The sequence below is a fragment of the Carcharodon carcharias genome, chromosome 1 (genome assembly GCF_017639515.1).
Source record: "Carcharodon carcharias isolate sCarCar2 chromosome 1, sCarCar2.pri, whole genome shotgun sequence".
Classification (NCBI taxonomy): Eukaryota; Metazoa; Chordata; class Chondrichthyes; order Lamniformes; family Lamnidae; genus Carcharodon; species Carcharodon carcharias.
The window spans coordinates 85,361,149-85,432,602 of record NC_054467.1 but is presented as its reverse complement, the minus strand read 5'-3'; positions in this window follow the sequence as shown (position 1 = coordinate 85,432,602).

Here is a 71,454-nt window from a genome sequence, read left to right as displayed (position 1 = left end):
ATTCAACTCCTGGAAGCTGCTGTGCCAAGATCACGGACCCCCTGGAAGGTGCTGCGCTGAGAACAGTCAACTCCTAGAAGCTGCTTCACAGAGAACACTCACCTACTGGAAGCTGCTGCTTTGAAAACACTCGCCTCCTGGAAGCTGCTGTGCGAAGATCACTCACCTCCTGGAAGCTGCTGTGCTGAGAATACTCAACTCCTGGTAGCTGCTGTGCCAAGTTCACTCAGCCCCTGGAAGGTGCTGTGCTGAGAACACACAACTTCTGGAAGCTGCTGTGCTGAGAAGATTCACCTCCTGGAAGTTGATGCTCTGAGAAAACTGACACTCTGGAAGCTGCTGTGCCGAGAACACTCAACTCTTGGAAGCTGCTGCAATGAGAACACTCACCTCCTGGAAGCTGCGTGCCAAGAACACTCACCTGCTGGTTGCTTCTGCACTGAGAACCCTCAACTCCTAGAAGCTGCTGTGCTGGGAACACTCACGTCCTGGAAGTTGCTGTGCTAAAACACTCAACTGCTAGAACCTGCTGTGCGGTGAACACTCAATTCCTAGAAGCTGCTGTGCTGAAAACACACACCTCCTGGAAGCTGCTGTGCTGAGAGCACTCACCTCCAGGAAGCTGCTGTGCTGAGAATGTTCAACTCCTGGAAGCTGCTATGCCAAGATCACTCACACCCTGGAAGGTGCTGTGCTGAGAACACTCAACTCATGGAAGCTGCTGTGCCGAGAATATCCAAGTCCTGGAAGCTTCTGTGCTGAGAAGATTCATCTCCTGGAAGTTGATGCTCTGAGAAAACTCACTTGCTGGAAGCTGCTTTGCCGAGAACATTCAACTCCTAGAAGCTGCTGTGCTGAGAACACTCACCTCCTGGAAGTGGCTGTGCTGAGAACACTCACCTCCAGGAAGCTGCTGTGCTGAGATTATTCAACTCCTGGAAGCTGCTGTGCCAAGATCACGGACCCCCTGGAAGGTGCTGCGCTGAGAACAGTCAACTCCTAGAAGCTGCTTCACAGAGAACACTCACCTACTGGAAGCTGCTGCTTTGAAAACACTCGCCTCCTGGAAGCTGCTGTGCGAAGATCACTCACCTCCTGGAAGCTGCTGTGCTGAGAATACTCAACTCCTGGTAGCTGCTGTGCCAAGTTCACTCAGCCCCTGGAAGGTGCTGTGCTGAGAACACACAACTTCTGGAAGCTGCTGTGCTGAGAAGATTCACCTCCTGGAAGTTGATGCTCTGAGAAAACTGACACTCTGGAAGCTGCTGTGCCGAGAACACTCAACTCTTGGAAGCTGCTGCAATGAGAACACTCACCTCCTGGAAGCTGCGTGCCAAGAACACTCACCTGCTGGTTGCTTCTGCACTGAGAACCCTCAACTCCTAGAAGCTGCTGTGCTGGGAACACTCACGTCCTGGAAGTTGCTGTGCTAAAACACTCAACTGCTAGAACCTGCTGTGCGGTGAACACTCAATTCCTAGAAGCTGCTGTGCTGAAAACACACACCTCCTGGAAGCTGCTGTGCTGAGAGCACTCACCTCCAGGAAGCTGCTGTGCTGAGAATGTTCAACTCCTGGAAGCTGCTATGCCAAGATCACTCACACCCTGGAAGGTGCTGTGCTGAGAACACTCAACTCATGGAAGCTGCTGTGCCGAGAATATCCAAGTCCTGGAAGCTTCTGTGCTGAGAAGATTCATCTCCTGGAAGTTGATGCTCTGAGAAAACTCACTTGCTGGAAGCTGCTTTGCCGAGAACATTCAACTCCTAGAAGCTGCTGTGCTGAGAACACTCACCTCCTGGAAGTGGCTGTGCTGAGAACACTCATCTCCAGGAAGCTGCTGTGCTGAGATTATTCAACTCCTGGAAGCTGCTGTGCCAAGATCACGCACCCCCTGGAAGGTGCTGCGCTGAGAACAGTCATCTCCTAGAAGCTGCTTCACAGAGAACACTCACCTACTGGAAGCTGCTGCTTTGAAAACACTCGCCTCCTGGAAGCTGCTGTGCGAAGATCACTCACCTCCTGGAAGCTGCTGTGCTGAGAATACTCAACTCCTGGTAGCTGCTGTGCCAAGTTCACTCAGCCCCTGGAAGTTGCTGTGCTGAGAACACACAACTTCTGGAAGCTGCTGTGCTGAGAAGATTCACCTCCTGGAATTTGATGCTCTGAGAAAACTGACTTCCTGGAAGCTGCTGTGCCGAGAACACTCAACTCTTGGAAGCTGCTGCAATGAGAACACTCACCTCCTGGAAGCTGCGTGCCGAGAACACTCACCTGCTGGTTGCTTCTGCACTGAGAACCCTCAACTCCTAGAAGCTGCTGTGCTGGGAACACTCACCTCCTGGAAGCTGCTGTGCTGAGAACATTCACGTCCTGGCAGCTGCTGTGCTGAGAATATTCAACTCCTGGAAACTGCTGTGCCAAGATCACTCACCCCCTGGAAGGTGCTGCGCTGAGAACAGTCAACTCCTGGAAGCTGCTGTGCCGAGAATATCCAAATCCTGGAAGCTTCTGTACTGAGAAGATTCATCTCCTGGAAGTTGATGCTCTGAGAAAACTCACTTCATGGAAGCTGCAGTACCGAGAACACTCAACTCTTGGAAGCTGCTGCAATGAGAACACTCACCTCCTTGAAGCTGCTTTGCTGAGAGCACTCAACTCCTGGAAGCTGCTGTGCCCAGATCATTCACCCCCTGGAAACTGCTGTGCTAAGAACACACACCTGCTGGAAGCTGCTGCACTAAGAACACAGACCTCGTGGAACTTGCTGTGCCGACAACACTCACCACCTGGAAGCTGCTGTGCCAAAAACACTAACCTCCTGGAAGTTGCAGTGCTGAGAATATTCAACTCCTGGAAGCTGTTGTGCCAAGATCACTCAGCCCCTGGAAGCTCCCTGTTCAGAACACTCACCTCCTGGAAGCTGCTGGAATGAGAACACTCACCTCCTGGAAGCTGCTGACGGAGAAAACTCAACTCTTGGAAGCTGCTGCACTGAGAAAACTCACCTCCTGGAAGCTGCTGTGCTGGGAACACTCACCTACTGGAAGCTGCTGTGCTGCGAACACTCACGTCCTGGAAGCTACTGTGCTAAAACACTCACCTCCTGGAAGCGGCTGTGCTGAGAACACTCACCTCCAGGAAGCTGCTGTGCTGAGAAAACTCAACTCTTGCAAGCTGCTGCGCTGAAAACACTCACCTCCTGGAAGCTGCTGTGCGGAGAAAACACACCTCCTGGAAGCTGCTGCACAGAGAAAACACACCTCCAGGAAGCTGCTGTGCTGAGAAAACCCAACTCTTGGAAGCTGCTGCGATGAAAACATTCACCTCCAGGAAGCTGCTGTGCTGAGGAAACTCAACCCTTGGAAGCTGCTGCGCTGAAAACACTCACCTCCTGGAAGCTGCTGTGCGGAGAACACTCATCTCCTAGAAGCTGCTGTGCTGAGAACACTCACCTCCTGGAAGCGGCTGTGCTGAGAACACTCACCTCCAGGAAGCTGCTGTGCTGAGAATATTCAACTCCTGGAAGCTGCTCTGCCAAGATCACTCACCTCCTGGAAGGTGCTGCGCTGAGAACACTCAACTCCTGGAAGCTGCTGTGCCGAGAATATCCAACTCCTTGAAGCTTCTGTGCTGAGCAGATTCATCTCCAGGAAGTTGATGCTCTGAGAAAACTTACTTCCTGGAAGCTGCTATGCTGAGAGCACTCAACTCTTGGAAGCTGTTGCAATGAGAACACTCACCTCCTGGAAGCTGCTGCACTGAGAACTCTCACCTCCTGGAAGCTGCTGTGCTGACAACTCTCATGTCTTGGAAGCTGCTGTGCTGAGAACACTCACATCCTGGAAGTTGCTATGCTGAGAACACTTAGCTCTTGAAAGCTGCTTTGCAGAGAACACTCACCTGCTGGAATCTGCTGATCTGAGAACACTCACCCCCTGGAAGCTGCTCTGCCGAGAACACTCACATCCTGCTGGTAGCTGCTGTGTCAAGATCACTCACCCCATGGAAACTGCTGTGCTGAGAACACTCTGCTCCGGGAAGCTTATGTGCTGAGATCACTCAACTCCTGGAAGCTGCTGCACAGAGAAAATACACCTCCTGGAAGCTGCTGTGCGGAGAACACTCAACTCCTAGAAGCTGCTTTGCTGGGAACACTCACCTCCTGGAAGCTGCTGTGCTGAGAACACTCACCTCCTGGAAACTGCTGTGCTGAGAACACTCACGTCCTGAAAGCTACTGTGCTAAAACACTCATCTCCTGGAAGCTGCTGTTTTGAGAACACTCAACACCTAGAAGCTGCTGTGCTGAGAACACTCACCTCCTGGAAGCTACTGTGCTGAGAACACTCACGTCCTGGAAGCTGCTGTGCTGAGAACACTCACCTCCTGGAAGCTGCTGTGCAGAGAACACACAAATCTTGGAAGCTGCTCTTCTGAAAACATTCGCCTCCTGGAAGCTGCTTTGCTGAGAACACTCACCTCCAGGAAGCTGCTGTGCTGAGACTATTCAACTCCTGGAAGCTGCTGTGCCAAGATCACTCACCCCCTGGAAGGTGCTGCGCTGAGAACACTCAACTCCTGGAAGCTGCTGTGCCGAGAATATCCAACTCCTGGAAGCTTCTGTGCTGAGAAGATTCATCTTCTGGAAGTTGATGCTCTGAGAAAACTCACTTCCTGGAAGCTGCTGTGCCGAGAACACTCAACTCTTGGAAGCTGCTGCAATGAGAACTCTCACCTCCTGGAAGCTGCGTGCCGAGAACACTCATCTCATGGAAAAAGCTGCACTGAGAACCCTCACCTCCTGGAAGCTGCTGTGCTGACAACTCTCACGTCCTGGAAGCTGCTATGCTGAGAACACTTAGCACTTGAAAGCTACTGTGCTGAGAACACTCACCTCCTGGAAACTGCTGTGCTGACAACTCTCACGTCCTGGAAGCTGCTATGCTGAGAACACTTAGCACTTGAAAGCTGCTGTGCTGAGAACACTCACTTCCTGGAAGCTGCTGTGCGGAGAACCCTCAACTCCTAGAAGCTGCTGTGCTGGGAACACTCACCTTCTGGAAGCTACTGTGCTGAGAACACTCACGTCCTGGAAGTTGCTGTGCTAAAACACTCAACTGCTAGAACCTGCTGTGCGGCGAACACTCAATTCCTAGAAGCTGCTGTGCTGAAAACACACACCTCCTGGAAGCTGCTGTGCTGAGAGCACTCACCTCCAGGAAGCTGCTGTGCTGAGAATGTTCAACTCCTGGAAGCTGCTATGCCAAGATCACTCACACCCTGGAAGGTGCTGTGCTAAGAACACTCAACTCATGGAAGCTGCTGTGCCGAGAATATCCAAGTCCTGGAAGCTTCTGTGCTGAGAAGATTCATCTCCTGGAAGTTGATGCTCTGAGAAAACTCACTTGCTGGAAGCTGCTTTGCCGAGAACACTCAACTCCTAGAAGCTGCTGTGCTGAGAACACTCACCTCCTGGAAGGGGCTGTGCTGAGAACACTCACCTCCAGGAATCTGCTGTGCTGAGATTATTCAACTCCTGGAAGCTGCTGTGCCAAGATCACGCACCCCCTGGCAGGTGCTGCGCTGAGAACAGTCATCTCCTAGAAGCTGCTTCACAGAGAACGCTCACCTACTGGAAGCTGCTGCTTTGAAAACACTCGCCTCCTGGAAGCTGCTGTGCAAAGATCACTCACCTCCTGGAAGCTGCTGTGCTGAGAATACTCAACTCCTGGTAGCTGCTGTGCCAAGTTCACTCAGCCCCTGGAAGGTGCTGTGCTGAGAACACACAACTTCTGGAAGCTGCTGTGCTGAGAAGATTCACCTCCTGGAAGTTGATGCTCTGAGTAAACTGACTTCCTGGAAGCTGCTGTGCCGAGAACACTCAACTCTTGGAAGCTGCTGCAATGAGAACACTCACCTCCTGGAAGCTGCGTGCCGAGAACACTCACCTGCTGGTTGCTTCTGCACTGAGAACCCTCAACTCCTAGAAGCTGCTGTGCTGGGAACACTCACGTCCTGGAAGTTGCTGTGCTAAAACACTCAACTGCTAGAACCTGCTGTGCGGCGAACACTCAATTCCTAGAAGCTGCTGTGCTGAAAACACACACCTCCTGGAAGCTGCTATGCTGAGAGCACTCACCTCCAGGAAGCTGCTGTGCTGAGAATGTTCAACTCCTGGAAGCTGCTATGCCAAGATCACTCACACCCTGGAAGGTGCTGTGCTAAGAACACTCAACTCATGGAAGCTGCTGTGCCGAGAATATCCAAGTCCTGGAAGCTTCTGTGCTGAGAAGATTCATCTCCTGGAAGTTGATGCTCTGAGAAAACTCACTTGCTGGAAGCTGCTTTGACGAGAACACTCAACTCCTAGAAGCTGCTGTGCTGAGAACACTCACCTCCTGGAAGGGGCTGTGCTGAGAACACTCACCTCCAGGAAGCTGCTGTGCTGAGATTATTCAACTCCTGGAAGCTGCTGTGCCAAGATCACGCACCCCCTGGAAGGTGCTGCGCTGAGAACAGTCATCTCCTAGAAGCTGCTTCACAGAGAACACTCACCTACTGGAAGCTGCTGCTTTGAAAACACTCGCCTCCTGGAAGCTGCTGTGCGAAGATCACTCACCTCCTGGAAGCTGCTGTGCTGAGAATACTCAACTCCTGGTAGCTGCTGTGCCACGTTCACTCAGCCCCTGGAAGGTGCTGTGCTGAGAACACACAACTTCTGGAAGCTGCTGTGCTGAGAAGATTCACCTCCTGGAAGTTGATGCTCTGAGAAAACTGACTTCCTGGAAGCTGCTGTGCCGAGAACACTCAACTCTTGGAAGCTGCTGCAATGAGAACACTCACCTCCTGGAAGCTGCGTGCCGAGAACACTCACCTGCTGGTTGCTTCTGCACTGAGAACCCTCAACTCCTAGAAGCTGCTGTGCTGGGAACACTCACCTCCTGGAAGCTGCTGTGCTGAGAACACTCACGTCCTGGCAGCTGCTGTGCTGAGAATATTCAACTCCTGGAAACTGCTGTGCCAAGATCACTCACCCCCTGGAAGGTGCTGCGCTGAGAACAGTCAACTCCTGGAAGCTGCTGTGCCGAGAATATCCAAATCCTGGAAGCTTCTGTACTGAGAAGATTCATCTCCTGGAAGTTGATGCTCTGAGAAAACTCACTTCATGGAAGCTGCAGTACCGAGAACACTCAACTCTTGGAAGCTGCTGCAATGAGAACACTCACCTCCTTGAAGCTGCTTTGCTGAGGGCACTCAACTCCTGGAAGCTGCTGTGCCCAGATCATTCACCCCCTGGAAACTGCTGTGCTAAGAACACTCACCTGCTGGAAGCTGCTGCACTAAGAACACAGACCTCGTGGAACTTGCTGTGCCGACAACACTCACCACCTGGAAGCTGCTGTGCCAAAAACACTAACCTCCTGGAAGTTGCAGTGCTGAGAATATTCAACTCCTGGAAGCTGTTGTGCCAAGATCACTCAGCCCCTGGAAGTTCCCTGTTCAGAACACTCACCTCCTGGAAGCTGCTGGAATGAGAACACTCACCTCCTGGAAGCTGCTGACGGAGAAAACTCAACTCTTGGAAGCTGCTGCACTGAGAAAACTCACCTCCTGGAAGCTGCTGTGCTGGGAACACTCACCTACTGGAAGCTGCTGTGCTGCGAACACTCACGTCCTGGAAGCTACTGTGCTAAAACACTCACCTCCTGGAAGCGGCTGTGCTGAGAACACTCACCTCCAGGAAGCTGCTGTGCTGAGAACACTCAACTCCTGGAAGCTGCTGTGCCGAGAATATCCAACTCCTGGAAGCTTCTGTGCTGAGAAGTTCACCTCCTGCAAGTTGATGCTCTGAGAAAACTCACTTCCTGAAAGCTGCTGTGCCGAGAACACTCAACTTCGGGAAGCTTATGCGCTGAGATCACTCAACTCCTGGAAGCTACTGTGCCAAGATCACTCACCCCCTGGAAGGTGCTGTGCTGAGAACACTCAACTCCTGGAAGCTGCTGTGCCGAGAATATCCAACTCCTGGAAGCTTCTGTGCTGAGCAGATTCATCTCCAGGAAGTTGATGCTCTGAGAAAACTCACTTCCTGGAAGCTGCTGTGCCGAGAACACTCAACTCTTGGAAGCTGCTGCAATGAGAACACTCACCTCCAGGAAGCTGCGTGCCGAGAACACTCACCTCTTGGAAGCTGCTGTGCTGACAACTCTCATGACTTGGAAGCTGCTGTGCTGAGAACACTCACATCCTGGAAGCTGCTATGCTGAGAACACTTAGCTCTTGAAAGCTGCTTTGCAGAGAACACTCACCTCCTGGAATCTGCTGATCTGAGAACACTCACCCCCTGGAAGCTGCTCTGCTGAGAACACTCACATCCTGCTGGTAGCTGCTGTGTCAAGATCACTCACCCCATGGAAACTGCTGTGCTGAGGACACTCAGCTCCGGGAAGCTTATGTGCTGAGATCACTCAACTCCTGGAAGCTGCTGCACAGAGAAACTACACCTCCTGGAAGCTGCTGTGCGGAGAACACTCAACTCCTAGAAGCTGCTGTGCTGGGAACACTCACCTCCTGGAAGCTGCTGTGCTGAGAACACTCACCTCCTGGAAACTGCTGTGCTGAGAACACTCACGTCCTGAAAGCTGCTGTGCTAAAAGACTCAACACCTGGAAGCTGCTGTGCGGAGAACACTCAACACCTAGAAGCTGCTGTGCTGAGAACACTCACCTCCTGGAAGCGGCTGTGCTGATAACACTCACCTCCTGGAAGCTGCTGTGCCGAGAACACTCAAATCTTGGAAGCTGCTCTTCTGAAAACATTCGCCTCCTGGAAGCTGCTTTGCTGAGAACACTCACCTCCAGGAAGCTGCTGTGCTGAGACTATTCAACTCCTGGAAGCTGCTGTGCCAAGATCACTCACCCCCTGGAAGTTGCTGCGCTGAGAACAGTCAACTCCTAGAAGCTGCTTCACAGAGAACACTCACCTACTGGAAGCTGCTGCTTTGAAAACACTCGCCTCCTGGAAGCTGCTGTGCGAAGATCACTCACCTCCTGGAAGCTGCTGTGCTGAGAATATTCAACTCCTCTTAGCTGCTGTGCCACGTTCACTCAGCCCCTGGAAGGTGCTGTGCTGAGAACACACAACTTCTGGAAGCTGCTGTGCTGAGAAGATTCACCTCCTGGAATTTGATGCTCTGAGAAAACTGACTTCCTGGAAGCTGCTGTGCCAAGAACATTCAACTCTTGGAAGCTGCTGCAATGAGAACACTCACCTCCTGGAAGCTGCGTGCCGAGAACACTCACCTGCTGGTTGCTTCTGCACTGAGAACCCTCAACTCCTAGAAGCAGCTTTGCTGGGAACACTCACCTCCTGGAAGCTGCTGTGCTGAGAACACTCACATCCTGGAAGCTGCTGTGCTGAGAATATTCAACTCCTGGAAGCTGCTGTGCCAAGATCACTCACCCCCTGGAAGGTGCTGCGCTGAGAACATTCAACTCCTGGAAGCTGCTGTGCCGAGAATATCCAACTCCTGGAAGCTTCTGTGCTGAGAAGATTCATCTCCTGGAAGTTGATGCTCTGAGAAAACTCACTTCCTGGAAGCTGCTTTGCCGAGAACACTCAACTCTTGGAAGCTGCTGCAATGAGAACACTCACCTCCTTGAAGCTGCTTTGCTGAGAGCACTCAACTCCTGGAAGCTGCTGTGCCCACATCATTCACCCCCTGGAAACTGCTGTGCTAAGAACACTCACCTGCTGGAAGCTGCTGCACTGAGAACACAGACCTCGTGGAATTTGCTGTGCCGACAACACTCACCACCTGGAAGCTGCTGTGCCAAAAACACTAACCTCCTGGAAGCTGCAGTGCTGAGAATATTCAACTCCTGGAAGCTGTTGTGCCAAGATCACTCAGGCCCTGGAAGCTCCCTGTTCAGAACACTCACCTCCTGGAAGCTGCTGAAATGAGAACACTCACCTCCTGGAAGCTGATGTGCGGAGAAAACTCAACTCTTGGAAGCTGCTGCACTGAGAAAACTCACCTCCTGGAAGCTGCTGTGCTGGGAACACTCACCTACTAGAAGCTGCTGTGCTGCGAACACTCACGTCCTGGAAGCTGCTGTGCTAAAACACTCACCTCCTGGAAGCGGCTGTGCTGAGAACACTCACCTCCAGGAAGCTGCTGTGCTGAGAATATTCAACTCCTGGAAGCTGCTTTGCCAAGATCACTCACCCCCTAGAACGTGCTCCGCTGAGAACACTCAACTCCTGGAAGCTGCTGTGCCGAGAATATCCAACTCCTGGAAGCTTCTGTGCTGAGCAGATTCATCTCCAGGAAGTTGATGCTCTGAGAAAACTCACTTCCTGGAAGCTGCTATGCCGAGAACACTCAACTCTTGGAAGCTGCTGCAATGAGAACACTCACATCCTAGAAGCTGCGTGCCGAGAACACTCACCACTTGGAAGCTGCTGCACTGAGAACACTCAGCTCCGGGAAGCTTATGTGCTGAGATCACTCAACTCCTGGAAGCTGCTGCACAGAGAAAATACACCTCCAGGAAGCTGCTGTGCGGAGAACACTCAACTCCTAGAAGCTGCTGTGCTGGGAACACTCACCTCCTGGAAGCTGCTGTGCTGAGAACACTCACCTCCTGGAAACTGCTGTGCTGAGAACACTCACGTCCTGAAAGCTACTGTGCTAAAACACTCATCTCCTGGAAGCTGCTGTGCGGAGAACACTCAACTCCTAGAAGCTGCTGTGCTGAGAACACTCACCTCCTGGAAGCGGCTGTGCTGATAACACTCAACTCCTAGAAGCTGCTGTGCCGAGAACACTCAAATCTTGGAAGCTGCTCTTCTGAAAACATTCGCCTCCTGGAAGCTGCTTTGCTGAGAAAACTCACCTCCAGGAAGCTGCTGTGCTGATAATATTCAACTCATGGAAGCTGCTGTGTCAAGATCACTCACCCCCTGGAAGGTGCTGTGCGGAGAAAACTCAACTCTTGGAAGCTGCTGCGCTGAGAACACTCACCTCCTGGAAGATGCTGTGCTGGGAACACTCACCTACTGGAAGCTGCTGTGCTGCGAACACTCATGTCCTGGAAGCTGCTGTGCTAAAACACTCACCTCCTGGAAGCGGCTGTGCTGAGAACACTCACCTCCAGGAAGCTGCTGTGATGAGAATATTCAACTCCTGGAAGCTGCTGTGCCAAGATCACTCACCCCCTGGAAGGTGCTGCGCTGAGAACACTCAACTCCTGGAAGTTGCTGTGCCGAGAATATCCAACTCCTGGAAGATTCTGTGCTGAGAAGATTCATCTCCTGGAAGTTGATGCTCTGAGAAAACTCACTTCCTGGAAGCTACTGTGCCGACAACACTCAAATCCTGGAAGCTGCTGTGCTGAGAAGATTCACCTCGTGGAAGTTGAGGCTCTGAGAAAACTCACTTCCTGGAAGCTGCTGTGCCGAGAACACTCACCTCCTGGAAGCTGCGTGCCGAGAACACTCACCTGCTGGAAGCTGCTCTACTGAGTACTCTCACCTCCTGGAATCTGCTGTGCTGACTAGTCTCACGTCCTGGAAGCTGCTGTGCTGAGAACACTCACATCCTGGAAGCTGCAATGCTGAGAACACTTAGCTCTTGAAAGGTGCTGTGCTGAGAACACTCACCTGCTGGAATCTGCTGTGCTGAGAACACACACCCCCTGGAAGCTGCTGTGCCGAGAACACTCACATCCTGCTGGTAGCTGCTGTGTCAAGATCACTCACCCCCTGGAAGCTGCTGTGCCGAGAACACTAACCTCCTGTTGGTAGCTACTGTGTCAAGATCACTCACCCCATGGAAGCAGCTGTGCTGAGAACACTCAGCTCCGGGAAGCTTATGTGCTGAGATCACTCAACTCCTGCAAGCTGCCATGCCAAGATCACTCACCCCCTGGAAGGTGCTGCGCTGAGAACATTCAACTCCTCTAAGCTGCTGTGCCGAGAATATCCAAGTCCTGGAAGCTTCTGTGCTGAGAAGATTCACCTCCTGGAAGTTGATGCTCTGAGAAAACTCACTTCCTGGAAGCTGCGTTCCGAGAACACTCACCTCTTGGAAGCTGCTGCACTGAGAACTCTCACCTCCTGGAAGCTGCTGTGCTGACAGCTCTCACGTCCTATAAGCTGCTGTGCTGAGAACACTCACATCCTGGAAGCCGCTATGCTGAGAACACTTAGCTTTTGAAAGCTGCTGTGCTGAGAACACTCACCTCCTGGAATCTGCTGTGCTGAGAACACTCACCACCTGGAAGCTGCTGTGCTGCGAACACTCAGCTCCAGGAAGCTTATGTGCTGAGATCACTCAACTCCTTGAAGCTGCTGCACAGAGAAAATAGACCTCCTGGAAGTTGCTGTGCGGCGAACACTCTACTAGAAGCTGCTGTGCTGGGAACACTCACCTCCTGGAAGCTTCTGTGCTGTGAACACTCACGTCCTGGAAGCTGCCGGGCTAAAACACTCACCTCCTGGAAGCTTATGTGCTGAGACCACTCATATCCTAGAAGCTGCTGCACAGAGAAAACACACCTCCTGGAAGTTGCTGTGCTGCGAACACTCACGTCCTGGAAGCTGCTGTGCTAAAACACTCACCTCCTGGAAGCGGCTGTGCTGAGAACATTCACCTCCAGGAAGCTGCTGTGCTGAGAATATTCAACTCCTGGAAGCTGCTCTGCCAAGATCACTCACCCCCTGGAAGGTGCTGCGCTGAGAACACTCAACTCCTGGAAGCTGCTGTGCCGAGAATATCCAACTCCTGGAAGCTTCTGTGCTGAGCAGATTCATCACGAGGAAGTTGATGCTCTGAGAAAACTCACTTCCTGGAAGCTGCTATGCCGAGAACACTCAACTCTTGGAAGCTGCTGCAATGAGAACACTCACCTCCTGGAAGCTGCGTGCCGAGAACACTCACCTCTTGGAAGCTGCTGCACTGAGAACTCTCACCTCCAGGAAGCTGCTGTTCTGACAACTCTCATGTCTTGGAAGCTGCTGTGCTGAGAACACTCACATCCTGGAAGCTGCTATGCTGAGAACACTTAGCTCTTGAAAGCTGCTTTGCAGAGAACACTCACCTCCTGGAATCTGCTGATCTGAGAACACTCACCCCCTGGAAGCTGCTCTGCTGAGAACACTCACCTCCTGCTGGTAGCTGCTGTGTCAAGATCACTCACCCCATGGAAACTGCTGTGCTGAGGACACTCAGCTCGGGGAAGCTTATGTGCTGAGATCACTCAACTCCTGGAAGCTGCTGCACAGAGAAAATACACCTCCTGGAAGCTGCTGTGCGGAGAACACTCAACTCCTAGAAGCTGCTGTGCTGGGAACACTCACCTCCTGCTGGTTGCTGCTCTGTCAAGATCACTCACCCCATGGAAGCTGCTGTGCTGAGAACACTCAGCTCCAGGAAGCTTATGTGCTGAGATCACTCAACTCCTTGAAGCTGCTGCACAGAGAAAATACACCTCCTGGAAGCTGCTGTGCGGCGAACACTCTACTAGAAGCTGCTGTGCTGGGAACACTCACATCCTGGAAGCTTCTGTTCTGTGAAAACTCTCATCCTGGAAGCTGCCGAGCTAAAACACTCACCTCCTGGAAGCTTATGTGCTGAGACCACTCATATCCTAGAAGCTGCTGCACAGAGAAAACACACCTCCTGGAAGTTGCTGTGCTGGGAACACTCACCTACTGGAAGCTGCTGTGCTGCGAACACTCACGTCCTGGAAGCTGCTGTGCTAAAACACTCACCTCCTGGAAGCGGCTGTGCTGAGAACACTCACCTCCAGGAAGCTGCTGTGCTGAGAATATTCAACTCCTGGAAGCTGCTCTGCCAAGATCACTCACCCCCTGGAAGGTGCTGCGCTGAGAACACTCAACTCCTGGAAGCTGCTGTGCCGAGAATATCCAACTCCTGGAAGCTTCTGTGCTGAGCAGATTCATCTCCAAGAAGTTGATGCTCTGAGAAAACTCACTTCCTGGAAGCTGCTATGCCGAGAACACTCAACTCTTGGAAGCTGCTGCAATGAGAACACTCACCTCCTGGAAGCTGCGTGCCGAGAACACTCACCTCTTGGAAGCTGCTGCACTGAGAACTCTCACCTCCAGGAAACTGCTGTTCTGACAACTCTCATGTCTTGGAAGCTGCTGTGCTGAGAACACTCACATCCTGGAAGCTGCTATGCTGAGAACACTTAGCTCATGAAAGCTGCTTTGCAGAGAACACTCACTTCCTGGAATCTGCTGATCTGAGAACACTCACCCCCTGGAAGCTGCTCTGCTGAGAACACTCACCTCCTGCTGGTAGCTGCTGTGTCAAGATCACTCACCCCATGGAAACTGCTGTGCTGAGGACACTCAGCTCCGGGAAGCTTATGTGCTGAGATCACTCAACTCCTGGAAGCTGCTGCACAGAGAAAATACACCTCCTGGAAGCTGCTGTGTGGAGAACACTCAACTCCTAGAAGCTGCTGTGCTGGGAACACTCGCCTTCTGGAAACTGCTGTGCTGAGAACACTCACGTCCTGAAAGCTGCTGTGCTAAAAGACTCAACACCTGGAAGCTGCTGTGCGGAGAACACTCAACACCTAGAAGCTGCTGTGCTGAGAACACTCACCTCCTGGAAGCTGCTGTGCTGATAACACTCAACTCCTAGAAGCTGCTGTGCTGGGAACACTCACCTCCTGGAAGCTGCTGTGCTGAGAACACTCACCTCCTGGAAGCTGCTGTGCCGAGAACACTCAAATCTTGGAAGCTGCTCTTCTGAAAACATTCGCCTCCTGGAAGCTGCTTTGCTGAGAAAACTCACCACCAGGAAGCTGCTGTGCTGATAATATTCAACTCCTGGAAGCTGCTGTGTCAAGATCACTCACCCCCTGGATGGTGCTGTGCGGAGAAAACTCAACTCTTGGAAGCTGCTGCGCTGAGAACACTCACCTCCTGGAAGATGCTGTGCTGAGAACACTCACATACTGGAAGCTGCTGTGCTGCGAACACTCATGTCCTGGAAGCTGCTGTGCTATAACACTCACGTCCTGGAAGCGGCTGTGCTGAGAACACCCACCTCCAGGAAGCTGCTGTGCTGAGAATATTCAACTCCTGGAAGCTGCTGTGCCAAGATCACTCACCCCCTGGAAGGTGCTGTGCGGAGAAAACTCAACTCTTGGAAGCTGCTGCGCTGGGAACACTCACCTTCTGGAAGCTTCTGTGCTGAGAACACTCACCTCCTGGAAACTGCTGTGCTGAGAACACTCAACACCTAGAAGCTGCTGTGCTGAGAACACTCACCTCCTGGAAGCGGCTGTGCTGATAACACTCAACTCCTAGAAGCTGCTGTGCTGGGAACACTCACCTCCTGGAAGCTGCTGTGCTGAGAACACTCATGTCCTGGAAGCTGCTGTGCTGAGAACACTCACCTCCTGGAAGCTGCTGTGCCGAGAACACTCAAATCTTGGAAGCTGCTCTTCTGAAAACATTCGCCTCCTGGAAGCTGCTTTGCTGAGAAAACTCACCACCAGGAAGCTGCTGTGCTGATAATATTCAACTCCTGGAAGCTGCTGTGTCAAGATCACTCACCCCCTGGAAGGTGCTGTGCGGAGAAAACTCAACTCTTGGAAGCTGCTGCGCTGAGAACACTCACCTCCTGGAAGATGCTGTGCTGAGAACACTCACCTACTGGAAGCTGCTGTGCTGCGAACACTCATGTCCTGGAAGCTGCTGTGCTAAAACACTCACCTCCTGGAAGCTGGTGTGCTAAGAACACCCACTTCCAGGAAGCTGCTGTGCTGAGAATATTCAACTCCTGGAAGCTGCTGTGCCAAGATCACTCACCCCCTGGAAGGTGCTGCGCTGAGAACACTCAACTCCCGGAAGTTGCTGTGCCGAGAATATCCAACTCCTGGAAGCTTCTGTGCTGAGAAGATTCATCTCCTGGAAGTTGATGCTCTGAGAAAACTCACTTCCTGGAAGCTGCTGTGCCGAGAACTCTCACCTCCTGGAAGCTGCGTGCCGAGAACACTCACCTGCTGGAAGCTGCTGCACTGAGTCCTCTCACCTCCTGGAATCTGCTGTGCTGACTACTCTCATGTCCTGGAAGCTGCTGTGCTGAGAACACTCACATCCTGGAAGCTGCAATGCTGAGAACACTTAGCTCTTGAAAGCTGCTGTGCTGAGAACACTCAGCTGCTGGAATCTGCTGTGCTGAGAACACACACCCCCTGGAAGCTGCTGTGCCGAGAACACTCACCTCCTGCTGGTAGCTGCTGTGTCAAGATCACTCACCCCCTGGAAGCTGCTGTGCCGAGAACACTAACCTCCTGCTGGTAGCTGCTGTGTCAAGATCACTCACCCCATGGAAGCAGCTGTGCTGAGAACACTCAGCTCCGGGAAGCTTATGTGCTGAGATCACTCAACACCTGCAAGCTGCCGTGCCAAGATCACTCACCCCCTGGAAGGTGCTGCGCTGAGAACATTCAACTCCTCTAAGCTGCTGTGCCGAGAATATCCAACTCCTGGAAGCTTCTGTGCTGAGAAGATTCACCTCCTGGAAGTTGATGCTCTGTGAAAACTCACTTCCTGGAAGCTGCTGTTCCGAGAACACTCAACTGTTGGAAACTGCTGCAATGAGAACACTCACCTCCTGGAAGCTGCGTGCCGAGAACACTCACCTCTTGGAAGCTGCTGCACTGAGAACTCTCACCTCCTGGAAGCTGCTGTGCTGACAACTCTCACGTCCTATAAGCTGCTGTACTGAGAACACTCACATCCTGGAAGCCGCTATGCTGAGAACACTAAGCTCTTGAAAGCTGCTGTGCTGAGAACACTCACCTCCTGGAATCTGATGTGCAGAGAACACTCACCCCCTGGAAGCTGCTGTGCCGAGAACACTCACCTCCTGCTGATTGCTGCTGTGTCAAGATCATTCACCCCATGGAAGCTGCTGCGCTGAGAACACTCAGCTCCAGGAAGCTTATGTGCTGAGATCACTCAACTCCTGCAAGCTGCTGCACAGAGAAAACACACCCCCTGGAAGCTGCTGTGCGGCGAACACTCTACTCCTAGAAGCTGCTGTGCTGGGAACACTCACCTCCTGGAAGCTTCTGTGCTGTGAACACTCATGTCCTGGAAGCTGCCGTGCTAAAACACTCACCTCCTGGAAGCTTAGGTGCTGAGACCACTCACCTCCTAGAAGCTGCTGCACAGAGAAAACACACCTCCTGGAAGCTGCTGCGCTGAGAACACTCACCTCCTGGAAGCAGCTGTGCGGAGAACACTCACATCCTGGAAGCGGCTCTGCTAAAACACTCACCTCCTAGAAGCTGCTAAGCGCTGAACACTCAACTCCTAGAAGCTGCTGTGCTGAGAACACTCACCTCGTGGAAGCGGCTGTGAAGAGAAGACTCACCTCCTGGAATCTGCTGGGCTGAGAACACTCACGTCCTGGAAGCTGCTGTGCGGAGAACCCTCAACTCCTAGAAGCTGCTGTGCTGGGAACACTCAGCTCCTGGAAGCTGCTGTGCTGAGAACATTCACGTCCTGGAAGCTGCTGTGCTAAATCACTCACCTCCAGGAAGCTGCTGTGCTGACAATATTCAACTCCTGGAAGCTGCTGTTCCAAGATCACTCACCCCCTGGAAGGTGCTGCGCTGAGAACACTCAACTCTTGGAAGCTGCTGTGCCAAGAATATCCAACTCCTGGAAGCTTCTGTGCTAAGAAGATTCATCTCCTGGAAGTTGATGCTCTGAGAAAACTCACTTCCTGGAAGCTGCTGTGCCGAGAACACTCACCTGCTGGAAGCTGCTGCACTGAGTCCTCTCACCTCCTGGAATCTGCTGTGCTGACTACTCTCATGTCCTGGAAGCTGCTGTGCTGAGAACACTCACATCCTGGAAGCTGCAATGCTGAGAACACTTAGCTCTTGAAAGCTGCTGTGCTGAGAACACTCAGCTGCTGGAATCTGCTGTGCTGAGAACACACACCCCCTGGAAGCTGCTGTGCCGAGAACACTCACCTCCTGCTGGTAGCTGCTGTGTCAAGATCACTCACCCCCTGGAAGCTGCTGTGCCGAGAACACTAACCTCCTGCTGGTAGCTGCTGTGTCAAGATCACTCACCCCATGGAAGCAGCTGTGCTGAGAACACTCAGCTCCGGGAAGCTTATGTGCTGAGATCACTCAACACCTGCAAGCTGCCGTGCCAAGATCACTCACCCCCTGGAAGGTGCTGCGCTGAGAACATTCAACTCCTCTAAGCTGCTGTGCCGAGAATATCCAACTCCTGGAAGCTTCTGTGCTGAGAAGATTCACCTCCTGGAAGTTGATGCTCTGTGAAAACTCACTTCCTGGAAGCTGCTGTTCCGAGAACACTCAACTGTTGGAAACTGCTGCAATGAGAACACTCACCTCCTGGAAGCTGCGTGCCGAGAACACTCACCTCTTGGAAGCTGCTGCACTGAGAACTCTCACCTCCTGGAAGCTGCTGTGCTGACAACTCTCACGTCCTATAAGCTGCTGTACTGAGAACACTCACATCCTGGAAGCCGCTATGCTGAGAACACTAAGCTCTTGAAAGCTGCTGTGCTGAGAACACTCACCTCCTGGAATCTGATGTGCAGAGAACACTCACCCCCTGGAAGCTGCTGTGCCGAGAACACTCACCTCCTGCTGATTGCTGCTGTGTCAAGATCATTCACCCCATGGAAGCTGCTGCGCTGAGAACACTCAGCTCCAGGAAGCTTATGTGCTGAGATCACTCAACTCCTGCAAGCTGCTGCACAGAGAAAACACACCCCCTGGAAGCTGCTGTGCGGCGAACACTCTACTCCTAGAAGCTGCTGTGCTGGGAACACTCACCTCCTGGAAGCTTCTGTGCTGTGAACACTCATGTCCTGGAAGCTGCCGTGCTAAAACACTCACCTCCTGGAAGCTTAGGTGCTGAGACCACTCACCTCCTAGAAGCTGCTGCACAGAGAAAACACACCTCCTGGAAGCTGCTGCGCTGAGAACACTCACCTCCTGGAAGCAGCTGTGCGGAGAACACTCACATCCTGGAAGCGGCTCTGCTAAAACACTCACCTCCTAGAAGCTGCTAAGCGCTGAACACTCAACTCCTAGAAGCTGCTGTGCTGAGAACACTCACCTCGTGGAAGCGGCTGTGAAGAGAAGACTCACCTCCTGGAATCTGCTGGGCTGAGAACACTCACGTCCTGGAAGCTGCTGTGCGGAGAACCCTCAACTCCTAGAAGCTGCTGTGCTGGGAACACTCAGCTCCTGGAAGCTGCTGTGCTGAGAACATTCACGTCCTGGAAGCTGCTGTGCTAAATCACTCACCTCCAGGAAGCTGCTGTGCTGACAATATTCAACTCCTGGAAGCTGCTGTTCCAAGATCACTCACCCCCTGGAAGGTGCTGCGCTGAGAACACTCAACTCTTGGAAGCTGCTGTGCCAAGAATATCCAACTCCTGGAAGCTTCTGTGCTAAGAAGATTCATCTCCTGGAAGTTGATGCTCTGAGAAAACTCACTTCCTGGAAGCTGCTGTGCCGAGAACACTCACCTGCTGGAAGCTGCTGCACTGAGTCCTCTCACCTCCTGGAATCTGCTGTGCTGACTACTCTCATGTCCTGGAAGCTGCTGTGCTGAGAACACTCACATCCTGGAAGCTGCAATGCTGAGAACACTTAGCTCTTGAAAGCTGCTGTGCTGAGAACACTCAGCTGCTGGAATCTGCTGTGCTGAGAACACACACCCCCTGGAAGCTGCTGTGCCGAGAACACTCACCTCCTGCTGGTAGCTGCTGTGTCAAGATCACTCACCCCCTGGAAGCTGCTGTGCCGAGAACACTAACCTCCTGCTGGTAGCTGCTGTGTCAAGATCACTCACCCCATGGAAGCAGCTGTGCTGAGAACACTCAGCTCCGGGAAGCTTATGTGCTGAGATCACTCAACACCTGCAAGCTGCCGTGCCAAGATCACTCACCCCCTGGAAGGTGCTGCGCTGAGAACATTCAACTCCTCTAAGCTGCTGTGCCGAGAATATCCAACTCCTGGAAGCTTCTGTGCTGAGAAGATTCACCTCCTGGAAGTTGATGCTCTGTGAAAACTCACTTCCTGGAAGCTGCTGTTCCGAGAACACTCAACTGTTGGAAACTGCTGCAATGAGAACACTCACCTCCTGGAAGCTGCGTGCCGAGAACACTCACCTCTTGGAAGCTGCTGCACTGAGAACTCTCACCTCCTGGAAGCTGCTGTGCTGACAACTCTCACGTCCTATAAGCTGCTGTACTGAGAACACTCACATCCTGGAAGCCGCTATGCTGAGAACACTAAGCTCTTGAAAGCTGCTGTGCTGAGAACACTCACCTCCTGGAATCTGATGTGCAGAGAACACTCACCCCCTGGAAGCTGCTGTGCCGAGAACACTCACCTCCTGCTGATTGCTGCTGTGTCAAGATCATTCACCCCATGGAAGCTGCTGCGCTGAGAACACTCAGCTCCAGGAAGCTTATGTGCTGAGATCACTCAACTCCTGCAAGCTGCTGCACAGAGAAAACACACCCCCTGGAAGCTGCTGTGCGGCGAACACTCTACTCCTAGAAGCTGCTGTGCTGTGAACACTCACCTCCTGGAAGCTTAGGTGCTGAGACCACTCACCTCCTAGAAGCTGCTGCACAGAGAAAACACACCTCCTGGAAGCTGCTGCGCTGAGAACACTCACCTCCTGGAAGCAGCTGTGCGGAGAACACTCACATCCTGGAAGCGGCTCTGCTAAAACACTCACCTCCTAGAAGCTGCTAAGCGCTGAACACTCAACTCCTAGAAGCTGCTGTGCTGAGAACACTCACCTCGTGGAAGCGGCTGTGAAGAGAAGACTCACCTCCTGGAATCTGCTGGGCTGAGAACACTCACGTCCTGGAAGCTGCTGTGCGGAGAACCCTCAACTCCTAGAAGCTGCTGTGCTGGGAACACTCAGCTCCTGGAAGCTGCTGTGCTGAGAACATTCACGTCCTGGAAGCTGCTGTGCTAAATCACTCACCTCCAGGAAGCTGCTGTGCTGACAATATTCAACTCCTGGAAGCTGCTGTTCCAAGATCACTCACCCCCTGGAAGGTGCTGCGCTGAGAACACTCAACTCTTGGAAGCTGCTGTGCCAAGAATATCCAACTCCTGGAAGCTTCTGTGCTAAGAAGATTCATCTCCTGGAAGTTGATGCTCTGAGAAAACTCACTTCCTGGAAGCTGCTGTGCCGAGAACACTCAAATCTTGGAAGCTGCTGCAAGGAGAACACTTACCTCCTGGAAGCTGCGTGCCGAGAACACTCATCTCATGGAAATTGCTGCACTGAGAACTCTCACCTCCTGGAAGCTGCTGTGCTGACAACTCTCACGTCCTGGAAGCTGCTATGCTGAGAACACTTAGCACTTGAAAGCTGCTGTGCTGAGAACACTCACCTCCTGGAAGCTGCTGTGCGGAGAACCCTCAACTCCTAGAAGCTGCTGTGCTGGGAACACTCACCTACTGGAAGCTACTGTGCTGAGAACACTCACGTCCTGGAAGTTGCTGTGCTAAAACACTCAACTCCTAGAAGCTGCTGTGCGGCGTACACTCAACTCCTAGAAGCTGCTGTGCTGAGAACACTCACCTCCTGGAAGCTGCTGTGCTGAGAGCACTCACTGCCAGGAAGCTGCTGTGCTGAGAATGTTCAACTCCTGGAAGCTGCTATGAAAAAATCACTCACCACCTGGAAGGTGCTGCGCTGAGAACACTCAACTCATGGAAGCTACTGTGCCAAGAATATCCAACTCCTGGGAGCTTCTGTGCTGAGAAGATTCATCTCCTGGCAGTTGGTGCTCTGAGAAAACTCACTTCCTGGAAGCTGCTGTGCCGAGAACACTCAACTCTTGGAAGCTGCTGCACTGAGAACTCTCACCTCCTGGAAGCTGCTGTGCTGACAACTCTCACGTCCTATCAGCTGCTGTGCTGAGAACACTCACATCCTGGAATCTGCTGCGCTGAGAACACTCACACCCTGGAAGCTGCTGTGCCGAGAACACTCACCTCCTGCTGGTTGCTGCTGTGTCAAGATCACTCACCCCATGGAAGCTGCTGTGCTGAGAACACTCAGCTCCAGGAAGCTTATGTGCTGAGATCACTCAACTCCTGGAAGCTGCTGCACAGAGAAAACACACCTCCTGGAAGCTGCTGTGCGGCGAACACTCTACTCCTAGAAGCTGCTGTGCTGGGAACACTCACCTCCTGGAAGCTTCTGTGCTGTGAACACTCACGTCCTGGAAGCTGCCGCACTAAAACACTCACCTCCTGGAAGCTTATGTGCTGAGACCACTCACCTCCTGGAAGCTGCTGCACAGAGAAAACACACCTCCTGGAAGCTACTGCGCTGAGAACACTCACCTCCTGGAAGCAGCTCTGCTAAAACACTCACCTCCTAGAAGCTGCTGTGCGCTGAGCACTCAACTCCTAGAAGCTGCTGTGCTGAGAACACTCACCTCGTGGAAGCGGCTATGAAGAGAAGACTCACCTCCTGGAATCTGCTGGGCTGAGAACACTCACGTCCTGGAAGCTGCTGTGCGGAGAACCCTCAACTCCTAGAAGCTGCTGTGCTGGGAACACTCACCTCCTGGAAGCTGCTGTGCTGAGAACATTCACGTCCTGGAAGCTGCTGTGCTAAATCACTCACCTCCAGGAAGCTGCTGTGCTGACAATATTCAACTCCTGGAAGCTGCTGTTCCAAGATCACTCACCCCCTGGAAGGTGCTGCGCTGAGAACACTCAACTCTTGGAAGCTGCTGTGCCAAGAATATCCAACTCCTGGAAGCTTCTGTGCTGAGAAGATTCATCTCCGGGAAGTTGATGCTCTGAGAAAACTCACTTCCTGGAAGCTGCTGTGCCGAGAACACTCAAATCTTGGAAGCTGCTGCAAGGAGAACACTCACCTCCTGGAAGCTGCGTGCCAAGAACACTCATCTCATGGAAATTGCTGCACTGAGAACTCTCACCTCTTGGAAGCTGCTGTGCTGACAACTCTCACGTCCTGGAAGCTGCTATGCTGAGAACACTTAGCACTTGAAAGCTGCTGTGCTGAGAACATTCACCTCCTGGAAGCTGCTGTGCGGAGAACCCTCAACTCCTAGAAGCTGCTGTGCTGGGAACACTCACCTACTGGAAGCTACTGTGCTGAGAACACTCACGTCCTGGAAGTTGCTGTGCTAAAACACTCAACTCCTAGAAGCTGCTGTGCGGCGAACACTCAACTCCTAGAAGCTGCTGTGCTGAGAACACTCACCTCCTGGAAGCTGCTGTGCTGAGAGCACTCACTGCCAGGAAGCTGCTGTGCTGAGAATGTTCAAATCCTGGAAGCTGCTATGAAAAAATCAGTCACCACCAGGAAGGTGCTGCGCTGAGAACACTCAACTCATGGAAGCTACTGTGCCAAGAATATCCAACTCCTGGGAGCTTCTGTGCTGAGAAGATTCATCTCCTGGCAGTTGGTGCTCTGAGAAAACTCACTTCCTGGAAGCTGCTTTGCCGAGAACACTCAACTCCTAGAAACTGCTGTGCTGAGAACACACAACGTCTGGAAGCTGCTCTGCTGAGAAGATTCACCTCCTGGAAGTTGATGCTCTGAGAAAACTCATTTCCTGGAAGCTGCTGTGCCGAGAACACTCAACTCTGGGAAGCTGCTGCAATGAGAACACTCACCTCCTGGAAGTTGCGTGCCGCGAACACTCACCTGCTAGGTTGCTGCTGCACTGAGAACGCTCAACTCCTAGAAGCTGCTGTGCTGAGAACACTCACCTCCTGGAAGCTGCTGTGCTGAGAACACTCACATCCTGGAAGCTGCTGTGCTGAGAATATTCAACTCCTGGAAGCTGCTGTGCCAAGATCACTCACCCCCTGGAAGGTGCTGCGCTGAGAACAGTCAACTCCTGGAAGTTGCTGTGCCGAGAATATCCAACTCCTGGAAGCTTCTGAGCTGAGAAGATTCATCTCCTGGAAGTTGATGCTCTGAGATAACTCACTTCCTGGAAGCTGCAGTACCGAGAACACTCAACTCTTGGAAGCTGCTGCAATGAGAACACTCACCTGCTTGAAGCTGCTTTGCTGAGAGCACTCAACTCCTGGAAGCTGCTGTGCCCACATCATTCAACCCCTGGAAGCTGCTGTGCTAAGAACACACACCTGCTGGAAGCTGCTGCACTGAGAACACAGACCTGGTGGAACATGCTGTGGCAACAACACTCACCACCTGGAAGCTGCTGTGCCAAAAACACTAACCTCCTGGAAGCTGCAATGCTGAGAATATACAACTCCTGGAAGCTGTTGTGCCAAGATCACTCAGCCCCTGGAAGCTCCTTGTTCAGAACACTCACCTCCTGGAAGCTGCTGTAATGAGAACAATCACCTCCTGGAAGCTGCTGGGCGGAGAAAACTCAACTCTTGGAAGCTGCTGCGCTGAGAACACTCACCTCCTGGAAGATGCTGTGCTGGGAACACTCACCTACTGGAAGCTGCTGTGCTGCGAACACTCATGTCCTGGAAGCTGCTGTGCTAAAACACTCACCTCCTGGAAGCGGCTGTGCTGAGAACACTCACCTCCAGGAAGCTGCTGTGCTGACAACTCTCACGTCCTGGAAGCTGCTATGCTGAGAACACTTAGCACTTGAAAGCTGCTGTGCTGAGAACACTCACCTCCTGGAAGCTGCTGTGCGGAGAACCCTCAACTCCTAGAAGCTGCTGTGCTGGGAACACTCACCTACTGGAAGCTACTGTGCTGAGAACACTCACGTCCTGGAAGTTGCTGTGCTAAAACACTCAACTCCTAGAAGCTGCTGTGCGGCGTACACTCAACTCCTAGAAGCTGCTGTGCTGAGAACACTCACCTCCTGGAAGCTGCTGTGCTGAGAGCACTCACTGCCAGGAAGCTGCTGTGCTGAGAATGTTCAACTCCTGGAAGCTGCTATGAAAAAATCACTCACCACCTGGAAGGTGCTGCGCTGAGAACACTCAACTCATGGAAGCTACTGTGCCAAGAATATCCAACTCCTGGGAGCTTCTGTGCTGAGAAGATTCATCTCCTGGCAGTTGGTGCTCTGAGAAAACTCACTTCCTGGAAGCTGCTGTGCCGAGAACACTCAACTCTTGGAAGCTGCTGCACTGAGAACTCTCACCTCCTGGAAGCTGCTGTGCTGACAACTCTCACGTCCTATCAGCTGCTGTGCTGAGAACACTCACATCCTGGAATCTGCTGCGCTGAGAACACTCACACCCTGGAAGCTGCTGTGCCGAGAACACTCACCTCCTGCTGGTTGCTGCTGTGTCAAGATCATTCACCCCATGGAAGCTGCTGTGCTGAGAACACTCAGCTCCAGGAAGCTTATGTGCTGAGATCACTCAACTCCTGGAAGCTGCTGCACAGAGAAAACACACCTCCTGGAAGCTGCTGTGCGGCGAACACTCTACTCCTAGAAGCTGCTGTGCTGGGAACACTCACCTCCTGGAAGCTTCTGTGCTGTGAACACTCACGTCCTGGAAGCTGCCGCACTAAAACACTCACCTCCTGGAAGCTTATGTGCTGAGACCACTCACCTCCTGGAAGCTGCTGCACAGAGAAAACACACCTCCTGGAAGCTACTGCGCTGAGAACACTCACCTCCTGGAAGCAGCTCTGCTAAAACACTCACCTCCTAGAAGCTGCTGTGCGCTGAGCACTCAACTCCTAGAAGCTGCTGTGCTGAGAACACTCACCTCGTGGAAGCGGCTATGAAGAGAAGACTCACCTCCTGGAATCTGCTGGGCTGAGAACACTCACGTCCTGGAAGCTGCTGTGCGGAGAACCCTCAACTCCTAGAAGCTGCTGTGCTGGGAACACTCACCTCCTGGAAGCTGCTGTGCTGAGAACATTCACGTCCTGGAAGCTGCTGTGCTAAATCACTCACCTCCAGGAAGCTGCTGTGCTGACAATATTCAACTCCTGGAAGCTGCTGTTCCAAGATCACTCACCCCCTGGAAGGTGCTGCGCTGAGAACACTCAACTCTTGGAAGCTGCTGTGCCAAGAATATCCAACTCCTGGAAGCTTCTGTGCTGAGAAGATTCATCTCCGGGAAGTTGATGCTCTGAGAAAACTCACTTCCTGGAAGCTGCTGTGCCGAGAACACTCAAATCTTGGAAGCTGCTGCAAGGAGAACACTCACCTCCTGGAAGCTGCGTGCCAAGAACACTCATCTCATGGAAATTGCTGCACTGAGAACTCTCACCTCTTGGAAGCTGCTGTGCTGACAACTCTCACGTCCTGGAAGCTGCTATGCTGAGAACACTTAGCACTTGAAAGCTGCTGTGCTGAGAACATTCACCTCCTGGAAGCTGCTGTGCGGAGAACCCTCAACTCCTAGAAGCTGCTGTGCTGGGAACACTCACCTACTGGAAGCTACTGTGCTGAGAACACTCACGTCCTGGAAGTTGCTGTGCTAAAACACTCAACTCCTAGAAGCTGCTGTGCGGCGAACACTCAACTCCTAGAAGCTGCTGTGCTGAGAACACTCACCTCCTGGAAGCTGCTGTGCTGAGAGCACTCACTGCCAGGAAGCTGCTGTGCTGAGAATGTTCAAATCCTGGAAGCTGCTATGAAAAAATCAGTCACCACCAGGAAGGTGCTGCGCTGAGAACACTCAACTCATGGAAGCTACTGTGCCAAGAATATCCAACTCCTGGGAGCTTCTGTGCTGAGAAGATTCATCTCCTGGCAGTTGGTGCTCTGAGAAAACTCACTTCCTGGAAGCTGCTTTGCCGAGAACACTCAACTCCTAGAAACTGCTGTGCTGAGAACACACAACGTCTGGAAGCTGCTCTGCTGAGAAGATTCACCTCCTGGAAGTTGATGCTCTGAGAAAACTCATTTCCTGGAAGCTGCTGTGCCGAGAACACTCAACTCTGGGAAGCTGCTGCAATGAGAACACTCACCTCCTGGAAGTTGCGTGCCGCGAACACTCACCTGCTAGGTTGCTGCTGCACTGAGAACGCTCAACTCCTAGAAGCTGCTGTGCTGAGAACACTCACCTCCTGGAAGCTGCTGTGCTGAGAACACTCACATCCTGGAAGCTGCTGTGCTGAGAATATTCAACTCCTGGAAGCTGCTGTGCCAAGATCACTCACCCCCTGGAAGGTGCTGCGCTGAGAACAGTCAACTCCTGGAAGTTGCTGTGCCGAGAATATCCAACTCCTGGAAGCTTCTGAGCTGAGAAGATTCATCTCCTGGAAGTTGATGCTCTGAGATAACTCACTTCCTGGAAGCTGCAGTACCGAGAACACTCAACTCTTGGAAGCTGCTGCAATGAGAACACTCACCTGCTTGAAGCTGCTTTGCTGAGAGCACTCAACTCCTGGAAGCTGCTGTGCCCACATCATTCAACCCCTGGAAGCTGCTGTGCTAAGAACACACACCTGCTGGAAGCTGCTGCACTGAGAACACAGACCTGGTGGAACATGCTGTGGCAACAACACTCACCACCTGGAAGCTGCTGTGCCAAAAACACTAACCTCCTGGAAGCTGCAATGCTGAGAATATACAACTCCTGGAAGCTGTTGTGCCAAGATCACTCAGCCCCTGGAAGCTCCTTGTTCAGAACACTCACCTCCTGGAAGCTGCTGTAATGAGAACAATCACCTCCTGGAAGCTGCTGGGCGGAGAAAACTCAACTCTTGGAAGCTGCTGCGCTGAGAACACTCACCTCCTGGAAGATGCTGTGCTGGGAACACTCACCTACTGGAAGCTGCTGTGCTGCGAACACTCATGTCCTGGAAGCTGCTGTGCTAAAACACTCACCTCCTGGAAGCGGCTGTGCTGAGAACACTCACCTCCAGGAAGCTGCTGTGCTGAGAATATTCAACTCCTGGAAGCTGCTGTGCCAAGGTCACTCACCCCCTGGAAGGTGCTGCGCTGAGAACACTCAACTCCTGGAAGTTGCTGTGCAGAGAATATCCAACTCCTGGAAGCTTCTGTGCTGAGAAGATTCATCTGCTGGAAGTTGATGCTCTGAGAAAACTCACTTCCAGGAAGCTATTGTGCCGAGAACACTCAACTCCTGGAAGCTGCTGTGCCGAGAACACTCACCTCCTGGAAGCTGCGTGCCGAGAACACTCACCTGCTGGAAGCTGCTGCACTGAGTACTCTCACCTCCTGGAATCTGCTGTGCTGACTACTCTCACGTCCTGGAAGCTGCTGTGCTGAGAACATTTAGCTCTTGAAAGCTGCTGTGCTGAGAACACTCACCTGCTGGAATCTGCTGTGCTGAGAACACACACCCCCTGGAAGCTGCTGTGCCGAGAACACTCACCTCCTGCTGGTAGCTGCTGTGTCAAGATCACTCACCCCCTGGAAGCTGCTGTGCCGAGAACACTAACCTCCTGCTGGTAGCTGCTGTGTCAAGATCACTCACCCCATGGAAGCAGCTGTGCTGAGAACACTCAGCTCCGGGAAGCTTATGTGCTGAGATCACTCAACTCCTGCAAGCTGCCGTGCCAAGATCACTCACCCCCTGGAAGGTGCTGCGCTGAGAACATTCAACTCCTCTAAGCTGCTGTGCCGAGAATATCCAACTCCTGGAAGCTTCTGTGCTGAGAAGATTCACCTCCTGGAAGTTGATGCTCTGAGAAAAATCACTTCCTGGAACCTGCTGTGCCGAGAACACTCATCTCATGGAAACTGCTGCACTGAGAACTCTCACCTCCTGGAAGCTGCTGTGCTGACAACTCTCATGTCCTGGAAGCTGCTATGCTGAGAACACTTAGCACTTGAAAGCTGCTGTGCTGAGAACACTCACCTCCTGGAAGCTGCTGTGCGGAGAACCCTCAACTCCTAGAACCTGCAGTGCTGGGAACACTCACCTACTGGAAGCTACTGTGCTGAGAACACTCACGTCCTGGAAGTTGCTGTGCTAAAACACTCACCTCCTGGAAGCTGCTGTGCTGAGAGCACTCACCACCAGGAAGCTGCTGTGCTGAGAATGTTCAACTCCTGGAAGCTGCTATGAAAAAATCACTCACCCCCTGGAAGGTGCTGCGCTGAAACACTCAACTCATGGAAGCAACTGTGCCGAGAATATCCAACTCCTGGGAGCTTCTGTGCTGACAAGATTCATCTCCTGGCAGTTGATGCTCTGAGAAAACTCACTTCCGGGAAGCTGCTTTGCCGAGAACACACAACTCCTAGAAGCCGCTGTGCTGAGAACACTCACCTCCTGGAAGCGGCTGTGCTGAGAACACTCACCTCCAGGAAGCTGCTGTGCTGAGAATATTCAACTCCTGGAAGCTGCTGCACAGAGAAAACACACCACCTGGAAGCTGCTGTGCGGCGAACACTCTACTCCTCGAAGCTGCTGTGCTGGGAACACTCACCTCCTGGAAGCTTCCGTGCTGTGAAAACTCACGTGCTGGAAGCTGCCGTGCTAAAACACTCACCTCCTGGAAGCTTATGTGCTGAGACCACTTACCTCCTAGAAGCTGCTGCACAGAGAAAACACACCTCCTGGAAGCTGCTGCGCTGAGAACACTCACCTCCTGGAAGCAGCTGTGCGGAGAACACTCACCTCCTGGAAGCGGCTCTGCTAAAACACTCACCTCCTAGAAGCTGCTGTGCGGTGAACACTCAACTCCTAGAAGCTGCTGTGCTGAGAACACTCACCTCCTGGAAGCTGCTGTGCGGAGAACCCTCAACTCCTAGAAGCTGCAGTGCAGGGAACACTCACCTACTGGAAGCTACTGTGCTGAGAACACTCACGTCCTGGAAGTTGCTGTGCTAAAACACTCAACTCCTAGAAGCTGCTGTGCGGTGAACACTCAACTCCAGGAATCTGCTGTGCTGAGAACGCTCACCTCCTGGAAGCTGCTGTGCTGAGAGCAATCACCGCCAGGAAGCTGCTGTGCTGAGAATGTTCAACTCCTGGAAGCTGCTATGAAAAAATCACTCACCCCCTGGAAGGTGCTGCGCTGAGAACACTCAACTCATGGAAGCAACTGTGCCGAGAATATCCAACTCCTGGGAGCTTCTGTGCTGACAAGATTCATCTCCTGGCAGTTGATGCTCTGAGAAAACTCACTTCCGGGAAGCTGCTTTGCCGAGAACACTCAACTCCTAGAAGCCGCTGTGCTGAGAACACTCACCTCCTGGAAGCGGCTGTGCTGAGAACACTCACCTCCAGGAAGCTGCTGTGCTGAGAATATTCAACTCCTGGAAGCTGCTGTGCCAAGATCACTCACCCCCTGGAAGGTGCTGCGCTGAGAACAGTCAACTCCTAGAAGCTGCTGCACAGAGAAAACACACCTCCTGGAAGCTGCTGTGCGGCGAACACTCTACTCCTCGAAGCTGCTGTGCTGGGAACACTCACCTCCTGGAAGCTTCCGTGCTGTGAACACTCACGTGCTGGAAGCTGCCGTGCTAAAACACTCACCTCCTGGAAGCTTATGTGCTGAGACCACTCACCTCCTATAAGCTGCTGCACAGAGAAAACACACCTCCTGGAAGCTGCTGCGCTGAGAACACTCACCTCCTGGAAGCAGCTGTGCGGAGAACACTCACCTCCTGGAAGCGGCTCTGCTAAAACACTCGCCTCCTGGAATCTGCTCTGCTGAGAACACTCACGTCCTGGAAGCTGCTGTGCTAAAACACTCGCCTCCTGGAAGCGGCTGTGCTGAGAACACTCACCTCCAGGAAGTTGCTGTGCTGAGAATATTCAACTCCTGGAAGCTGCTGTGCCAAGATCACTCACCCCCTGGAAGGTGCTGCGCTGAGAACACTCAACTCCTGGAAGTTGCTGTGCCGAGAATATCCAACTCCTGGAAGCTTCTGTGCTGAGAAGATTCATCTCCTGGAAGTTGATGCTCTGAGAAAACTCACTTCCTGGAAGCTACTGTGCCGAGAACACTCAACTCCTGGAAGCTGCTGTGCTGAGAAGATTCACCTCCTGGAAGTTGAGGCTCTGAGAAAACTCACTTCCTGGAAGCTGCTGTGCCGAGAACACTCACCTCCTGGAAGCTGCGTGCCGAGAACACTCACCTGCTGGAAGCTGCTGCACTGAGAACTCTCACCTCCTGGAATCTGCTGTGCTGACTACTCTCACGTCCTGGAAGCTGCTGTGCTGAGAACACTCACATCCTGGAAGCTGCAATGCTGAGAACACTTAGCTCTTGAAAGCTGCTGTGCTGAGAACACTCACCTGCTGGAATCTGCTGTGCTGAGAACACACACCCCCTGGAAGCTGCTGTGCCGAGAACACTCACCTCCTGCTGGTAGCTGCTGTGTCAAGATCACTCACCCCAAGGAAGCAGCTGTGCTGAGAACACTCACCTCCTGGAAACTGCTGTGCTGAGAACACTCACCTCCTGAAAGCTGCTGTGCTAAAACACTCAACTTTTGGAAGCTGCTGTGCGGAGAACACTCAACACCTAGAAGCTGCTGTGCTGAGAACACTCACCTCCTGGAAGCGGCTGTGCTGATAACACTCAACTCCTAGAAGCTGCTGTGCTGGGAACACTCACCTCCTGGAAGCTGCTGTGCTGAGAACACTCACGGCCTGGAAGCTGCTGTGCTGAGAACACTCACCTCCTGGAAGCTGCTGTGCCGAGAACACTCAAATCTTGGAAGCTGCTCTTCTGAAAACATTCGCCTCCTGGAAGCTGCTTTGCTGAGAAAACTCACCTCCAGGAAGCTGCTGTGCTGAGAATATTCAACTCCTGGAAGCTGCTGTGTCAAGATCACTCACCCCCTGGAAGGTGCTGCGCTGAGAACACTCAACTCCTGGAAGCTGCTGTGCCGAGAATATCCAACTCCTGGAAGCTTCTGTGCTGAGAAGATTCATCTCCGGGAAGTTGATGCTCTGAGAAAACTCACTTCCTGGAAGCTGCTGTGCCGAGAACACTCAAATCTTGGAAGCTGCTACAATGAGAACACTCACCTCCTGGAAGCTGCATGCCGAGAACACTCATCTCATGGAAACTGCTGCACTGAGAACTCTCACCTCCTGGAAGCTGCTGTGCTGACAACTCTCACGTCCTGGAAGCTGCTATGCTGAGAACACTTAGCACTTGTAAGCTGCTGTGCTGAGAACACTCACCTCCTGGAAGCTGCTGTGCGGAGAACCCTCAACTCCTAGAACCTGCAGTGCTGGGAACACTCACCTACTGGAAGCTACTGTGCTGAGAACACTCACGTCCTGGAAGTTGCTGTGCTAAAACACTCAACTCCAAGAAGCTGCTGTGCGGCGAACACTCAACTCCTAGAAGCTGCTGTGCTGAGAACACTCACCTCCTGGAAGCTGCTGTGCTGAGAGCACTCACCGCCAGGAAGCTGCTGTGCTGAGAATGTTCAACTCCTGGAAGCTGCTATGAAAAAATCACTCACCCCCTGGAAGGTGCTGCGCTGAGAACACTCAACTCATGGAAGCTACTGTGCCGAGAATATCCAACTCCTGGGAGCTTCTGTGCTGACAAGATTCATCTCCTGGCAGTTGATGCTCTGAGAAAACTCACTTCCGGGAAGCTGCTTTGCCGAGAACACTCAACTCCTAGAAGCCGCTGTGCTGAGAACACTCACCTCCTGGAAGCGGCTGTGCTGAGAACACTCACCTCCAGGAAGCTGCTGTGCTGAGAATATTCAACTCCTGGAAGCTGCTGTGCCAAGATCACTCACCCCCTGGAAGGTGCTGCGCTGAGAACAGTCAACTCCTAGAAGCTGCTGCACAGAGAAAACACACCACCTGGAAGCTGCTGTGCGGCGAACACTCTACTCCTCGAAGCTGCTGTGCTGGGAACACTCACCTCCTGGAAGCTTCCGTGCTGTGAACACTCACGTGCTGGAAGCTGCCGTGCTAAAACACTCACCTCCTGGAAGCTTATGTGCTGAGACGACTCACCTCCTATAAGCTGCTGTGCGGTGAACACTCAACTCCTAGAAGCTGCTGTGCTGAGAACACTCACCTCCTGGAAGCGGCTGTGCAGAGAACACTCACCTCCTGGAATCTGCTCTGCTGAGAACACTCACGTCCTGGAAGCTGCTGTGCTAAAACACTCACCTCCTGGAAGCGGCTGTGCTGAGAACACTCACCTCCAGGAAGTTGCTGTGCTGAGAATATTTAACTCCTGGAAGCTGCTGTGCCAAGATCACTCACCCCCTGGAAGGTGCTGCGCTGAGAACACTCAACTCCTGGAAGTTGCTGTGCCGAGAATATCCAACTCCTGGAAGCTTCTGTGCTGAGAAGATTCATCTCCTGGAAGTTGATGCTCTGAGAAAACTCACTTCCTGGAAGCTACTGTGCCGAGAACACTCAACTCCTGGAAGCTGCTGTGCTGAGAAGATTCACCTCCTGGAAGTTGAGGCTCTGAGAAAACTCACTTCCTGGAAGCTGCTGTGCCGAGAACACTCACCTCCTGGAAGCTGCGTGCCGAGAACACTCACCTGCTGGAAGCTGCTGCACTGAGAACTCTCACCTCCTGGAATCTGCTGTGCTGACTACTCTCACGTCCTGGAAGCTGCTGTGCTGAGAACACTTAGCTCTTGAAAGCTGCTGTGCTGAGAACACTCACCTGCTGGAATCTGCTGTGCTGAGAACACACACCCCCTGGAAGCTGCTGTGCGGAGAACACTCACCTCCTGCTGGTAGCTGCTGTGTCAAGATCACTCACCCCAAGGAAGCAGCTGTGCTGAGAACACTCACCTTCTGGAAGCTGCTGTGCTGAGAACACTCACCTCCTGGAAACTGCTGTGCTGAGAACACTCACGTCCTGAAAGCTGCTGTGCTAAAACACTCAACTCCTGGAAGCTGCTGTGCGGAGAACACTCAACACCTAGAAGCTGCTGTGCTGAGAACACTCACCTCCTGGAAGCGGCTGTGCTGATAACACTCAACTCCTAGAAGCTGCTGTGCTGGGAACGCTCACCTCCTGGAAGCTGCTGTGCTGAGAACACTCACGGCCTGGAAGCTGCTGTGCTGAGAACACTCACCTCCTGGAAGCTGCTGTGCTGAGAGCAATCACCGCCAGGAAGCTGCTGTGCTGAGAATGTTCAACTCCTGGAAGCTGCTATGAAAAAATCACTCACCCCCTGGAAGGTGCTGCGCTGAGAACACTCAACTCATGGAAGCAACTGTGCCGAGAATATCCAACTCCTGGGAGCTTCTGTGCTGACAAGATTCATCTCCTGGCAGTTGATGCTCTGAGAAAACTCACTTCCGGGAAGCTGCTTTGCCGAGAACACTCAACTCCTAGAAGCCGCAGTGCTGAGAACACACACCTCCTGGAAGCGGCTGTGCTGAGAACACTCACCTCCAGGAAGCTGCTGTGCTGAGAATATTCAACTCCTGGAAGCTGCTGTGCCAAGATCACTCACCCCCTGGAAGGTGCTGCGCTGAGAACAGTCAACTCCTAGAAGCTGCTGCACAGAGAAAACACACCTCCTGGAAGCTGCTGTGCGGCGAACACTCTACTCCTCGAAGCTGCTGTGCTGGGAACACTCACCTCCTGGAAGCTTCCGTGCTGTGAACACTCACGTGCTGGAAGCTGCCGTGCTAAAACACTCACCTCCTGGAAGCTTATGTGCTGAGACCACTCACCTCCTATAAGCTGCTGCACAGAGAAAACACACCTCCTGGAAGCTGCTGCGCTGAGAACACTCACCTCCTGGAAGCAGCTGTGCGGAGAACACTCACCTCCTGGAAGCGGCTCTGCTAAAACACTCGCCTCCTGGAATCTGCTCTGCTGAGAACACTCACGTCCTGGAAGCTGCTGTGCTAAAACACTCGCCTCCTGGAAGCGGCTGTGCTGAGAACACTCACCTCCAGGAAGTTGCTGTGCTGAGAATATTCAACTCCTGGAAGCTGCTGTGCCAAGATCACTCACCCCCTGGAAGGTGATGCGCTGAGAACACTCAACTCCTGGAAGTTGCTGTGCCGAGAATATCCAACTCCTGGAAGCTTCTGTGCTGAGAAGATTCATCTCCTGGAAGTTGATGCTCTGAGAAAACTCACTTCCTGGAAGCTACTGTGCCGAGAACACTCAACTCCTGGAAGCTGCTGTGCTGAGAAGATTCACCTCCTGGAAGTTGAGGCTCTGAGAAAACTCACTTCCTGGAAGCTGCTGTGCCGAGAACACTCACCTCCTGGAAGCTGCGTGCCGAGAACACTCACCTGCTGGAAGCTGCTGCACTGAGAACTCTCACCTCCTGGAATCTGCTGTGCTGACTACTCTCACGTCCTGGAAGCTGCTGTGCTGAGAACACTCACATCCTGGAAGCTGCAATGCTGAGAACACTTAGCTCTTGAAAGCTGCTGTGCTGAGAACACTCACCTGCTGGAATCTGCTGTGCTGAGAACACACACCCCCTGGAAGCTGCTGTGCCGAGAACACTCACCTCCTGCTGGTAGCTGCTGTGTCAAGATCACTCACCCCCTGGAAGCTGCTGTGCGGAGAACACTCACCTCCTGCTGGTAGCTGCTGTGTCAAGATCACTCACCCCAAGGAAGCAGCTGTGCTGAGAACACTCACCTCCTGGAAACTGCTGTGCTGAGAACACTCACCTCCTGAAAGCTGCTGTGCTAAAACACTCAACTTTTGGAAGCTGCTGTGCGGAGAACACTCAACACCTAGAAGCTGCTGTGCTGAGAACACTCACCTCCTGGAAGCGGCTGTGCTGATAACACTCAACTCCTAGAAGCTGCTGTGCTGGGAACACTCACCTCCTGGAAGCTGCTGTGCTGAGAACACTCACGGCCTGGAAGCTGCTGTGCTGAGAACACTCACCTCCTGGAAGCTGCTGTGCCGAGAACACTCAAATCTTGGAAGCTGCTCTTCTGAAAACATTCGCCTCCTGGAAGCTGCTTTGCTGAGAAAACTCACCTCCAGGAAGCTGCTGTGCTGAGAATATTCAACTCCTGGAAGCTGCTGTGTCAAGATCACTCACCCCCTGGAAGGTGCTGCGCTGAGAACACTCAACTCCTGGAAGCTGCTGTGCCGAGAATATCCAACTCCTGGAAGCTTCTGTGCTGAGAAGATTCATCTCCGGGAAGTTGATGCTCTGAGAAAACTCACTTCCTGGAAGCTGCTGTGCCGAGAACACTCAAATCTTGGAAGCTGCTGCAATGAGAACACTCACCTCCTGGAAGCTGCATGCCGAGAACACTCATCTCATGGAAACTGCTGCACTGAGAACTCTCACCTCCTGGAAGCTGCTGTGCTGACAACTCTCACGTCCTGGAAGCTGCTATGCTGAGAACACTTAGCACTTGTAAGCTGCTGTGCTGAGAACACTCACCTCCTGGAAGCTGCTGTGCGGAGAACCCTCAACTCCTAGAACCTGCAGTGCTGGGAACACTCACCTACTGGAAGCTACTGTGCTGAGAACACTCACGTCCTGGAAGTTGCTGTGCTAAAACACTCAACTCCAAGAAGCTGCTGTGCGGCGAACACTCAACTCCTAGAAGCTGCTGTGCTGAGAACACTCACCTCCTGGAAGCTGCTGTGCTGAGAGCACTCACCGCCAGGAAGCTGCTGTGCTGAGAATGTTCAACTCCTGGAAGCTGCTATGAAAAAATCACTCACCCCCTGGAAGGTGCTGCGCTGAGAACACTCAACTCATGGAAGCTACTGTGCCGAGAATATCCAACTCCTGGGAGCTTCTGTGCTGACAAGATTCATCTCCTGGCAGTTGATGCTCTGAGAAAACTCACTTCCGGGAAGCTGCTTTGCCGAGAACACTCAACTCCTAGAAGCCGCTGTGCTGAGAACACTCACCTCCTGGAAGCGGCTGTGCTGAGAACACTCACCTCCAGGAAGCTGCTGTGCTGAGAATATTCAACTCCTGGAAGCTGCTGTGCCAAGATCACTCACCCCCTGGAAGGTGCTGCGCTGAGAACAGTCAACTCCTAGAAGCTGCTGCACAGAGAAAACACATCACCTGGAAGCTGCTGTGCGGCGAACACTCTACTCCTCGAAGCTGCTGTGCTGGGAACACTCACCTCCTGGAAGCTTCCGTGCTGTGAACACTCACGTGCTGGAAGCTGCCGTGCTAAAACACTCACCTCCTGGAAGCTTATGTGCTGAGACGACTCACCTCCTATAAGCTGCTGTGCGGTGAACACTCAACTCCTAGAAGCTGCTGTGCTGAGAACACTCACCTCCTGGAAGCGGCTGTGCAGAGAACACTCACCTCCTGGAATCTGCTCTGCTGAGAACACTCACGTCCTGGAAGCTGCTGTGCTAAAACACTCACCTCCTGGAAGCGGCTGTGCTGAGAACACTCACCTCCAGGAAGTTGCTGTGCTGAGAATATTTAACTCCTGGAAGCTGCTGTGCCAAGATCACTCACCCCCTGGAAGGTGCTGCGCTGAGAACACTCAACTCCTGGAAGTTGCTGTGCCGAGAATATCCAACTCCTGGAAGCTTCTGTGCTGAGAAGATTCATCTCCTGGAAGTTGATGCTCTGAGAAAACTCACTTCCTGGAAGCTACTGTGCCGAGAACACTCAACTCCTGGAAGCTGCTGTGCTGAGAAGATTCACCTCCTGGAAGTTGAGGCTCTGAGAAAACTCACTTCCTGGAAGCTGCTGTGCCGAGAACACTCACCTCCTGGAAGCTGCGTGCCGAGAACACTCACCTGCTGGAAGCTGCTGCACTGAGAACTCTCACCTCCTGGAATCTGCTGTGCTGACTACTCTCACGTCCTGGAAGCTGCTGTGCTGAGAACACTTAGCTCTTGAAAGCTGCTGTGCTGAGAACACTCACCTGCTGGAATCTGCTGTGCTGAGAACACACACCCCCTGGAAGCTGCTGTGCGGAGAACACTCACCTCCTGCTGGTAGCTGCTGTGTCAAGATCACTCACCCCAAGGAAGCAGCTGTGCTGAGAACACTCACCTTCTGGAAGCTGCTGTGCTGAGAACACTCACCTCCTGGAAACTGCTGTGCTGAGAACACTCACGTCCTGAAAGCTGCTGTGCTAAAACACTCAACTCCTGGAAGCTGCTGTGCGGAGAACACTCAACACCTAGAAGCTGCTGTGCTGAGAACACTCACCTCCTGGAAGCAGCTGTGCTGATAACACTCAACTCCTAGAAGCTGCTGTGCTGGGAACGCTCACCTCCTGGAAGCTGCTGTGCTGAGAACACTCACGGCCTGGAAGCTGCTGTGCTGAGAACACTCACCTCCTGGAAGCTGCTGTGCTGAGAGCAATCACCGCCAGGAAGCTGCTGTGCTGAGAATGTTCAACTCCTGGAAGCTGCTATGAAAAAATCACTCACCCCCTGGAAGGTGCTGCGCTGAGAACACTCAACTCATGGAAGCAACTGTGCCGAGAATATCCAACTCCTGGGAGCTTCTGTGCTGACGAGATTCATCTCCTGGCAGTTGATGCTCTGAGAAAACTCACTTCCGGGAAAATGCTTTGCCGAGAACACTCAACTCCTAGAAGCCGCAGTGCTGAGAACACTCACCTCCTGGAAGCGGCTGTGCTGAGAACACTCACCTCCAGGAAGCTGCTGTGCTGAGAATATTCAACTCCTGGAAGCTGCTGTGCCAAGATCACTCACCCCCTGGAAGGTGCTGCGCTGAGAACAGTCAACTCCTAGAAGCTGCTGCACAGAGAAAACACACCTCCTGGAAGCTGCTGTGCGGCGAACACTCTACTCCTCGAAGCTGCTGTGCTGGGAACACTCACCTCCTGGAAGCTTCCATGCTGTGAACACTCACGTGCTGGAAGCTGCCGTGCTAAAACACTCACCTCCTGGAAGCTTATGTGCTGAGACCACTCACCTCCTATAAGCTGCTGCACAGAGAAAACACACCTCCTGGAAGCTGCTGCGCTGAGAACACTCACCTGCTGGAATCTGCTGTGCTGAGAACACACACCCCCTGGAAGCTGCTGTGCCGAGAACACTCACCTCCTGCTGGTAGCTGCTGTGTCAAGATCACTCACCCCCTGGAAGCTGCTGTGCTGAGAACACTCACCTCCTGCTGGTAGCTGCTGTGTCAAGATCACTCACCCCAAGGAAGCAGCTGTGCTGAGAACACTCAACTTCTGGAAGCTGCTGTGCTGAGAACACTCACCTCCTGGAAGCGGCTGTGCTGATAACACTCAACTCCTAGAAGCTGCTGTGCAGGGAACACTCACCTCCTGGAAGCTGCTGTGCTGAGAACACTCACGGCCTGGAAGCTGCTGTGCTGAGAACACTCACCTCCTGGAAGCTGCTGTGCCGAGAACACTCAAATCTTGGAAGCTGCTCTTCTGAAAACATTCGCCTCCTGGAAGCTGCTTTGCTGAGAAAACGCACCTCCAGGAAGCTGCTGTGCTGAGAATATTCAACTCCTGGAAGCTGCTGTGTCAAGATCACTCACCCCCTGAAAGGTGCTGCGCTAAGAACACTCAACTCCTGGAAGCTGCTGTGCCGAGAATATCCAACTCCTGGAAGCTTCTGTGCTGAGAAGATTCATCTCCGGGAAGTTGATGCTCTGAGAAAACTCACTTCCTGGAAGCTGCTGTGCCGAGAACACTCAACTCTTGGAAGCTGCTGCAATGAGAACACTCACCTCCTGGAAGCTGCATGCCGAGAACACTCATCTCATGGAAACTGCTGCACTGAGAACTCTCACCTCCTGGAAGCTGCTGTGCTGACAACTCTCACGTCCTGGAAGCTGCTATGCTGAGAACACTTAGCACTTGAAAGCTGCTGTGCTGAGAACACTCACCTCCTGGAAGCTGCTGTGCGGAGAACCCTCAACTCCTAGAACCTGCAGTGCTGGGAACACTCACCTAATGGAAGCTACTGTGCTGAGAACACTCACGTCCTGGAAGTTGCTGTGCTAAAACACTCAACTCCTAGAAGCTGCTGTGCGGTGAACACTCAACTCCTAGAAGCTGCTGTGCTGAGAGCAATCACCGCCAGGAAGCTGCTGTACTGAGAATGTTCAACTCCTGGAAGCTGCTATGAAAAAATCACTCACCCCCTGGAAGGTGCTGCGCTGAGAACACTCAACTCATGGAAGCAACTGTGCCGAGAATATCCAACTCCTGGGAGCTTCTGTGCTGACAAGATTCATCTCCTGACAGTTGATGCTCTGAGAAAACTCACTTCCGGGAAGCTGCTTTGCCGAGAACACTCAACTCCTAGAAGCGGCTGTGCTGAGAACACTCACCTCCAGGAAGCTGCTGTGCTGAGAATATTCAACTCCTGGAAGCTGCTGTGCCAAGATCACTCACCCCCTGGAAGGTGCTGCGCTGAGAACAGTCAACTCCTAGAAGCTGCTGCACAGAGAAAACACACCACCTGGAAGCTGCTGTGCGGCGAACACTCTACTCCTCGAAGCTGCTGTGCTGGGAACACTCACCTCCTGGAAGCTTCCGTGCTGTGAACACTCACGTGCTGGAAGCTGCCGTGCTAAAACACTCACCTCCTGGAAGCTTATGTGCTGAGACCACTCACCTCCTATAAGCTGCTGCACAGAGAAAACACACCTCCTGGAAGCTGCTGCGCTGAGAACACTCCACCTCCTGGAAGCAGCTGTGCGGAGAACACTCACCTCCTGTAAGCGGCTCTGCTAAAACACTCACCTCCTAGAAGCTGCTGTGCGGTGAACACTCAACTCCTAGAAGCTGCTGTGCTGAGAACACTCACCTCCTGGAAGCGGCTGTGCAGAGAACACTCACCTCCTGGAATCTGCTCTGCTGAGAACACTCACGTCCTGGAAGCTGCTGTGCTAAAACACTCACCTCCTGGAAGCGGCTGTGCTGAGAACACTCAACCCCAGGAAGTTGCTGTGCTGAGAATATTCAACTCCTGGAAGCTGCTGTGCCAAGATCACTCACCCCCTGGAAGGTGCTGCGCTGAGAACACTCAACTCCTGGAAGTTGCTGTGCCGAGAATGTCCAACTCCTGGAAGCTTCTGTGCTGAGAAGATTCATCTCCTGGAAGTTGATGCTCTGAGAAAACTCACTTCCTGGAAGCTACTGTGCCGAGAACACTCAACTCCTGGAAGCTGCTGTGCTGAGAAGATTCATCTCCTGGAAGTTGAGGCTCTGAGAAAACTCACTTCCTGGAAGCTGCTTTGCCGAGAACACTCAACTCCTAGGAGCTGCTGTGCTGAGAACACTCACCTCCTGGAAGCGGCTGTGCTGAGAACACTCACCTCCAGGAAGCTGCTGTGCTGAGAATATTCAACTCCTGGAAGGTGCTGCGCTGAGAACAGTCAACTCCTAGAAGCTGCTGCACAGAGAAAACACACCTCCTGGAAGCTGCTGTGCGGCGAACATTATACTCCTAGAAGCTGCTGTGCTGAGAAGATTCACCTCCTGGAAGTTGAGGCTCTGAGAAAACTCACTTCCTGGAAGCTGCTGTGCTGAGAACACTCACCCCCTGGAAACTGCGTGCCGAGAACACTCACCTGCTGGAACTGCTGCACTGAGAACTCTCACCTCCTGGAATCTGCTGTGCTGACTACTCTCACGTCCTGGAAGCTGCTGTGCTGAGAACACTCACATCCTGGAAGCTGCAATGCTGAGAACACTTAGCTCTTGAAAGCTGCTGTGCTGAGAACACTCACCTGCTGGAATCTGCTGTGCTGAGAACACACACCCCCTGGAAGCTGCTGTGCCGAGAACACTCACCTCCTGCTGGTAGCTGCTGTGTCAAGATCACTCACCCCTTGGAAGCTGCTGTGCGGAGAACACTCACCTCCTGCTGGTAGCTGCTGTGTCAAGATCACTCACCCCAAGGAAGCAGCTGTGCTGAGAACACTCACCTCCTGTAAGCGGCTCTGCTAAAACATTCACCTCCTAGAAGCTGCTGTGCGGTGAACACTCAACTCCTAGAAGCTGCTGTGCTGAGAACACTCACCTCCTGGAAGCGGCTGTGCAGAGAACACTCACCTCCTGGAATCTGCTCTGCTAAGAACACTCACGTCCTGGAAGCTGCTGTGCGGAGAACCCTCAACTCCTAGAAGCTGCTGTGCTGGGAACACTCACCTCCTGGAAGCTGCTGTGCTGAGAATATTCAACTCCTGGTAGCTGCTGTGCCAAGTTCACTCAGCCCCTGGAAGGTGCTGTGCTGAGACCACTCACCTCCTTGAAGCTGCTGAACAGAGAAAACACACCTCCTGGAAGCTGCTGCACAGAGAAAACACACCTCCAGGAAGCTGCAGTGCTAAGGAAACTCAACCCTTGGAAGCTGCTGCGCTGAGAGCACTCACCTCCTGGAAGCTCCTGTGCGGACAACACTCAACTCCTGGAAGCGGCTGTGCTGAGAAAACTCACCTCCAGGAAGCTGCTGTGCTGAGATTATTCAACTCCTGGAAGCTGCTGTGCCAAGATCAGTCACCCCCTGGAAGGTGCTGCGCTGAGAAAACTCACTTCCTGGAAGCTGCTGTGCCGAGAATATCCAGCTCCTGGAAGCTTCTGTGCTGAGCAGATTCAGCTCCTGGAAGTTGATGCTCTGATAAAACTCACTTCCTGGAAGCTGCTGCAATGAGAACACTCACCTCCTGGAAGCTGCGTGCTGAGGACACTCACCTCTTGGAAGCTGCGTGCCGAGAACACTCACCTCTTGGAAGCTGCTGCACTGAGAACTCTCACCTCCTGGAAGCTGCTGTGCTGACAACTCTCACGTCCTATAAGCTGCTGTGCTGAGAACACTCACATCCTGGAAGCCGCTTTGCTGAGAACACTTAGCTCTTGAAAGCTGCTGTGCTGAGAACACTCACCTCCTGGAATCTGCTGTGCTGAGAACACTCACCCCCTGGAAGCTGCTGTGCCGAGAACACGCACCTCCTGCTGGTAGCTGCTGTGTCAAGATCACTCACCCCATGGAAGCTGCTGTGCTGAGAACACTCAGCTCCAGGAAGCTTATGTGCTGAGATCACTCAACTCCTGCAAGCTGCCGTGCCAAGATCACTCACCTCCTGGAAGCTGCTGTGCGGCGAACACTCTACTCCGCGAAGCTGCTGTGCTGGGAACACTCACCTCCTGGAAGCTGCTGTGCTGTGAACACTCACGTCCTGGAAGCTGCCGTGCTAAATCACTCACCTCCTGGAAGCTTATGTGCTGAGACCACTCACCTCCTAGAAGCTGCTGCACAGAGAAAACACACCTCCTGGAAGCTGCTGCGCTGAGAACACTCACCTCCTGGAAGCAGCTGTGCGGAGAACACTCACCTCCTGGAAGCGGCTCTGCTAAAACACTCACCTCCTAGAAGCTGCTGAGCGGAGAACACTCAACTCCTAGAAGCTGCTGTGCTGAGAACACTCACCTCCTGGAAGCGGCTGTGCAGAGAACACTCACCGCCTGGAATCTGCTCTGCTGAGAACACTCACGTCCTGGAAGCTGCTGTGCGGAGAACCCTCAACTCCTAGAAGCTGCTGTGCTGGGAACACTCACCTCCTAGAAGCTGCTGTGCTGAGAACATTCACGTCCTGGAAGCTGCTGTGCTAAAACACTCACCTCCAGGAAGCTGCTGTGCTGAGAATATTCAACTCCTGGAAGCTGCTGTGCCAAGATCACTCACCCCCTGGAAGGTGCTGCGCTGAGAACACTCAACTCTTGGAAGCTGCCGTGCCAAGAATATCCAACTCCTGGAAGCTTCTGTGCTGAGAAGATTCATTTCCTGAAAGTTGATGCTCTGTGAAAACTCACTTCCTGGAAACTGCTGTGCCGAGAACACTCAACTCTTGGAAGCTGCTGCAATGAGAACACTCACCTCCTTGAAGCTGCTGTGCTGAGAACACTCAACTCCTGGAAGCTGCTGTGCCCAGTTCATTCACCCCCTGGAAGCTGCTGTGCTAAGAACACTCACCTGCTGGAAGCTGCTGCACTGAGTTCACAGTCCTGGTGGAACTTGCTGTGCCGACAACACTCACCACCTGGAAGCTGCTGTGCAAAAAAACACTAACCTCCTGGAAGCTGCAGTGCTGAGAATATTCAACTCCTGGAAGCTGTTGTGCCAAGATCACTCAGCCCCTGGAAGCTCCTTGTTCAGAACACTCACCTCCTGGAAGCTGCTGCAATGAGAACAATGACCTCCTGGAAGCTGCTGTGCGGAGAAAACTCAACTCTTGGAAGCTGCTGCGCTGAGAACACTCACGTCCTGGAAGCTGCTGTGCTGGGAACACTCAGCTACTGGAAGCTGCTGTGCTGCGAACACTCACGTCCTGGAAGCTGCTGTGCTAAAACACTCACCTCCTGGAAGCAGCTGTGCTGAGAACACTCACCTCCAGGAAGCTGCTGTGCTGAGAATATTCAACTCCTGGAAGCTGCTGTGCCAAGATCACTCACCCCCTGGAAGGTGCTGCGCTGAGAACACTCAACTCCTGGAAGTTGCTGTGCCGAGAATATCCAACTCCTGGAAGCTTCTGTGCTGAGAAGATTCATCTCCTGGAAGTTGATGCTCTGAGAAAACTCACTTCCTGGAAGCTACTGTGCCGAGAACACTCAACTCCTGGAAGCTGCTGTGCTGAAAATATTTCCCCTCCCCCAATGGGACCCCACCGGGGGGAACTCACTTCTGGGCGGGGTTTGCCGAGAACTACACCTTGGGAAAGATAAAAAAAACAAAATGGGGCTAAAAAAAAAAAAAAAAAAAGAAAACTCTTGCAAAAAAAATGGAATCTGGAATCAAAAAAAGAAGTTGTACTCTTTCATAGAAGCTCTGCTTTAGAACAAGAACTCTTGAGAAGCTATTGTGATAAAATTTTGACTAGTTTAAAATCTTAAGAGCTGAAACAAATTAGCCATTTATGGAGAGTTTGATGTTATAAGAACAGTCAATCGTGCTGAGAACATCAACGCTTGCTTCATGTAAAAGACCAATCAAGATGAAGCTGCTGTGCCGAGAACACTCACCTCCTGCTGGTAGCTGCTGTGTCAAGATCAACTCACCCCATGGAAGCAGCTGTGCTGAGAACACTCAGCTCCGGGAAGCTTATGTGCTGAGATCACTCAACTCCTGCAAGCTGCCGTGCCAAGATCACTCACCCCCTGGCAGGTGCTGCGCTGGGAACATTCAACTCCTCTAAGCTGCTGTGCCGAGAATATCCAACTCCTGGAAGCTTCTGTGCTGAGAAGATTCACCTCCTGGAAGTTGATGATCTGAGAAAACTCACTTCCTGGAAGCTGCTGTGCCGAGAATATCCAGCTCCTGGAAGCTTCTGTGCTGAGCAGATTCAGCTCCTGGAAGTTGATGCTCTGATAAAACTCACTTCCTGGAAGCTGCTGCAATGAGAACACTCACCTCCTGGAAGCTGCGTGCTGAGGACACTCACCTCTTGGAAGCTGCGTGCCGAGAACACTCACCTCTTGGAAGCTGCTGCACTGAGAACTCTCACCTCCTGGAAGCTGCTGTGCTGACAACTCTCACGTCCTATAAGCTGCTGTGCTGAGAACACTCACATCCTGGAAGCCGCTTTGCTGAGAACACTTAGCTCTTGAAAGCTGCTGTGCTGAGAACACTCACCTCCTGGAATCTGCTGTGCTGAGAACACTCACCCCCTGGAAGCTGCTGTGCCGAGAACACGCACCTCCTGCTGGTAGCTGCTGTGTCAAGATCACTCACCCCATGGAAGCTGCTGTGCTGAGAACACTCAGCTCCAGGAAGCTTATGTGCTGAGATCACTCAACTCCTGCAAGCTGCCGTGCCAAGATCACTCACCTCCTGGAAGCTGCTGTGCGGCGAACACTCTACTCCGCGAAGCTGCTGTGCTGGGAACACTCACCTCCTGGAAGCTGCTGTGCTGTGAACACTCACGTCCTGGAAGCTGCCGTGCTAAATCACTCACCTCCTGGAAGCTTATGTGCTGAGACCACTCACCTCCTAGAAGCTGCTGCACAGAGAAAACACACCTCCTGGAAGCTGCTGCGCTGAGAACACTCACCTCCTGGAAGCAGCTGTGCGGAGAACACTCACCTCCTGGAAGCGGCTCTGCTAAAACACTCACCTCCTAGAAGCTGCTGAGCGGAGAACACTCAACTCCTAGAAGCTGCTGTGCTGAGAACACTCACCTCCTGGAAGCGGCTGTGCAGAGAACACTCACCGCCTGGAATCTGCTCTGCTGAGAACACTCACGTCCTGGAAGCTGCTGTGCGGAGAACCCTCAACTCCTAGAAGCTGCTGTGCTGGGAACACTCACCTCCTAGAAGCTGCTGTGCTGAGAACATTCACGTCCTGGAAGCTGCTGTGCTAAAACACTCACCTCCAGGAAGCTGCTGTGCTGAGAATATTCAACTCCTGGAAGCTGCTGTGCCAAGATCACTCACCCCCTGGAAGGTGCTGCGCTGAGAACACTCAACTCTTGGAAGCTGCCGTGCCAAGAATATCCAACTCCTGGAAGCTTCTGTGCTGAGAAGATTCATCTCCTGGAAGTTGATGCTCTGAGAAAACTCACTTCCTGGAAGCTGCAGTGCCAAGAACACTCAACTCTTGGAAGCTGCTGCAATGAGAACACTCACCTCCTTGAAGCTGCTGTGCTGAGAGCACTCAACTCCTGGAAGCTGCTGTGCCCAGATCATTCACCCCCTGGAAGCTGCTCTGCTAAGAACACTCATCTGCTGGAAGCTGCTGCACTGAGAACACAGACCTTGTGGAACTTGCTGTGCCGACTAAACTCACCACCTGGAAGCTGCTGTGCCAAAAACACTAACCTCCTGGAAGCTGCAGTGCTGAGAATTTTCAACTCCTGGAAGCTGTTGTGCCAAGCTCACTCAGCCCCTGGAAGGTCCTGTGTTCAGAACACTCACCTCCTGGGAGCTGCTGCACAGAGAACACTCACCTATTGGAAGCTGCTGCTTTGAAAATACTCGCCTCCTGGAAGCTGCTGTGCGAAGATCACTCACCTCCTGGAAGCTGCTGTGCTGAGAATACTCAACTCCTGGTAGCTGCTGTGCAAAGGTCACTCAGCCCGTGGAAGGTGCTGTGCTGAGAACACACAACTCCTGGAAGCTGCTGTGCCGAGAACACTCAACTCTTGGAAGCTGCTGCAATGAGAACGCTCACCTCCTTGAAGCTGCGTGCCGAGAACACTCACCTGCTGGAACCTGCTGCACTGAGAACTCTCACCTCCTAGACTCTGCTGTGCTGACAACTCTTACGTCCTGGAAGCTGATGTGTTGAGAACACTCACATCCTGGAAGCTGCTATGCTGAGAACACTTAGCTCTTGAAAGCTGCTGTGCTGAGAACAGTCAACTCCTCCTGGTAGCTGCTGTGTCAACATCACTCACCCCATGGAAGCAGCTGTACTGAGAACACTCAGCTCCGGGAAGCTTATGTGCTGAGATCACTCAACTCCTGGAAGCTGCTGTGCCAAGATCACTCACCCCCTGGAAGGTGCTGCGCTGAGAAAACTCACTTCCTGGAAGCTGCTGTGCCGAGAACACTCAACTCTTGGAAGCTGCTGAGCTGAGAACACTCACCTCCTGGAAGCTGCTGTGCGGAGAACACTCAGCTCCTAGAAGCTGCTGTGCTGGGAACACTCACCTCCTGGAAGCTGCTATGCTAAAAATCTCACCTCCTGGAAGCTGCTGTGCGGAGAACACTCAACTCCTAGAAGCTGCTGTGCTGAGACCACTCACCTCCTTGAAGCTGCTGCACAGAGAAAACACACCTCCTGGAAGCTGCTGCACAGAGAAAACACACCTCCAGGAAGCTGCTGTGCTGAGGAAACTCAACCCTTGGAAGCTGCTGCGCTGAGAGCACTCACCTCCTAGAAGCTGCTGTGCGGAGAACCCTCAAGTCCTAGAAGCTGCTGTGCTGGGAACAATCACCTACTGGAAGCTGCTGTGCTGCGAACACTCACGTCCTGGAAGTTGCTGTGCGGAGAACTCTCAACTCCTAGAAGCTGCTGTGCTGAGAACATTCACCTCCAGGAAGCTGCTGTGCTGAGAATATTCAACTCCTGGAAGCTGCTCTGCCAAGATCACTCACCCCCTGGAAGGTGCTGCGCTGAGAACACTCAACTCCTGGAAGCTGCTGTGCCGAGAATATCCAACTCCTGGAAGTTTCTGTGCTGAGCAGATTCATCTCCTGGAAATTGATGCTCTGAGTACACTCACCTCCTGGAAGCTGCTGCACTGAGAAATCTCACCTCCTGGAAGCTGCTGTGCTGACAACTCTCATGTCTTGGAAGCTGCTGTGCTGAGAACACTCACATCCTGGAAGCTGCTATGCTGAGAACACTTAGCTCTTGAAAGCTGCTTTGCTGAGAACAATCACCTCCAGGAAGCTGCTGTGCTGAGGAAACTCAACCCTTGGAAGCTGCTGCGCTGAGAACACTCACCTCCTGGAAGCTGCTGTGCGGAGAACCCTCAACTCCTAGAAGCTGCTGTGCTGGGAACATTCACCTCCTGGAAGCTGCTGTGCTGCGAACACTCACGTCTTGGAAGTTGCTGTGCTAAAACACTCACCTCCTGGATGCTGCTGTGCGGAGAACACTCAACTCCTGGAAGCAGCTGTGCTGAGAACACTCACCTCCAGGAAGCTGCTGTGCTGAGATTATTCAACTCCTGGAAGCTGCTGTGCCAAGATCACTCACCCCCTGGAAGGTGCTGCGCTGAGAACACTCAACTCCTGGAAGCTGCTGTGCCGAGAATATCCAGCTCCTGGAAGCTTCTGTGCTGAGCAGATTCAGCTCCTGGAAGTTGATGCTCTGAGAAAACTCACTTCCTGGAAGCTGCTGTGACGAGAACACTCAACTCTTGGAAGCTGCTGCAATGAGAACACTCACCTCCTGCAAGCTGCGTGCCGAGAACACTCACCTCCTGGAAGCTGCTGTGCTGAAAAATCTCATGTCTTGGAAGCTGCTGTGCTGAGAACACTCACCTCCTGGAAACTGCTGTGCGGAGAACCCTCAACTCCTAGAAGCTGCTGTGCTGGGAATACTCACCTACTGGAAGCTACTGTGCTGCGAACACTCACCTCCTGGAAGCTGCTGTGCGGCGAACACTCAACTCCTAGAAGCTGCTGAGCTGAGAATATTCAACTCCTGGAAGCTGCTGTGCCAAGATCACTCACCCCCTGGAAGGAGCTGCGCTGATAAAACTCACTTCCTGGAAGCTGCTGTGCCGAGAACACTCAACTCTTGGAAGCTGCTGAGCTGAGAACACTCACCTCCTGAAAGCTGCTGTGCGGAGAACACTCAGCTCCTAGAAGCTGCTGTGCTGGGAACACTCACCTCCTGGAAGCTGCTGTGCTAAAACACTCACCTCCTGGAAGCTGCTGTGCGGAGAACACTCAACTCCTAGAAGCTGCTGTGCTGAGACCACTCACCTCCTAGAAGCTGCTGCACAGAGAAAACACACCTCCTGGAAGCTGCTGCACAGAGAAAACACACCTCCAGGAAGCTCCTGTGCTGAGGAAACTCAACCCTTGGAAGCTGCTGCGCTGAGAGCACTCACCTCCTGGAAGCTGCTGTGCGGAGAACCCTCAAGTCCTAGAAGCTGCTGTGCTGGGAACAATCACCTACTGGAAGCTGCTGTGCTGCGAACACTCACTTCCTGGAAGCTGCTTTGCCGTGAACACTCAACTCCTAGAAGCTGCTGTGCTGAGAACACTCACCTCCTGGAAGCGGCTGTGCTGAGAACACTCACCTCCAGGGATCTGCTGTGCTGAGAATATTCAACTCCTGGAAGCTGCTGTGCCAAGATCACTCACCCCCTGGAAGGTGCTGCGCTGAGAACACTCAACTCCTGGAAGCTGCTGTGCCAAGATCACTCAGCCCCTGGAAGGTGCTGCGCTGAGAACACTCAACTCCTGGAAGCTGCTGTGCCGAGAATATCCAACTCCTGGAAGCTTCTGTGCTGAGAAGATTCATCTCCTGGAAGTTGATGCTCTGAGAAAACTCACTTCCTGGAAGCTGCTGTTCCGAGAACACTCAACTCATCGAAGCTGCTGCAATGACAACACTCACCTCCTTGAATCTGCTGTGCTGAGAGTACTCAACTCCTGGAACCTGTTGTGCCCAGATCATTCACCCCCTGGAAGCTGCTCTGCTAAGAACACTCACCTGCTGGAAGCTGCTGCACTGAGAACAGAGACCTCGTGGAACTTGCTTTGCCGACAACACTCACCATCTGGAAGCTGCTGTGCCAAAAACCCTAACCTCCTGGAAGCTGCAGTGCTGAGAATTTTCAACTCCTGGAAGCTGTTGTGCCAAGATCACTCAGCCCCTGGAAGCTCCTGTGTTCAGAACACTCACCTCCTGGAAGCTGCTGCACAGAGAACACTCACCTACTGGAAGCTGCTGCTTTGAAAACACTCGCCGCCTGGAAGCTGCTGGGCGCAGATCACTCACCTCCTGGAAGCTGCTGTGCTGAGAATACTCAACTCCTGGTAGCTGCTGTGCCAAGTTCACTCAGCCCCTGGAAGGTGCTGTGCTGAGAACACACAACTTCTGGAAGCTGCTGTGCTGAGAAGATTCACCTCCTGGAAGTTGAAGCTCTGAGAAAACACACTTCCTGGAAGCTGCTGTGCCGAGAACACTCAACTCTTGGAAGCTGCTGCAATGAGAACACTCACCTCCTGGAAGCTGTGTGCCGAGAACACTCACCTGCTGGAAGCTGCTGCACTGAGAACCCTCAACTCCTAGAAGCTGCTGTGGTGGCTACACTCACCTCCTGGAAGCTGCTGTGCTGAGAACACTCACGTCCTGGAAGCTGCTGTGCTGAGAATATTCAACTCCTGGAAGTTGCTGTGCCAAGATCACTCACCCCCTGGAAGGTGCTGCGCTGAGAACACTCAACTCCTGGAAGCTGCTGTGCCGAGAATATCCAACTCCTGGAAGCTTCTGTGCTGAGAAGATTCATTTCCTGAAAGTTGATGCTCTGTGAAAACTCACTTCCTGGAAACTGCTGTGCCGAGAACACTCAACTCTTGGAAGCTGCTGCAATGAGAACACTCACCTCCTTGAAGCTGCTGTGCTGAGAACACTCAACTCCTGGAAGCTGCTGTGCCCAGTTCATTCACCCCCTGGAAGCTGCTGTGCTAAGAACACTCACCTGCTGGAAGCTGCTGCACTGAGTTCACAGTCCTGGTGGAACTTGCTGTGCCGACAACACTCACCACCTGGAAGCTGCTGTGCAAAAAAACACTAACCTCCTGGAAGCTGCAGTGCTGAGAATATTCAACTCCTGGAAGCTGTTGTGCCAAGATCACTCAGCCCCTGGAAGCTCCTTGTTCAGAACACTCACCTCCTGGAAGCTGCTGCAATGAGAACAATGACCTCCTGGAAGCTGCTGTGCGGAGAAAACTCAACTCTTGGAAGCTGCTGCGCTGAGAACACTCACGTCCTGGAAGCTGCTGTGCTGGGAACACTCAGCTACTGGAAGCTGCTGTGCTGCGAACACTCACGTCCTGGAAGCTGCTGTGCTAAAACACTCACCTCCTGGAAGCAGCTGTGCTGAGAACACTCACCTCCAGGAAGTTGCTGTGCTGAGAATATTCAACTCCTGGAAGCTGCTGTGCCAAGATCACTCACCCCCTGGAAGGTGCTGCGCTGAGAACACTCAACTCCTGGAAGTTGCTGTGCCGAGAATATCCAACTCCTGGAAGCTTCTGTGCTGAGAAGATTCATCTCCTGGAAGTTGATGCTCTGAGAAAACTCACTTCCTGGAAGCTACTGTGCCGAGAACACTCAACTCCTGGAAGCTGCTGTGCTGAGAAGATTCACCTCCTGGAAGTTGAGGCTCTGAGAAAACTCACTTCCTGGAAGCTGCTGTGCCGAGAACTCTCACCTCCTGGAAGATGCGTGCCGACAACACTCACCTGCTAGAAGCTGCTGCACTGAGAACTCTCACATCCTGGAATCTGCTGTGCTGACTACTCTCACGTCCTGGAAGCTGCTGTGCTGAGAACACTTAGCTCTTGAAAGCTGTTGTGCGGAGAACACCCAGCTGCTGGAATCTGCTGTGCTGAGAACACACACCCCCTGGAAGCTGCTGTGCCAAGAACACTCACCTCCTGCTGGTCGCTTCCGTGTCAAGATCACTCACCCCCTGGAAGCTGCTGTGCCGAGAACACTCACCTCCTGCTGGTAGCTGCTGTGTCAAGATCACTCACCCCATGGAAGCAGCTGTGCTGAGAACACTCAGCTCCGGGAAGCTTATGTGCTGAGATCACTCAACTCCTGCAAGCTGCCGTGCCAAGATCACTCACCCCCTGGCAGGTGCTGCGCTGGGAACATTCAACTCCTCTAAGCTGCTGTGCCGAGAATATCCAACTCCTGGAAGCTTCTGTGCTGAGAAGATTCACCTCCTGGAAGTTGATGATCTGAGAAAACTCACTTCCTGGAAGCTGCTGTGCCGAGAATATCCAGCTCCTGGAAGCTTCTGTGCTGAGCAGATTCAGCTCCTGGAAGTTGATGCTCTGATAAAACTCACTTCCTGGAAGCTGCTGCAATGAGAACACTCACCTCCTGGAAGCTGCGTGCTGAGGACACTCACCTCTTGGAAGCTGCGTGCCGAGAACACTCACCTCTTGGAAGCTGCTGCACTGAGAACTCTCACCTCCTGGAAGCTGCTGTGCTGACAACTCTCACGTCCTATAAGCTGCTGTGCTGAGAACACTCACATCCTGGAAGCCGCTTTGCTGAGAACACTTAGCTCTTGAAAGCTGCTGTGCTGAGAACACTCACCTCCTGGAATCTGCTGTGCTGAGAACACTCACCCCCTGGAAGCTGCTGTGCCGAGAACACGCACCTCCTGCTGGTAGCTGCTGTGTCAAGATCACTCACCCCATGGAAGCTGCTGTGCTGAGAACACTCAGCTCCAGGAAGCTTATGTGCTGAGATCACTCAACTCCTGCAAGCTGCCGTGCCAAGATCACTCACCTCCTGGAAGCTGCTGTGCGGCGAACACTCTACTCCGCGAAGCTGCTGTGCTGGGAACACTCACCTCCTGGAAGCTGCTGTGCTGTGAACACTCACGTCCTGGAAGCTGCCGTGCTAAATCACTCACCTCCTGGAAGCTTATGTGCTGAGACCACTCACCTCCTAGAAGCTGCTGCACAGAGAAAACACACCTCCTGGAAGCTGCTGCGCTGAGAACACTCACCTCCTGGAAGCAGCTGTGCGGAGAACACTCACCTCCTGGAAGCGGCTCTGCTAAAACACTCACCTCCTAGAAGCTGCTGAGCGGAGAACACTCAACTCCTAGAAGCTGCTGTGCTGAGAACACTCACCTCCTGGAAGCGGCTGTGCAGAGAACACTCACCGCCTGGAATCTGCTCTGCTGAGAACACTCACGTCCTGGAAGCTGCTGTGCGGAGAACCCTCAACTCCTAGAAGCTGCTGTGCTGGGAACACTCACCTCCTAGAAGCTGCTGTGCTGAGAACATTCACGTCCTGGAAGCTGCTGTGCTAAAACACTCACCTCCAGGAAGCTGCTGTGCTGAGAATATTCAACTCCTGGAAGCTGCTGTGCCAAGATCACTCACCCCCTGGAAGGTGCTGCGCTGAGAACACTCAACTCTTGGAAGCTGCCGTGCCAAGAATATCCAACTCCTGGAAGCTTCTGTGCTGAGAAGATTCATCTCCTGGAAGTTGATGCTCTGAGAAAACTCACTTCCTGGAAGCTGCAGTGCCAAGAACACTCAACTCTTGGAAGCTGCTGCAATGAGAACACTCACCTCCTTGAAGCTGCTGTGCTGAGAGCACTCAACTCCTGGAAGCTGCTGTGCCCAGATCATTCACCCCCTGGAAGCTGCTCTGCTAAGAACACTCATCTGCTGGAAGCTGCTGCACTGAGAACACAGACCTTGTGGAACTTGCTGTGCCGACTAAACTCACCACCTGGAAGCTGCTGTGCCAAAAACACTAACCTCCTGGAAGCTGCAGTGCTGAGAATTTTCAACTCCTGGAAGCTGTTGTGCCAAGCTCACTCAGCCCCTGGAAGGTCCTGTGTTCAGAACACTCACCTCCTGGGAGCTGCTGCACAGAGAACACTCACCTATTGGAAGCTGCTGCTTTGAAAATACTCGCCTCCTGGAAGCTGCTGTGCGAAGATCACTCACCTCCTGGAAGCTGCTGTGCTGAGAATACTCAACTCCTGGTAGCTGCTGTGCAAAGGTCACTCAGCCCGTGGAAGGTGCTGTGCTGAGAACACACAACTCCTGGAAGCTGCTGTGCCGAGAACACTCAACTCTTGGAAGCTGCTGCAATGAGAACGCTCACCTCCTTGAAGCTGCGTGCCGAGAACACTCACCTGCTGGAACCTGCTGCACTGAGAACTCTCACCTCCTAGACTCTGCTGTGCTGACAACTCTTACGTCCTGGAAGCTGATGTGTTGAGAACACTCACATCCTGGAAGCTGCTATGCTGAGAACACTTAGCTCTTGAAAGCTGCTGTGCTGAGAACAGTCAACTCCTCCTGGTAGCTGCTGTGTCAACATCACTCACCCCATGGAAGCAGCTGTACTGAGAACACTCAGCTCCGGGAAGCTTATGTGCTGAGATCACTCAACTCCTGGAAGCTGCTGTGCCAAGATCACTCACCCCCTGGAAGGTGCTGCGCTGAGAAAACTCACTTCCTGGAAGCTGCTGTGCCGAGAACACTCAACTCTTGGAAGCTGCTGAGCTGAGAACACTCACCTCCTGGAAGCTGCTGTGCGGAGAACACTCAGCTCCTAGAAGCTGCTGTGCTGGGAACACTCACCTCCTGGAAGCTGCTATGCTAAAAATCTCACCTCCTGGAAGCTGCTGTGCGGAGAACACTCAACTCCTAGAAGCTGCTGTGCTGAGACCACTCACCTCCTTGAAGCTGCTGCACAGAGAAAACACACCTCCTGGAAGCTGCTGCACAGAGAAAACACACCTCCAGGAAGCTGCTGTGCTGAGGAAACTCAACCCTTGGAAGCTGCTGCGCTGAGAGCACTCACCTCCTAGAAGCTGCTGTGCGGAGAACCCTCAAGTCCTAGAAGCTGCTGTGCTGGGAACAATCACCTACTGGAAGCTGCTGTGCTGCGAACACTCACGTCCTGGAAGTTGCTGTGCGGAGAACTCTCAACTCCTAGAAGCTGCTGTGCTGAGAACATTCACCTCCAGGAAGCTGCTGTGCTGAGAATATTCAACTCCTGGAAGCTGCTCTGCCAAGATCACTCACCCCCTGGAAGGTGCTGCGCTGAGAACACTCAACTCCTGGAAGCTGCTGTGCCGAGAATATCCAACTCCTGGAAGTTTCTGTGCTGAGCAGATTCATCTCCTGGAAATTGATGCTCTGAGTACACTCACCTCCTGGAAGCTGCTGCACTGAGAAATCTCACCTCCTGGAAGCTGCTGTGCTGACAACTCTCATGTCTTGGAAGCTGCTGTGCTGAGAACACTCACATCCTGGAAGCTGCTATGCTGAGAACACTTAGCTCTTGAAAGCTGCTTTGCTGAGAACAATCACCTCCAGGAAGCTGCTGTGCTGAGGAAACTCAACCCTTGGAAGCTGCTGCGCTGAGAACACTCACCTCCTGGAAGCTGCTGTGCGGAGAACCCTCAACTCCTAGAAGCTGCTGTGCTGGGAACATTCACCTCCTGGAAGCTGCTGTGCTGCGAACACTCACGTCTTGGAAGTTGCTGTGCTAAAACACTCACCTCCTGGATGCTGCTGTGCGGAGAACACTCAACTCCTGGAAGCAGCTGTGCTGAGAACACTCACCTCCAGGAAGCTGCTGTGCTGAGATTATTCAACTCCTGGAAGCTGCTGTGCCAAGATCACTCACCCCCTGGAAGGTGCTGCGCTGAGAACACTCAACTCCTGGAAGCTGCTGTGCCGAGAATATCCAGCTCCTGGAAGCTTCTGTGCTGAGCAGATTCAGCTCCTGGAAGTTGATGCTCTGAGAAAACTCACTTCCTGGAAGCTGCTGTGACGAGAACACTCAACTCTTGGAAGCTGCTGCAATGAGAACACTCACCTCCTGCAAGCTGCGTGCCGAGAACACTCACCTCCTGGAAGCTGCTGTGCTGAAAAATCTCATGTCTTGGAAGCTGCTGTGCTGAGAACACTCACCTCCTGGAAACTGCTGTGCGGAGAACCCTCAACTCCTAGAAGCTGCTGTGCTGGGAATACTCACCTACTGGAAGCTACTGTGCTGCGAACACTCACCTCCTGGAAGCTGCTGTGCGGCGAACACTCAACTCCTAGAAGCTGCTGAGCTGAGAATATTCAACTCCTGGAAGCTGCTGTGCCAAGATCACTCACCCCCTGGAAGGAGCTGCGCTGATAAAACTCACTTCCTGGAAGCTGCTGTGCCGAGAACACTCAACTCTTGGAAGCTGCTGAGCTGAGAACACTCACCTCCTGAAAGCTGCTGTGCGGAGAACACTCAGCTCCTAGAAGCTGCTGTGCTGGGAACACTCACCTCCTGGAAGCTGCTGTGCTAAAACACTCACCTCCTGGAAGCTGCTGTGCGGAGAACACTCAACTCCTAGAAGCTGCTGTGCTGAGACCACTCACCTCCTAGAAGCTGCTGCACAGAGAAAACACACCTCCTGGAAGCTGCTGCACAGAGAAAACACACCTCCAGGAAGCTCCTGTGCTGAGGAAACTCAACCCTTGGAAGCTGCTGCGCTGAGAGCACTCACCTCCTGGAAGCTGCTGTGCGGAGAACCCTCAAGTCCTAGAAGCTGCTGTGCTGGGAACAATCACCTACTGGAAGCTGCTGTGCTGCGAACACTCACTTCCTGGAAGCTGCTTTGCCGTGAACACTCAACTCCTAGAAGCTGCTGTGCTGAGAACACTCACCTCCTGGAAGCGGCTGTGCTGAGAACACTCACCTCCAGGGATCTGCTGTGCTGAGAATATTCAACTCCTGGAAGCTGCTGTGCCAAGATCACTCACCCCCTGGAAGGTGCTGCGCTGAGAACACTCAACTCCTGGAAGCTGCTGTGCCAAGATCACTCAGCCCCTGGAAGGTGCTGCGCTGAGAACACTCAACTCCTGGAAGCTGCTGTGCCGAGAATATCCAACTCCTGGAAGCTTCTGTGCTGAGAAGATTCATCTCCTGGAAGTTGATGCTCTGAGAAAACTCACTTCCTGGAAGCTGCTGTTCCGAGAACACTCAACTCATCGAAGCTGCTGCAATGACAACACTCACCTCCTTGAATCTGCTGTGCTGAGAGTACTCAACTCCTGGAACCTGTTGTGCCCAGATCATTCACCCCCTGGAAGCTGCTCTGCTAAGAACACTCACCTGCTGGAAGCTGCTGCACTGAGAACAGAGACCTCGTGGAACTTGCTTTGCCGACAACACTCACCATCTGGAAGCTGCTGTGCCAAAAACACTAACCTCCTGGAAGCTGCAGTGCTGAGAATTTTCAACTCCTGGAAGCTGTTGTGCCAAGATCACTCAGCCCCTGGAAGCTCCTGTGTTCAGAACACTCACCTCCTGGAAGCTGCTGCACAGAGAACACTCACCTACTGGAAGCTGCTGCTTTGAAAACACTCGCCGCCTGGAAGCTGCTGGGCGCAGATCACTCACCTCCTGGAAGCTGCTGTGCTGAGAATACTCAACTCCTGGTAGCTGCTGTGCCAAGTTCACTCAGCCCCTGGAAGGTGCTGTGCTGAGAACACACAACTTCTGGAAGCTGCTGTGCTGAGAAGATTCACCTCCTGGAAGTTGAAGCTCTGAGAAAACACACTTCCTGGAAGCTGCTGTGCCGAGAACACTCAACTCTTGGAAGCTGCTGCAATGAGAACACTCACCTCCTGGAAGCTGTGTGCCGAGAACACTCACCTGCTGGAAGCTGCTGCACTGAGAACCCTCAACTCCTAGAAGCTGCTGTGCTGGCTACACTCACCTCCTGGAAGCTGCTGTGCTGAGAACACTCACGTCCTGGAAGCTGCTGTGCTGAGAATATTCAACTCCTGGAAGTTGCTGTGCCAAGATCACTCACCCCCTGGAAGGTGCTGCGCTGAGAACACTCAACTCCTGGAAGCTGCTGTGCCGAGAATATCCAACTCCTGGAAGCTTCTGTGCTGAGAAGATTCATTTCCTGAAAGTTGATGCTCTGTGAAAACTCACTTCCTGGAAACTGCTGTGCCGAGAACACTCAACTCTTGGAAGCTGCTGCAATGAGAACACTCACCTCCTTGAAGCTGCTGTGCTGAGAACACTCAACTCCTGGAAGCTGCTGTGCCCAGTTCATTCACCCCCTGGAAGCTGCTGTGCTAAGAACACTCACCTGCTGGAAGCTGCTGCACTGAGTTCACAGTCCTGGTGGAACTTGCTGTGCCGACAACACTCACCACCTGGAAGCTGCTGTGCAAAAAAACACTAACCTCCTGGAAGCTGCAGTGCTGAGAATATTCAACTCCTGGAAGCTGTTGTGCCAAGATCACTCAGCCCCTGGAAGCTCCTTGTTCAGAACACTCACCTCCTGGAAGCTGCTGCAATGAGAACAATGACCTCCTGGAAGCTGCTGTGCGGAGAAAACTCAACTCTTGGAAGCTGCTGCGCTGAGAACACTCACGTCCTGGAAGCTGCTGTGCTGGGAACACTCAGCTACTGGAAGCTGCTGTGCTGCGAACACTCACGTCCTGGAAGCTGCTGTGCTAAAACACTCACCTCCTGGAAGCAGCTGTGCTGAGAACACTCACCTCCAGGAAGTTGCTGTGCTGAGAATATTCAACTCCTGGAAGCTGCTGTGCCAAGATCACTCACCCCCTGGAAGGTGCTGCGCTGAGAACACTCAACTCCTGGAAGTTGCTGTGCCGAGAATATCCAACTCCTGGAAGCTTCTGTGCTGAGAAGATTCATCTCCTGGAAGTTGATGCTCTGAGAAAACTCACTTCCTGGAAGCTACTGTGCCGAGAACACTCAACTCCTGGAAGCTGCTGTGCTGAGAAGATTCACCTCCTGGAAGTTGAGGCTCTGAGAAAACTCACTTCCTGGAAGCTGCTGTGCCGAGAACTCTCACCTCCTGGAAGATGCGTGCCGACAACACTCACCTGCTAGAAGCTGCTGCACTGAGAACTCTCACATCCTGGAATCTGCTGTGCTGACTACTCTCACGTCCTGGAAGCTGCTGTGCTGAGAACACTTAGCTCTTGAAAGCTGTTGTGCGGAGAACACCCAGCTGCTGGAATCTGCTGTGCTGAGAACACACACCCCCTGGAAGCTGCTGTGCCAAGAACACTCACCTCCTGCTGGTCGCTTCCGTGTCAAGATCACTCACCCCCTGGAAGCTGCTGTGCCGAGAACACTCACCTCCTGCTGGTAGCTGCTGTGTCAAGATCACTCACCCCATGGAAGCAGCTGTGCTGAGAACACTCAGCTCCGGGAAGCTTATGTGCTGAGATCACTCAACTCCTGCAAGCTGCCGTGCCAAGATCACTCACCCCCTGGCAGGTGCTGCGCTGGGAACATTCAACTCCTCTAAGCTGCTGTGCCGAGAATATCCAACTCCTGGAAGCTTCTGTGCTGAGAAGATTCACCTCCTGGAAGTTGATGATCTGAGAAAACTCACTTCCTGGAAGCTGCTGTGCCGAGAATATCCAGCTCCTGGAAGCTTCTGTGCTGAGCAGATTCAGCTCCTGGAAGTTGATGCTCTGATAAAACTCACTTCCTGGAAGCTGCTGCAATGAGAACACTCACCTCCTGGAAGCTGCGTGCTGAGGACACTCACCTCTTGGAAGCTGCGTGCCGAGAACACTCACCTCTTGGAAGCTGCTGCACTGAGAACTCTCACCTCCTGGAAGCTGCTGTGCTGACAACTCTCACGTCCTATAAGCTGCTGTGCTGAGAACACTCACATCCTGGAAGCCGCTTTGCTGAGAACACTTAGCTCTTGAAAGCTGCTGTGCTGAGAACACTCACCTCCTGGAATCTGCTGTGCTGAGAACACTCACCCCCTGGAAGCTGCTGTGCCGAGAACACGCACCTCCTGCTGGTAGCTGCTGTGTCAAGATCACTCACCCCATGGAAGCTGCTGTGCTGAGAACACTCAGCTCCAGGAAGCTTATGTGCTGAGATCACTCAACTCCTGCAAGCTGCCGTGCCAAGATCACTCACCTCCTGGAAGCTGCTGTGCGGCGAACACTCTACTCCGCGAAGCTGCTGTGCTGGGAACACTCACCTCCTGGAAGCTGCTGTGCTGTGAACACTCACGTCCTGGAAGCTGCCGTGCTAAATCACTCACCTCCTGGAAGCTTATGTGCTGAGACCACTCACCTCCTAGAAGCTGCTGCACAGAGAAAACACACCTCCTGGAAGCTGCTGCGCTGAGAACACTCACCTCCTGGAAGCAGCTGTGCGGAGAACACTCACCTCCTGGAAGCGGCTCTGCTAAAACACTCACCTCCTAGAAGCTGCTGAGCGGAGAACACTCAACTCCTAGAAGCTGCTGTGCTGAGAACACTCACCTCCTGGAAGCGGCTGTGCAGAGAACACTCACCGCCTGGAATCTGCTCTGCTGAGAACACTCACGTCCTGGAAGCTGCTGTGCGGAGAACCCTCAACTCCTAGAAGCTGCTGTGCTGGGAACACTCACCTCCTAGAAGCTGCTGTGCTGAGAACATTCACGTCCTGGAAGCTGCTGTGCTAAAACACTCACCTCCAGGAAGCTGCTGTGCTGAGAATATTCAACTCCTGGAAGCTGCTGTGCCAAGATCACTCACCCCCTGGAAGGTGCTGCGCTGAGAACACTCAACTCTTGGAAGCTGCCGTGCCAAGAATATCCAACTCCTGGAAGCTTCTGTGCTGAGAAGATTCATCTCCTGGAAGTTGATGCTCTGAGAAAACTCACTTCCTGGAAGCTGCAGTGCCAAGAACACTCAACTCTTGGAAGCTGCTGCAATGAGAACACTCACCTCCTTGAAGCTGCTGTGCTGAGAGCACTCAACTCCTGGAAGCTGCTGTGCCCAGATCATTCACCCCCTGGAAGCTGCTCTGCTAAGAACACTCATCTGCTGGAAGCTGCTGCACTGAGAACACAGACCTTGTGGAACTTGCTGTGCCGACTAAACTCACCACCTGGAAGCTGCTGTGCCAAAAACACTAACCTCCTGGAAGCTGCAGTGCTGAGAATTTTCAACTCCTGGAAGCTGTTGTGCCAAGCTCACTCAGCCCCTGGAAGGTCCTGTGTTCAGAACACTCACCTCCTGGGAGCTGCTGCACAGAGAACACTCACCTATTGGAAGCTGCTGCTTTGAAAATACTCGCCTCCTGGAAGCTGCTGTGCGAAGATCACTCACCTCCTGGAAGCTGCTGTGCTGAGAATACTCAACTCCTGGTAGCTGCTGTGCAAAGGTCACTCAGCCCGTGGAAGGTGCTGTGCTGAGAACACACAACTCCTGGAAGCTGCTGTGCCGAGAACACTCAACTCTTGGAAGCTGCTGCAATGAGAACGCTCACCTCCTTGAAGCTGCGTGCCGAGAACACTCACCTGCTGGAACCTGCTGCACTGAGAACTCTCACCTCCTAGACTCTGCTGTGCTGACAACTCTTACGTCCTGGAAGCTGATGTGTTGAGAACACTCACATCCTGGAAGCTGCTATGCTGAGAACACTTAGCTCTTGAAAGCTGCTGTGCTGAGAACAGTCAACTCCTCCTGGTAGCTGCTGTGTCAACATCACTCACCCCATGGAAGCAGCTGTACTGAGAACACTCAGCTCCGGGAAGCTTATGTGCTGAGATCACTCAACTCCTGGAAGCTGCTGTGCCAAGATCACTCACCCCCTGGAAGGTGCTGCGCTGAGAAAACTCACTTCCTGGAAGCTGCTGTGCCGAGAACACTCAACTCTTGGAAGCTGCTGAGCTGAGAACACTCACCTCCTGGAAGCTGCTGTGCGGAGAACACTCAGCTCCTAGAAGCTGCTGTGCTGGGAACACTCACCTCCTGGAAGCTGCTATGCTAAAAATCTCACCTCCTGGAAGCTGCTGTGCGGAGAACACTCAACTCCTAGAAGCTGCTGTGCTGAGACCACTCACCTCCTTGAAGCTGCTGCACAGAGAAAACACACCTCCTGGAAGCTGCTGCACAGAGAAAACACACCTCCAGGAAGCTGCTGTGCTGAGGAAACTCAACCCTTGGAAGCTGCTGCGCTGAGAGCACTCACCTCCTAGAAGCTGCTGTGCGGAGAACCCTCAAGTCCTAGAAGCTGCTGTGCTGGGAACAATCACCTACTGGAAGCTGCTGTGCTGCGAACACTCACGTCCTGGAAGTTGCTGTGCGGAGAACTCTCAACTCCTAGAAGCTGCTGTGCTGAGAACATTCACCTCCAGGAAGCTGCTGTGCTGAGAATATTCAACTCCTGGAAGCTGCTCTGCCAAGATCACTCACCCCCTGGAAGGTGCTGCGCTGAGAACACTCAACTCCTGGAAGCTGCTGTGCCGAGAATATCCAACTCCTGGAAGTTTCTGTGCTGAGCAGATTCATCTCCTGGAAATTGATGCTCTGAGTACACTCACCTCCTGGAAGCTGCTGCACTGAGAAATCTCACCTCCTGGAAGCTGCTGTGCTGACAACTCTCATGTCTTGGAAGCTGCTGTGCTGAGAACACTCACATCCTGGAAGCTGCTATGCTGAGAACACTTAGCTCTTGAAAGCTGCTTTGCTGAGAACAATCACCTCCAGGAAGCTGCTGTGCTGAGGAAACTCAACCCTTGGAAGCTGCTGCGCTGAGAACACTCACCTCCTGGAAGCTGCTGTGCGGAGAACCCTCAACTCCTAGAAGCTGCTGTGCTGGGAACATTCACCTCCTGGAAGCTGCTGTGCTGCGAACACTCACGTCTTGGAAGTTGCTGTGCTAAAACACTCACCTCCTGGATGCTGCTGTGCGGAGAACACTCAACTCCTGGAAGCAGCTGTGCTGAGAACACTCACCTCCAGGAAGCTGCTGTGCTGAGATTATTCAACTCCTGGAAGCTGCTGTGCCAAGATCACTCACCCCCTGGAAGGTGCTGCGCTGAGAACACTCAACTCCTGGAAGCTGCTGTGCCGAGAATATCCAGCTCCTGGAAGCTTCTGTGCTGAGCAGATTCAGCTCCTGGAAGTTGATGCTCTGAGAAAACTCACTTCCTGGAAGCTGCTGTGACGAGAACACTCAACTCTTGGAAGCTGCTGCAATGAGAACACTCACCTCCTGCAAGCTGCGTGCCGAGAACACTCACCTCCTGGAAGCTGCTGTGCTGAAAAATCTCATGTCTTGGAAGCTGCTGTGCTGAGAACACTCACCTCCTGGAAACTGCTGTGCGGAGAACCCTCAACTCCTAGAAGCTGCTGTGCTGGGAATACTCACCTACTGGAAGCTACTGTGCTGCGAACACTCACCTCCTGGAAGCTGCTGTGCGGCGAACACTCAACTCCTAGAAGCTGCTGAGCTGAGAATATTCAACTCCTGGAAGCTGCTGTGCCAAGATCACTCACCCCCTGGAAGGAGCTGCGCTGATAAAACTCACTTCCTGGAAGCTGCTGTGCCGAGAACACTCAACTCTTGGAAGCTGCTGAGCTGAGAACACTCACCTCCTGAAAGCTGCTGTGCGGAGAACACTCAGCTCCTAGAAGCTGCTGTGCTGGGAACACTCACCTCCTGGAAGCTGCTGTGCTAAAACACTCACCTCCTGGAAGCTGCTGTGCGGAGAACACTCAACTCCTAGAAGCTGCTGTGCTGAGACCACTCACCTCCTAGAAGCTGCTGCACAGAGAAAACACACCTCCTGGAAGCTGCTGCACAGAGAAAACACACCTCCAGGAAGCTCCTGTGCTGAGGAAACTCAACCCTTGGAAGCTGCTGCGCTGAGAGCACTCACCTCCTGGAAGCTGCTGTGCGGAGAACCCTCAAGTCCTAGAAGCTGCTGTGCTGGGAACAATCACCTACTGGAAGCTGCTGTGCTGCGAACACTCACTTCCTGGAAGCTGCTTTGCCGTGAACACTCAACTCCTAGAAGCTGCTGTGCTGAGAACACTCACCTCCTGGAAGCGGCTGTGCTGAGAACACTCACCTCCAGGGATCTGCTGTGCTGAGAATATTCAACTCCTGGAAGCTGCTGTGCCAAGATCACTCACCCCCTGGAAGGTGCTGCGCTGAGAACACTCAACTCCTGGAAGCTGCTGTGCCAAGATCACTCAGCCCCTGGAAGGTGCTGCGCTGAGAACACTCAACTCCTGGAAGCTGCTGTGCCGAGAATATCCAACTCCTGGAAGCTTCTGTGCTGAGAAGATTCATCTCCTGGAAGTTGATGCTCTGAGAAAACTCACTTCCTGGAAGCTGCTGTTCCGAGAACACTCAACTCATCGAAGCTGCTGCAATGACAACACTCACCTCCTTGAATCTGCTGTGCTGAGAGTACTCAACTCCTGGAACCTGTTGTGCCCAGATCATTCACCCCCTGGAAGCTGCTCTGCTAAGAACACTCACCTGCTGGAAGCTGCTGCACTGAGAACAGAGACCTCGTGGAACTTGCTTTGCCGACAACACTCACCATCTGGAAGCTGCTGTGCCAAAAACACTAACCTCCTGGAAGCTGCAGTGCTGAGAATTTTCAACTCCTGGAAGCTGTTGTGCCAAGATCACTCAGCCCCTGGAAGCTCCTGTGTTCAGAACACTCACCTCCTGGAAGCTGCTGCACAGAGAACACTCACCTACTGGAAGCTGCTGCTTTGAAAACACTCGCCGCCTGGAAGCTGCTGGGCGCAGATCACTCACCTCCTGGAAGCTGCTGTGCTGAGAATACTCAACTCCTGGTAGCTGCTGTGCCAAGTTCACTCAGCCCCTGGAAGGTGCTGTGCTGAGAACACACAACTTCTGGAAGCTGCTGTGCTGAGAAGATTCACCTCCTGGAAGTTGAAGCTCTGAGAAAACACACTTCCTGGAAGCTGCTGTGCCGAGAACACTCAACTCTTGGAAGCTGCTGCAATGAGAACACTCACCTCCTGGAAGCTGTGTGCCGAGAACACTCACCTGCTGGAAGCTGCTGCACTGAGAACCCTCAACTCCTAGAAGCTGCTGTGCTGGCTACACTCACCTCCTGGAAGCTGCTGTGCTGAGAACACTCACGTCCTGGAAGCTGCTGTGCTGAGAATATTCAACTCCTGGAAGTTGCTGTGCCAAGATCACTCACCCCCTGGAAGGTGCTGCGCTGAGAACACTCAACTCCTGAAGCTGCTGTGCCGAGAATATCCAACTCCTGGAAGCTTCTGTGCTGAGAAGATTCATTTCCTGAAAGTTGATGCTCTGTGAAAACTCACTTCCTGGAAACTGCTGTGCCGAGAACACTCAACTCTTGGAAGCTGCTGCAATGAGAACACTCACCTCCTTGAAGCTGCTGTGCTGAGAACACTCAACTCCTGGAAGCTGCTGTGCCCAGTTCATTCACCCCCTGGAAGCTGCTGTGCTAAGAACACTCACCTGCTGGAAGCTGCTGCACTGAGTTCACAGTCCTGGTGGAACTTGCTGTGCCGACAACACTCACCACCTGGAAGCTGCTGTGCAAAAAAACACTAACCTCCTGGAAGCTGCAGTGCTGAGAATATTCAACTCCTGGAAGCTGTTGTGCCAAGATCACTCAGCCCCTGGAAGCTCCTTGTTCAGAACACTCACCTCCTGGAAGCTGCTGCAATGAGAACAATGACCTCCTGGAAGCTGCTGTGCGGAGAAAACTCAACTCTTGGAAGCTGCTGCGCTGAGAACACTCACGTCCTGGAAGCTGCTGTGCTGGGAACACTCAGCTACTGGAAGCTGCTGTGCTGCGAACACTCACGTCCTGGAAGCTGCTGTGCTAAAACACTCACCTCCTGGAAGCAGCTGTGCTGAGAACACTCACCTCCAGGAAGCTGCTGTGCTGAGAATATTCAACTCCTGGAAGCTGCTGTGCCAAGATCACTCACCCCCTGGAAGGTGCTGCGCTGAGAACACTCAACTCCTGGAAGTTGCTGTGCCGAGAATATCCAACTCCTGGAAGCTTCTGTGCTGAGAAGATTCATCTCCTGGAAGTTGATGCTCTGAGAAAACTCACTTCCTGGAAGCTACTGTGCCGAGAACACTCAACTCCTGGAAGCTGCTGTGCTGAGAAGATTCACCTCCTGGAAGTTGAGGCTCTGAGAAAACTCACTTCCTGGAAGCTGCTGTGCCGAGAACTCTCACCTCCTGGAAGATGCGTGCCGACAACACTCACCTGCTAGAAGCTGCTGCACTGAGAACTCTCACATCCTGGAATCTGCTGTGCTGACTACTCTCACGTCCTGGAAGCTGCTGTGCTGAGAACACTTAGCTCTTGAAAGCTGTTGTGCGGAGAACACCCAGCTGCTGGAATCTGCTGTGCTGAGAACACACACCCCCTGGAAGCTGCTGTGCCAAGAACACTCACCTCCTGCTGGTCGCTTCCGTGTCAAGATCACTCACCCCCTGGAAGCTGCTGTGCCGAGAACACTCACCTCCTGCTGGTAGCTGCTGTGTCAAGATCACTCACCCCATGGAAGCAGCTGTGCTGAGAACACTCAGCTCCGGGAAGCTTATGTGCTGAGATCACTCAACTCCTGCAAGCTGCCGTGCCAAGATCACTCACCCCCTGGCAGGTGCTGCGCTGGGAACATTCAACTCCTCTAAGCTGCTGTGCCGAGAATATCCAACTCCTGGAAGCTTCTGTGCTGAGAAGATTCACCTCCTGGAAGTTGATGATCTGAGAAAACTCACTTCCTGGAAGCTGCTGTGCCGAGAATATCCAGCTCCTGGAAGCTTCTGTGCTGAGCAGATTCAGCTCCTGGAAGTTGATGCTCTGATAAAACTCACTTCCTGGAAGCTGCTGCAATGAGAACACTCACCTCCTGGAAGCTGCGTGCTGAGGACACTCACCTCTTGGAAGCTGCGTGCCGAGAACACTCACCTCTTGGAAGCTGCTGCACTGAGAACTCTCACCTCCTGGAAGCTGCTGTGCTGACAACTCTCACGTCCTATAAGCTGCTGTGCTGAGAACACTCACATCCTGGAAGCCGCTTTGCTGAGAACACTTAGCTCTTGAAAGCTGCTGTGCTGAGAACACTCACCTCCTGGAATCTGCTGTGCTGAGAACACTCACCCCCTGGAAGCTGCTGTGCCGAGAACACGCACCTCCTGCTGGTAGCTGCTGTGTCAAGATCACTCACCCCATGGAAGCTGCTGTGCTGAGAACACTCAGCTCCAGGAAGCTTATGTGCTGAGATCACTCAACTCCTGCAAGCTGCCGTGCCAAGATCACTCACCTCCTGGAAGCTGCTGTGCGGCGAACACTCTACTCCGCGAAGCTGCTGTGCTGGGAACACTCACCTCCTGGAAGCTGCTGTGCTGTGAACACTCACGTCCTGGAAGCTGCCGTGCTAAATCACTCACCTCCTGGAAGCTTATGTGCTGAGACCACTCACCTCCTAGAAGCTGCTGCACAGAGAAAACACACCTCCTGGAAGCTGCTGCGCTGAGAACACTCACCTCCTGGAAGCAGCTGTGCGGAGAACACTCACCTCCTGGAAGCGGCTCTGCTAAAACACTCACCTCCTAGAAGCTGCTGAGCGGAGAACACTCAACTCCTAGAAGCTGCTGTGCTGAGAACACTCACCTCCTGGAAGCGGCTGTGCAGAGAACACTCACCGCCTGGAATCTGCTCTGCTGAGAACACTCACGTCCTGGAAGCTGCTGTGCGGAGAACCCTCAACTCCTAGAAGCTGCTGTGCTGGGAACACTCACCTCCTAGAAGCTGCTGTGCTGAGAACATTCACGTCCTGGAAGCTGCTGTGCTAAAACACTCACCTCCAGGAAGCTGCTGTGCTGAGAATATTCAACTCCTGGAAGCTGCTGTGCCAAGATCACTCACCCCCTGGAAGGTGCTGCGCTGAGAACACTCAACTCTTGGAAGCTGCCGTGCCAAGAATATCCAACTCCTGGAAGCTTCTGTGCTGAGAAGATTCATCTCCTGGAAGTTGATGCTCTGAGAAAACTCACTTCCTGGAAGCTGCAGTGCCAAGAACACTCAACTCTTGGAAGCTGCTGCAATGAGAACACTCACCTCCTTGAAGCTGCTGTGCTGAGAGCACTCAACTCCTGGAAGCTGCTGTGCCCAGATCATTCACCCCCTGGAAGCTGCTCTGCTAAGAACACTCATCTGCTGGAAGCTGCTGCACTGAGAACACAGACCTTGTGGAACTTGCTGTGCCGACTAAACTCACCACCTGGAAGCTGCTGTGCCAAAAACACTAACCTCCTGGAAGCTGCAGTGCTGAGAATTTTCAACTCCTGGAAGCTGTTGTGCCAAGCTCACTCAGCCCCTGGAAGGTCCTGTGTTCAGAACACTCACCTCCTGGGAGCTGCTGCACAGAGAACACTCACCTATTGGAAGCTGCTGCTTTGAAAATACTCGCCTCCTGGAAGCTGCTGTGCGAAGATCACTCACCTCCTGGAAGCTGCTGTGCTGAGAATACTCAACTCCTGGTAGCTGCTGTGCAAAGGTCACTCAGCCCGTGGAAGGTGCTGTGCTGAGAACACACAACTCCTGGAAGCTGCTGTGCCGAGAACACTCAACTCTTGGAAGCTGCTGCAATGAGAACGCTCACCTCCTTGAAGCTGCGTGCCGAGAACACTCACCTGCTGGAACCTGCTGCACTGAGAACTCTCACCTCCTAGACTCTGCTGTGCTGACAACTCTTACGTCCTGGAAGCTGATGTGTTGAGAACACTCACATCCTGGAAGCTGCTATGCTGAGAACACTTAGCTCTTGAAAGCTGCTGTGCTGAGAACAGTCAACTCCTCCTGGTAGCTGCTGTGTCAACATCACTCACCCCATGGAAGCAGCTGTACTGAGAACACTCAGCTCCGGGAAGCTTATGTGCTGAGATCACTCAACTCCTGGAAGCTGCTGTGCCAAGATCACTCACCCCCTGGAAGGTGCTGCGCTGAGAAAACTCACTTCCTGGAAGCTGCTGTGCCGAGAACACTCAACTCTTGGAAGCTGCTGAGCTGAGAACACTCACCTCCTGGAAGCTGCTGTGCGGAGAACACTCAGCTCCTAGAAGCTGCTGTGCTGGGAACACTCACCTCCTGGAAGCTGCTATGCTAAAAATCTCACCTCCTGGAAGCTGCTGTGCGGAGAACACTCAACTCCTAGAAGCTGCTGTGCTGAGACCACTCACCTCCTTGAAGCTGCTGCACAGAGAAAACACACCTCCTGGAAGCTGCTGCACAGAGAAAACACACCTCCAGGAAGCTGCTGTGCTGAGGAAACTCAACCCTTGGAAGCTGCTGCGCTGAGAGCACTCACCTCCTAGAAGCTGCTGTGCGGAGAACCCTCAAGTCCTAGAAGCTGCTGTGCTGGGAACAATCACCTACTGGAAGCTGCTGTGCTGCGAACACTCACGTCCTGGAAGTTGCTGTGCGGAGAACTCTCAACTCCTAGAAGCTGCTGTGCTGAGAACATTCACCTCCAGGAAGCTGCTGTGCTGAGAATATTCAACTCCTGGAAGCTGCTCTGCCAAGATCACTCACCCCCTGGAAGGTGCTGCGCTGAGAACACTCAACTCCTGGAAGCTGCTGTGCCGAGAATATCCAACTCCTGGAAGTTTCTGTGCTGAGCAGATTCATCTCCTGGAAATTGATGCTCTGAGTACACTCACCTCCTGGAAGCTGCTGCACTGAGAAATCTCACCTCCTGGAAGCTGCTGTGCTGACAACTCTCATGTCTTGGAAGCTGCTGTGCTGAGAACACTCACATCCTGGAAGCTGCTATGCTGAGAACACTTAGCTCTTGAAAGCTGCTTTGCTGAGAACAATCACCTCCAGGAAGCTGCTGTGCTGAGGAAACTCAACCCTTGGAAGCTGCTGCGCTGAGAACACTCACCTCCTGGAAGCTGCTGTGCGGAGAACCCTCAACTCCTAGAAGCTGCTGTGCTGGGAACATTCACCTCCTGGAAGCTGCTGTGCTGCGAACACTCACGTCTTGGAAGTTGCTGTGCTAAAACACTCACCTCCTGGATGCTGCTGTGCGGAGAACACTCAACTCCTGGAAGCAGCTGTGCTGAGAACACTCACCTCCAGGAAGCTGCTGTGCTGAGATTATTCAACTCCTGGAAGCTGCTGTGCCAAGATCACTCACCCCCTGGAAGGTGCTGCGCTGAGAACACTCAACTCCTGGAAGCTGCTGTGCCGAGAATATCCAGCTCCTGGAAGCTTCTGTGCTGAGCAGATTCAGCTCCTGGAAGTTGATGCTCTGAGAAAACTCACTTCCTGGAAGCTGCTGTGACGAGAACACTCAACTCTTGGAAGCTGCTGCAATGAGAACACTCACCTCCTGCAAGCTGCGTGCCGAGAACACTCACCTCCTGGAAGCTGCTGTGCTGAAAAATCTCATGTCTTGGAAGCTGCTGTGCTGAGAACACTCACCTCCTGGAAACTGCTGTGCGGAGAACCCTCAACTCCTAGAAGCTGCTGTGCTGGGAATACTCACCTACTGGAAGCTACTGTGCTGCGAACACTCACCTCCTGGAAGCTGCTGTGCGGCGAACACTCAACTCCTAGAAGCTGCTGAGCTGAGAATATTCAACTCCTGGAAGCTGCTGTGCCAAGATCACTCACCCCCTGGAAGGAGCTGCGCTGATAAAACTCACTTCCTGGAAGCTGCTGTGCCGAGAACACTCAACTCTTGGAAGCTGCTGAGCTGAGAACACTCACCTCCTGAAAGCTGCTGTGCGGAGAACACTCAGCTCCTAGAAGCTGCTGTGCTGGGAACACTCACCTCCTGGAAGCTGCTGTGCTAAAACACTCACCTCCTGGAAGCTGCTGTGCGGAGAACACTCAACTCCTAGAAGCTGCTGTGCTGAGACCACTCACCTCCTAGAAGCTGCTGCACAGAGAAAACACACCTCCTGGAAGCTGCTGCACAGAGAAAACACACCTCCAGGAAGCTCCTGTGCTGAGGAAACTCAACCCTTGGAAGCTGCTGCGCTGAGAGCACTCACCTCCTGGAAGCTGCTGTGCGGAGAACCCTCAAGTCCTAGAAGCTGCTGTGCTGGGAACAATCACCTACTGGAAGCTGCTGTGCTGCGAACACTCACTTCCTGGAAGCTGCTTTGCCGTGAACACTCAACTCCTAGAAGCTGCTGTGCTGAGAACACTCACCTCCTGGAAGCGGCTGTGCTGAGAACACTCACCTCCAGGGATCTGCTGTGCTGAGAATATTCAACTCCTGGAAGCTGCTGTGCCAAGATCACTCACCCCCTGGAAGGTGCTGCGCTGAGAACACTCAACTCCTGGAAGCTGCTGTGCCAAGATCACTCAGCCCCTGGAAGGTGCTGCGCTGAGAACACTCAACTCCTGGAAGCTGCTGTGCCGAGAATATCCAACTCCTGGAAGCTTCTGTGCTGAGAAGATTCATCTCCTGGAAGTTGATGCTCTGAGAAAACTCACTTCCTGGAAGCTGCTGTTCCGAGAACACTCAACTCATCGAAGCTGCTGCAATGACAACACT